This window comes from Merops nubicus, unplaced genomic scaffold (assembly GCF_000691845.1).
Source record: "Merops nubicus isolate BGI_N331 unplaced genomic scaffold, ASM69184v1 scaffold9495, whole genome shotgun sequence".
Taxonomy (NCBI): domain Eukaryota; kingdom Metazoa; phylum Chordata; class Aves; order Coraciiformes; family Meropidae; genus Merops; species Merops nubicus.
Window position 1 is genome coordinate 26,642 of NW_008607614.1, and position 71,864 is coordinate 98,505.

Genomic DNA, 71,864 nt, shown 5'->3' on the forward strand with positions numbered 1-71,864 from the left:
GCAGGGTGAAAGTCAGAGTTTATGAGGTGTTCCAAATAGTTTCAGGTTGTCTGTACCTTTTTACATTTGGCAAGAGGATACAGAAATACTCCAGGGTTCTTTTCAAAATGTGTTAAAATATGCAAAATTACTTCATCTCTGTGGAAAAAGAATAAACTTTGGCAAAACCAGCACCTCCAATGTGGAGAGAGTTCTAGGTAGCTCCACTCAGAAAAGAGGGGGTGTAACTGAAACTACTTTTTTGTGAAGGAGAGACAGATAAAGCCAGGGGCATTAACACTTTCAGGTGTCTGCTGAGTGAGTGACTAAGAGAAATCCCAAAGCATAGCTAGTGTGAAGGTGGATGGGAAAAGATAAAGTGTGTGGAACCAGGCTTTACTGAATTAAGAAATGGAAGTTTGCACCTTGGGAGTTGTTGAAAAGTTCAGATATGTGCCGCTTTTGAGTTGGGTCTTGTTTCTTTTCAGCTGTAAAGCTGGGGGTTTTAGCAGAAATGTAAAAATAAGTATGAAATTCTAGAGACCCTAAATGTGTTGCAGGTCTTCATTCCTCTAGTGGCAGGAGGAAGGGTTGGCCACACATGACAGCTTTTAGGCAGTCTGGCTGCTATTAGAAGAGTGTACCAAAAGCCTCCAGTCACTTTGAAAGAACAGGGAAAACAACTACTTCAAAGCCCTGTTTGAATATGTGTATTAAAACCTGTTAAGTTTTACACATCTTTGCTTTTGGAGTTGTTCTCTGCCCTAGAAATCAAGCCTGCTTCTCAAGCACTTAGCATCATCAGTTCATAGTTCCAACAATTTTCTTCACACTTTAGAAATCCCCATTTTCTTCTGAAGAGTTTAAAAGAGGCTTTTGGTCTTTTAGATTTTCATATCTAGAATGCAGAGGGAAAAAAAAGAAGCCCTCCAGGTTCTTCACAGATAGCATCACTTTACAGCCAAGAGTCTCCAGCCATACTACGTAAGCCTCAAAAAGTAATTAGTAGATAAAAAATCAGCTGCTAGCACACATTTTTATTTTCACACATTACTGACACCCAGGTGCCACTTGTACCTCACTACCATCACGTGCCCTGGTTGTCCTGCACACCCTTGCAGCTCTGAGGTTGCAAAGCTGAAACTTGGAAGAGTGGGATTTTGTTCTGTTTTCCTCCTGCAAAAGTGATTTCCAGAGCTTCACCATCCTGGCATTGTAGCTCTTTCCTCAGGGATGTGCTAAAACGAAAGAGGCAACCTTCTGAAGATGTCACTGCACCCACAAGACCATCTGAGATGCAGCAGGTTCTTATCCATGCCCCACAAAAAGCATTAATGTGCTATTGAATTTCCAGTTTGTAGCAAAAGACCCATTTCCTTTGTTGTCACTGAAGGAACAGCCCCGCAGAAGAAAAAACCAACAACCTTCACCTGCGCTGATCAATACATTTCTTTTAAGGTTTCCAAATAGCATCACACAGTCTTAGTGCCTGCATTCCAGGCTGTTTATTTGGGGATGGTAATAGAACCTGATGAGAAAATAATGCTGGGATTGTGCAAGGTCAGTGTTGCAGCAGAGTATCTTGCAGCGCGCTGGGCATGTGCAGCCACCCTCACTCTTCCTGCAGGCACGCAGCTGCTCAGGCTGCCATTCCTAGAATGCTGGGAATGACTTTGAAAAATACAGAAAATTGTCAGATTCCCAGCAAACTGTCATCACGTGGCAGAACAGGGCAAAGTTGGGGCTGTTATTTACAAAAGCCTTTCCTGAGCAGAATAGTTCTGTGTGTCCGTAACCCCTGGAAGAGTATCGTTTGCACCAGCCGGGGCTTCCTGTCCTCCTCATCACTGCTGGGAACAGAGTTTGACGCCCTTTTCCCAGATGTTCTGTGCCAAATCTGCTGTGTTTCTTCCCAACACCTCGCTGCACACAGCAGCAGTTCACCACCTTTCCTTCCAGAGGACCTGGAGAGCAGGATGTACGATCAGCCCCCATAGAACGCCGTGTGCTGCCTCTTTTTGTATAATGCAAACCGACATGGGCAGAGTTTAGTTCAGAGCACGTGTAAGTGCCTTCCCTTCTCTGCTAGCGAGAAGCACAGAGGAGCAGGACACTGCAGACATATTACAAGTCTGTAATCCATGCACTGCAGGCAGAGCTGGCCAGTACCTTGCAGAAGCAACACCAGTCCAAGGAGGGACTCCGGTGGGACAGGCAGGGGCTTTGCACCAGCTGGATAGGATGAAACTTTTTTTCACACTGCCAAGAGGCTGAAATGCTGGACCAGAGCCCCAGCAAGGCTGGATGATCTCCAGCCCCAGAGGCCTGCAGCAGTGAAAGGATGAGGCCCTGACAACCTTGGGACAAAGCTCCACTTGAGCAGGGATTGGACTGATGATCTCCAGGGATCCTTGACAGCCTGAAGCAGTCCCCAAGCCTGTGGGAAAAGGCCAGCCTTTGTGCTGGATTTCAAAGTGCAGTTGGTGACTGATGAAGCACAGAAGGTCTTGAATTTATCAGGAAAACTGCCTTTGATTTCAATGGCTTTTATTTTAGGTTATGTGTGACCTGCCAGTGTGTAATTACTTCCCTGAATTACTGACAGATTGATTGTATCACTGGGTGCAAAGCAGTGTTAAGTTAGCTCTGTGCATGAAGCAGCCTCACGGGCTTTTTGTTTTTTCTTTACAGAAGTTGCTGAGTTCTGCAGGTCTCCCTCTTCCCCTCTCTCTCACGCTAGGATCCTTGTCTTCTGAGTAAATGAGTGACCATTGCACAACGTTTCTCTGTAAACATGTGTTTGAGGAGGCCTTGACTGGATTGCACAACACTACTTGGTCAAAGTCTCTTGAAATACTCCTGTCTGCTGATGGCTCATGTGAGGGCCAGAGCATGAGTCATGGTGTGACCATCTTGACTAACCAGGGAAGGCCACAGATCACCAGATTGGACTGCTTCCTCCTCGCCTGAGCTGCAGCACGAGGAAACAAAACATCATGGCAAAGCAAATGAATAAAATCCCATGGAACATTTAAAAATCCCCATTTCATTCCCACATCTGACATGTTTTTTCTCACCACCTGAAATGTCAGATACCACTTCATAGCAGCACAGAACCGTGGGTGCCATGGTCCAGAGGGAAATGCTGAACCACTCCAGCAGTCTCCACACTGGAAACTCAGAGCTGTGCCAGGATCACCAAAACAATGGGACATTTGCTCCAGACAGGCTGCTTCTGCATGAGCCTGGCACAGGCAGAGCCTGAGTCCCACAGCTGAGCTGTGGGCCTGGAGAGGCTGCAGCTGTCTGTGTCCTGGCTCGTCCAGGATCCCGTCATTCAGGTCATCTCCCAGTTTGCATGCCCTGACAAGGGACAGCTGTGGTCAGGCCCTGGGGGAGCCATGTCACCCCTGTGGAGCCCCTGGAAAATGTTAGATGTGCAATTTCAGAGCCTTTGTAGAAGTCCACAGAGATTCAGCTGGCACTTGCCGTGTTTTGAAAACTGGAATCTGCAGGTCTGATTTTGGGCCTCAGCTTTGGTAAATTTTAGCCTGAGACCATTGGGATTGCAGGGATTTAACACCGTTGCAGTTTCCACAGGCTCCACTGATCAGCCGTGTGGCGTGGTTCCCCCTCACCCCAAAGTCCAGGTGCTGACTCAGATGTCCCAAGATGCTGCGAGGTGCCGGAGTGCTTCACTTCAACCTGTTGTTCAGCCCTGGCCGGTGCAAAGTCTAGTTGCTCTCTGGAAGCACCCTGCAGAAGATCAGTTCTAGCTTCCTTCCATGTTTCTACTTCAGCCTCATCCCCAGCAGATTACTTTAGGCTCGTTAACTGTGAACATTACAGTAGAAGATAATCTGATCAGGCCTAGGACTTTGGCAGACAAAGACATCTTTGCTCCTGGGGCTTAAAATAAATTGCAGCAGCCACAGCAGAACTAAACTGCTGCTCAGAACCCCCCGTCTATCTTTGGATCTGGTGCTGGGGCCCCTCAGCCCTGGTGTACATGGACCCCATGCAGTACAATACCTGTGCACAGGTGGTGGAAGGCAAGACAGGTACCTATGGCTTGAAGTCCTACCAAGGCAGGGTGAGGAGGCTGGTGGGAGATGGGCCACAGAGCTAGTCTGGGCCCATGGTTTGGGTGGGGAAGGGAAGCAAGAGGCAGGGGGCAGGGAGTGTCTCCTTTGGGAGACGAGGTGCAAAACAGCATTTGGAGAGCATGGGTGGGGTGGTAACTTTCAGAAAAAAAGGAAGGTTTATAAGTGATACTGCCCAGAGGTTGGACCCTCCTGCTGCCATAGCCCCAGGGGTGACAGTCAAGATCATCCTCAGTATGGCCAACACACAGGAGGTCGGCCAACAGGACCAACAGACATCAGTGATGATACCTGTGATGGCAACAGGACAACTGGCCTCTCTGTGCTGTGTGTCAGGTATTTTCTGGCAGTGCTTCCACCAGAGAGGCTGACTGCCATGAGCTCACCCAACACACAAGGATGGTAGTGTGCTGAGGAGCCAGGGAGGGTGAGGACACATTGCCTCACAGCTGGGGCACCAAGGAGACCCTGCACCCAGCTCCTCAGGGAGGACCTGCGGCTGAGCCATAGGCACATGACATGCAGGGCAGGGCAGCAGGAGGGTGAGAGCTGATGTCTTTGCTGCAGCCTGCAGGATGGACAGGGGGAAGCTGCTGTTGGGGCAGAGAGGCCAGCAGCTCCCAGGGCCATGGGAGCTCATTGAGGGTGTGCCCCGCTGCTACAGCTGGGAGTGGGACTGCGGGGAGCACGAGGGGCAGCCCCAGTCTTGCACATCAGGCACCTCCCTAGGGATGGGGACAGGCTGAGGCCAGGATGGGACACGGCTCTTGGAAGCTGGAAACCAGCCCTGCTGCAGCATCACTGAGGCAGAGGCTGTCAGCCTTGGGAGGCTGGCACAGGGTCCTGGGCTGTAGGCCAGTCCTGGTGCAGCACTGGAGGCAGGAGAGCCTGTGCATGCCTTCAGGGCCCTGACAGCAGCACCTCCTCCATTAGACTGGGACTGGAAATGAGGTTGGGTCACAGCATCCCGAGTGCCACCCTGAGAGCAGCATAAGCTCCCAGCAGGAGCACGCTGCCCTGCAGGAGCCAGCATGAGGGAAGGGGTTCAGCTCTGACATCCTGCGTGTGTCGGGCCCAGAGGCAGGGCAGAGGTGCTGACAGCTGCATGTGAGCAGAAATAACCATGAATTTGGAGTCAACTCAGTACCGTTGTCACACACTGCAAGCTCTGCACATGATGTCCTTGAAACCAAGATTGCTCTATTCCCTGTTCCTCATTCTTGGTTGTTGTCCTTTCCTGGCAAGACACGTGCAGCCCGAGCTGGCAGAGGCACAGCACTGGTTTGCTGTCTGTGTGCAGATCTGTCCAGTGCACGCTACAGATGGAGAACACAGACATTTCAAGCCCGACAGACAGAGTGACCAGCTCTATGCCATATCATTTCATCTTTGGAGCTTCAGAAGTAAGGCAACCTTGGGCAACTTGGCCTAAAGTGTCCCAGTCCTTTTTTTGAGCATTAGTGGGAGTGAACAAGAGCAGCTTTGAGCAAAGCCCACAATAAAACACCCTTTCTTAAGGAGAACTAGCAAGTTCTGTCTGCAACAGCCTGAATTTATTAAAGTAAAAACCTAGTGGGGACTTGCCACTAGACAAAATGACATCTGGGTAAAAAGGGACAGGTATTTAATTCTAGCTCTTTTTGACCTTTAAATTTTAATCTGGTTTGCTACAGTGGGCAAATTATTAAGTTCTTTACAAATGCTTATTTTAAAATAAATGCACCATATCACGCATGGAAATAAATACACGATTAATAAGACACTATATCATACAACCGATGTGATTAAAACTGCTGTACATGTAAAACTGATAGTGAAGAGTTTCAATCTTTAAAAAAAATGCACTGATGAAAATGCCTGTGCTACCTGATTTCAGTGACAAGCAGGTGGCAGAAAATGTATTCTTAGTGAACGCACAGGATCCTCTTGCTTGGTCTGTAATTATGTGGATTTCAAAGGCAATAACATATCATAGACAGCAAGATAAAGATGGAGTTCTGCTACAGGTGGCAATCCTGCTCCTCTGAATACACCAAACAAGTCTCAGTCTATTCAGACTGGGTGAGCAGGCACTGCAAGGCAAAACCACAATCTTTCCTCCAAACAGATTGAGGTGTGTGCAGACCTTTCACAGGCCTTGTGCATAAAGGTGATTCACACCTGCCATAATTTGTTATGGAGTAAATGTCCACTTTTCTGCAAGATCTCTGGATTTTCTCCACTGTCCATTTACATTCTGTGATGTCAGCTGGTTGCCAGTGGGAGGTTCTGAGGTTTAATACTTCAAGTTTTCCAGAGGATGAATGTTCTCCTGAATGCTCCTTTTATTTCTGCAAATGAATGCTGCTGAGAAATTCCCTGTATTCAGACAGCATCTACGATTAGCACATCTGTCCTGTGTTGAAGGCCATCCTCTGGTATCTGCAGGTCTCTGGAGCATCTCACAAGATAAACTATCCAGCCCTTCCAGGATGACAGCAAACACAACAAAAGAGCAGTATGGACCTTAGGGAAAGTCTGACTCTCTGACAATTGGAACTGGTGGCACTTTATGGTCTATTGGTTTATAAACAAAGTGGAAATCTTTCTTGGTTTCACTCTTCAACAGGGAAGCTTTGATATGGTGAGGAAGGGCATCTTCATCCAGCTGCAGCCACTGGTCGTCAACATAAACAAAGAGTCTGTAGTCATTGGGATGGGAGACTTCAAACTTTTCAGCACACTGCTGCCTCAGTTTCTCAGCTGTGGTGTCATTCCGGGAAGCAAGTGTCCTTGACTGAGCACCAATTTCCAGAAAGGAGACAGAGATAAAATCCTGAGGAGAAACATGAGGATAGATCTTGCAGTGAACAGTGACTCAGGACTGAAGGAGGCAGAATTCAGGCTTAAAGCTCTAGCTGCCTAGAGCTCATAAACACTCCCAAACATCCTCCAATCATTCTTCCAATGCCCTAGTTATTCTCTCCTTTCTCCCCTCTGACAAACAATCTTTGAGTCAAATTTGCTTAATCAAATTAAGAAAAGACTTAAACTAACAAACACTTAACAAAATAATTAGCCCTGTAAAGGCATGTAAAGTAAAGTTTTCTTCTGATTTTGTTGAATATCCTTAGTGAGAAGTTTGCAGCAGGTCCTTCTCCCACCTTTTTACAGCTCCTGAAGAAACAGGATGCAACGAAGTAACAGACTACAATAACAAATCAAAAACCTCAGAGATGTGGCCTGAAAACCCCATCCCACAGAACCTGTGGTGACCCTTGTAACTCCATCACCCAAACAGCACCTTCAGAGCGTGTCCTCCAAACTTCCTTTCATCAGTAAGGAAACAGTAGAAGTTACGTTGAGAAGACTGATTTACTTTTATCTTGTTTCAGGCAGTAATGACTGTTGGGACAACTTTCCCCTTGTCAAACTTATGAGAAACAGAACCTAGAGAACCTTCAGCCACAGTGGAACTTGCGTGTTTAATTTGTGTCTGTGAAGTTTAAAAAAATTCCCAACCTTTTTGGCGAGAAAGTACTCAGGTTCCCCAGCAGCAGTGAGACTTGCTAAATATTTGGACTATGGGTTTCCAAACTGCCTTTATGGAATATCACTGCAGATGAGTAAGGTAACCAGAGGGGTGTACAGAGGTACCTGCAAGCACCTCAGCAAACTGTTTGCCTCCATCAGGATGGGCTCACATATCTCTGGTATTACCCTTCATTCAAAGGAATGGAAAACAGCTGTTATGCTGCTGGAGGTGCTGGGAATCTTCTGTGGAAACGTAGCATTTGCTTGCCCAGCTACTATGCTCCATGCTAGGTACTCTCTATGAGCTACTGCCAGAGCAGAACTTGGGGCTGGATGGATATTTGATGTGACTCAGCCACCATTCACACATTCTGAGATGGCCAGGGACTGTTTTGACTGCAGCATGGGAAACGCGTGAAGCCCCATGCTTTCACGGGCTCTATGGACCGTGTCTACCCCACGGGAGACTGTCCTCTGGCCTTCCCCTTGGCACTCATCATTTTCAGTTTTGCACTGTGAAGACTTTACAGAACCTGAGACGTGGCCTTTGCTGCCTCCCTGTGGGTGACAATTTGATCACAGGACACGGGGCTGGCAGGGCACCCTGCCTGCCTGGTCCTGTGCTCAGTCTCACCACGGCTGAAGGCTCAGAGCACCCATCCCTCCTGGGACTGTCTCCCACTGGTGCATGAGGAGGTCTTTGCCAAGCATGGGCTTCAAATCCAGACAGCTGTTGCTGGGTCTGCCCCGCTGCCAGACAGAAACCAGGCTCGGAAGACATTTTGACTGGCCCTTGGGATGTCTTGGATCCTCCTACATCTTTATGCCACCTAGAAACCACCCCTGCATATCTTGTTTGCATCTCAGCTTAGCACAGGACTTCCCTAGGCCCTACAGACATGGAGCTGGGGGCCTTTGTGCCTCCCAGCTGTAGTGCTCCACAAGCAAAGGCTTCTAGCATGCCTCCTTCAAGAATGAACAACAAAATCACTCTGCAGTCATACTGAACATTATATCATTATGAGGGTATTTCAAGACAGAAGTCTAAATGCATTTTTTAAATAATATGTATCTCAAATGAGATGTGTTTTTTTTTAAGATTTGGAAAACCTGCACTGTACATTATCTCATTTTTAAATAGTGATTTGGGATAACTTTGTTTTACAATTATCATCATATTAAAAAATCAGGAAGTACAGAGAGAGCACGTTCACCTTCCAGGTTTTTTCCTCTAGAAAGAAATGCCAGCTACCTGCACCGAGGAGCGGGAGGCCCGGGCCTTGTTCAGCGTCCTCCGCCGCTCCCAGCGGTGGATGGAGTCCTGCACCTCCACGCTCAGCTGCCGTGTGACAGTGATTTTGTCGTAGTTCTTGATGTGCTCCAGGGCCCCATAGGTGGTGGTTAAATAATAAGAGCCTGCAAAAGGAGGAGGTCTTGTGTTTGAACATCACACCTGCATGCGCCATCCATTTCCACTTCCATCCTGCCTGCTTGTGCCTGTGCAGTAGCAGATGTCTAATGCTTGCACTGCCTGCCTCGAGGCAGGGAGTGCAGCAGTGTCCGAAAGTAACCCAAGAGAAAGGAAACCTAATCACCAAAGTGTCCTCCACCCCCTTCTGCTTCGCAGCAAAGTCACTGCCCAGAATGCTGAAGTTGTAGATGCCCTAGAAGAAAAAACAGGCTGAAGGCACAGACCACATCCAAACCATTCTTATATTCAACCTAAATCTATCTTCTTTCAGTTTAAAACCGTTGCTCCTTGTCCTGTCACTGCAGGACTTGGTAAAAAGCCTTTCTCTGTCTTTATAAATTGAAAGGCCACATTAAGGTCTCCCTGGAGCCTTCTCTTCCCCAGGCTGAACAACCACAACTCTCTCAGCCTTTGTAGAAAAAATGTTCCAGCTTTCTGATAATTTCTGTGACCCTCCTCTGGACTTGCTCTAACAGGTCCATGTCTTTCCTGTGCCGATGACTCCAGAGCTGGATGCAGTATTCCAGGTGAGGTCTCACCAGAGGGATAGAATCACCCCCCTTGAGCTGCTGGCCACGCTTCTTTTGATGCAACCCAGGATACGGTTGAGACTTACATGACAATTTAGAGTCTGGGTCCCTTGTGGGCTCAGCACCATTGAAGGCCTAGACCTGCAAGGACAAGTCACCCTCTCCTCCCTCCATCTCTGTTGACCAGACAGGGGGCCCAAGCATTTGGCTGAGAGGAATTCCTGGGCTGTTTAGGGTTGTGGGATAAATCCTGATAAAGCAGAGAAAGGGGATAAAGCAGCGACAGTCTGCAGCCAGTCTTCTTCCCCCAGAAACTCCCTGGCTGCTATGGTGTTGGCTGCAGCAGGTAACAAATAACCAACAGTCAGAGAAGCAGCTGGACCATGGTATGAACAGGCTTCATCAACAGAGATGAAGACAGGCCCTGATAAGAGGACAGAGGTGAATATGAGGGAGCTGCTGCTTTGGTTGCGGGGCAGCCCCGTGTCAGGGCGCTGCCCCAGCACCGGCTGCCTTACAAGTGCTCGGTTTTCCAGTTGCTCTGCCGGCCCGCGCCAGGGTCCCCTCCGAAGAGAGGGGAAAAGTCAGAGATTCCCTCCGCAAGGGGAAATAAGAGTTGCCCGTCAGCTGGGCGGAGCTCCCGGTTTTTATTAACTTTCGTCATAACTGAAGTTGCCTCTAGATGGCACCTCGAGACCGCCCGCAGCCCGCTCCGGCCTGCCTGGGCTGCCGTGGCCCTTCCTCGGGCGCTGGCGGGCTCCCCAGGAGCGGCGGCTGAGACAGAACTGTATTTTAGAACACCGTCAAAGTTTGCTGTAGCCGAGGAGAGACCAGACATTGCCATTTGCTCTTCTGTACTCGGGTGGATCCAAACAGCAAAGTCCCATAGCTATGTAAGTCTGCAATACACCTAAAACGTATCCTTTCCCTCACTCCCACCCCCAGTGTTGCTCAGAACAGACATGCCTGCAGGTGCCACTGCTCCTCCCCTTTTAAATGTAGCTACTAACCTCCCTCATCTGTCTTTCAGTATTTCTGCTGCTCTGGCAGTCAGGAGCGCCCATGATGTGACCTGCGACATGGTGTATCCCTTCCCTCAGAATGCAGGGAGGAAGATCTCCCAGCCCCCCATGACAGGAATTCATTACATCTTCTTTAAGAATTAGTTTTTCTTCTGCTTTCCAGTATCTTCATTTCCACACAGTCATTCCCCCTCACCTGTCCCTGCCTTTGCCCCAGTAGTCAACATCACTATTATAAAATTTATTCAAGGTAAATTATTAATTTGGAGGCCAAATTTAAATGATTTTATGTATTGATCTGATGTAATTTCACATTTTTCCTCCCTTACACTTTCCTTTTTTTTTTTCTTCTTCTTCTATTTCTGTGCCTGAATCACCTTTTGCTGCTTAACTTTGAAAGGCCTGACTCAAGTTGACTTTTGCCAGTTTCCATTTTAGCCCTGCACTTTGCCATCTCAGAGCTACCCTCACTGACATGTTGTTTTGTTTTTTTTTGCCCTGTTCCCCATACCTGCAGTTATTCCCAGTCTCCTTTCTGATATCGTTATTTAGCCAGTTTGATCTTAGCATTTGCTTCCAAAGCTATATTTAAGAAACTAAAAGCCCACAGTTCCCTGGGGTGTTTAACCCTCTAATAGCAGAGGTCTCTATTCACACCCAAACCCAGTTTTCCACTCTAACCCAGCTTTGCTTTCTCTGCCTTGCTATGATACTGAGCCAGAGAACATTGTCAAAGGGATCACTCAAGAGCAGAGTGATCAAGAGAATGATGTGTGGTCCCAGGCATACAATGTCGTTTAAGAAGTATGCTCTTCTCTCACTGGAACAAATAAAAGTGTCCACACAATGGATGCAGTTTAATCTTAGGCAAAGGCGCTTTAACTTTTCAGCCTTTGGGTCAAGGAACACTAGATACCTCTGCTTAATTTACTAATCCAGCAACTCAGTTCTCTTTTATGCTTGGGTCCCTGCCTTTCTAGCTGGTATCTAAGGGCATTTCACTGCTGAAAACAGTTAGGGTGTCTGACAGTAATTTTAGAACCTCAGATTTCAAAAGCTTGTCCAAAGCTTATCCACAAAGCCTAGCCAGAGCCTTGCTGCCCCACTTGCACAAACACTGAAGCTCAGTTAAACAATGATTTCCAAAGTGAATATCCCAGAAGCAAATGCTGTACTCTACCTTCGCCTAGCTGCAGAGCAGGGTCCATGAGCTCCATCATATACTCCACATTTAGAAGGACTTCAGTCAAGTTGCTGCGGGCCAACACATACATGAGCACAGGGAGGAAGTCATCTGCACCATACGGTTTCCCTGGGCAAAGAGAAACACAAAGTGGTCCCAATAAATTCACCACAAAGACATGTTCCCACACAACAGTGACAGCTGCTCACCTCGCATGTCCTCTGCAGACTTTAGCTTACACTATGTGAAGAGTTAAAGCTTGAAACCACCAGCAAAGAAGAAGTACTGAAAAATGGAAAGTTAGTTCACTTTAAAAGTAAGACAGCTTGCTTCAAGCCCAAAATAAGAGCTCGAACATTTTTAGTGAGCTCTGTTTCTGACATACTTTATTAACTGGAGAAAAAGAAACAAACTTTATGGATCACAGACAAGGGACAATCCTTGAAGAGTGCAAAGGCTGCCAGCCTGGCCCTCTGATTTGGCACGGCCGTCAAGACTGCAGTTCACATTTTCAATATTAGCAGCAAATTGTCTACATGCATTAGCAGTGAGAAGAAAAATGGAATTTGAGACAGGGAATTTCAGGACTGAAGAAATCCACGTTTATGTTCCTTCAGAGGGCAAAACATCACACTATGTGTTACAAATTAAAACAGTCCCCTAAGAGCTAGAATCTAAGGGGAAGCATCTTTCCAGCCATGGTGCCTAGCTAAGAAAACAAGAAGCCTTTCACATTGGATCTAGACTGGGTTTTGGATGGCTGTGCCATAGGTGCTATAGGAATGGATCTTCATAGACTCAAGATTTCCTGTGCATTCATACGAATAAAGTCAATAAAGTAATCTTATATGTAATCTGTAAAAGCTCTTCAGGATCTCTGAGGTTAAAAAAGTGCAAGTTAACAGTCATCATTATAAATAACTACTTAAAATAGAATCCAAACTAAAACTTCACCAACATAAACAGCAAAGAACACAAAGATAACTTTTCTTATTTGAAAGATGCTTTCACTTTCTACCAACATTTTATAAATTCATGATAGACAGCCCATAATAACAAGTTGCTTAACAGGCCTATTTTCCCAACACTCAGAGCTGACCACTCCTTTTAAGATAGGTCCAGACTGCTTTCATTCTGAACAAAATTCTCCCTTGGATGGTGGGCAGTTTTCCTCACCTGAGCACTTGGATGTGTTCCTTTCATGGGCCATATGTGTTTCACTCAAGAACCACTTGCCTCGCCTCAAAGAATAAAAGCTACTCCTGATGTAGCTTCAGTGGAATTATGCCCTATCCGTTTTTAGCCCACAGTCCACATGCCTTACCATGGTAGGGCATAAATTCCTATTTCTCAGATGTTCCCACTGAATTGTTTAAAATCTTTGCCATGAGTCAGCTTTCCTTTTTTGTCATTCATAGCTGACACAGATTCTCCACTGGCAAAGAAATATACTCTTCTGAAGCCTCAAATAAACATGAGCTTAGCCACCGACTAAAAAAAAAAAAAAAGTATGGCTTTAAAACAAACACAGTAATATATCTAAGTGAACAGAGAGTTGATCCAGTTAAAACAAAGTGTTAGAGGATGAGAGACTATCAGGGCTTTAATTCAGCCTGTTTCTAACAGTCTGCACATGCCACAACAGAGACAATTTATTTAATGAAAGCTGGAGTAACACTTTCAATTCTGTTTGCAGTATTATGGCTGCCCTTAGTTAAATGACACAGCCTGGTCTTCAACCAAACTATAAAAGGACTGTATGTTTCATCAACATCTGGATGGATGTTTTGCTTGTCTGTTGGTGCCTTGGCTTATGTCCCTGTGAAAGCTCTAGATCTGTTAAGGGTCCGATTCATTACTGTCACATATATTACCTTAATACAACCAGCTTAGTCTTACAGCTGTGTAATGTTGCCTAGCAAAAAAAGGTGACACAACTGAGACATGAAAATGTACTAGAAAAACTGGATGGAGAAAAGCCCTGTTCTCCTTTTGACCTGAGTAAATCAGATGCCTGCAGAGTTATTTCTGTTTAAAACTAATGTAAAGGAAGATGAGGGACCAAAAAGTTTGTTAAGCTCTTTTTTCCCTTCTTTAAAAACCTTTTGTTTATGATGTAGTAGTTACTGATCAGTGGCAAGGATTGCGTGCTTCTCATTTCCTGATGGTCAAGAGATTTCCAGTGCAACACCAATAGAAGAATTTTCTCTTCCCTACCACTTTGTTTTGATGACCAATCCATGTTGTATCTGCTACGGCATCCAAGAAAACTGCTATTTCATAACATGAAGAAAAAAAAAAAAGGCCTTTTTTCTTTTTTAAATAAAACATCACCAAAAGAAATCACCAACCAGCCAACGGACTGACCAACAAATACAGAGTGAAAACAGAAACTTGGAAGTAAATAATTCCATGTCCACAGCCATCAACTTCTAGTGCTAGCTAATGAAAGTTAGAGGGCATTTTTCAAGAACTACAGAATCTCTTATTTATTGGCTCAGAAGTGGTGGTGTGCACAAGCAGGCACTGCATCATTTATGTTTCACTGCTGCCTATCTCATTTCGATAAGCTGATTTAGCTGCTCTGCCCACCAGCCCTTGTTATAAACCTTTGCAACTTTAAGACTTCGTAGAAATGTTATTTGGCTCCCAGGTGTTTATATTGCTTAAATATGAAAATCTGATACACAGGATTTTTTGATTTATAAACTCAGAGTAGGGATGTCTGACCGCAATAATGGAAAGAGTACTCATCCTCCATATGCTGCGTGCTCGTCACCTGCATAAACTAGACATCATTTTAATCCACTTGTGGAATATGAAGCCCGGTTTTTTAATCATCAAGGATCTACCTCTGACTCCATGTCTTGCTACAAAGTTCCAGTGTTGCCTAGGGCAGGTCAGCAGGCATGGTGTATTGTGCCTGCTCCTTGTAGGCATCACAACAGCTGCTCTCTACCAACTGCACATGGAGCCAAGGATAAGTGTCTGAGAGGGCAGGACTCTGAACCTCTCCTTGTTCCTACTCCTGGCCTCGGATGTCACAGCAGGCACAGGGACTAGCTTAGACATGTACAGCCACGAGACCACATAAGGCTCTGAGATGCCCTGTGTCTCAGTCCATCCACAGGGGTAATGGGTGCTAACAGCAATTTGGTATGATCAGAAGCAGGAGACACAACCTTGTATGAAACAATGCCTGTGAAGCAAGACACCTGAGAGACTGGTGCTGCTCAGCATCCTGCAACACACATGGTCCCTGTGCCATGAAGTCCTACCCCTGGGGAGGAGTAACCCCATGCACCAGTTATGAGTTGACCTTCTGGAGAACAGTTGCATGGAGAAAGACCTGAGAGTCCTGATGGACAAGTTAACCATGAACCAACAGTGTGCTCTTGTGGCCAAGAAGACCAGTGGTATCCTAGGGTGCATTAAGATGAGGCAGGGCAAGGGAGGTTCTCCTCCCTCTCTACTCTGCCCTAGTGAGGCCACAGCTGGAGCACTGTGTCCAGTTCTGGGCTTCCCAGTTCAAGAGAGATGGCAGGGAGACACAGGGAGAGACATGGGCCTGTTTAGCCTGAAGAACAGAAGACTGAGAGATCCTATCAATGCTTTTAAATATTTAAAGGGTGGGGGTCAAGAGAATGGGGCCGGTCTCTTTTCACTGGTGCCCAACAATAGGACAAGGGGCACTGGGCACAAACTGAACACAAGAAGTTCCACCTAACATAAGGAGAAACTTCTGTACTTTGAGGGTGACAGAGCACTGGAACAGGCTGCCCAGAGAGGTCATGAGCTTTCCTTCTCTGGAGACTTTGAAAACCTGCCTGGATACATTCCCATGCAACCTGCTCTCGGTGAACCTGCTTTAGCAGGGAGATTGGACTAAATGATCTCCACAGGCCCCTTCCAACTCCTACCTATCTCCAGATAGCCTTTCCAACCTATTCTGTGATGCCGTGATGACAGGAACCAGGGCACTAACTAGTATCCATCTGGGGGCAGCAGCAGGGATGTTCTTTTCTCTCCAGGCTGCTGCTTCCTTAGTTCTCCTTTCAATTTGGGCCCAAGCCAAGCTCCCAGACCTGCATGTCTAGCTCCATCTGTGGCTTCTCACAAAGTAGTATGTTTGCAGCTGACAGTTAAATGTAGCTCTGACCCTTCCAGTAGTCTCAGTGACACTGAAACTGGGCTGGCTTGTTCAAGGTGGTGTTGTCCTACTCCAGATATGACTTACTTGCTTTATTTCCCCCCTCTTCCCTGCAGGATCAGGAAACATTTATTTCATAAATAACCATAAGAAGCTTAAAATAAGCCTTCTCTTCTGCTATCCTATTATGTTTATAGCAAAGCAAATACAACATCAGCTCCTGGCTGGGATGCAGTGCTTGAAAAGAATGGGTATTAATTAAATACATGTTTTAAAGCAACTGGAATCCCGCCTAAGCCATCATAAAGAAATTACAGCCTATTTTAACACATTCATGCATTTATTTCCCCTCCAGTATATTCAGATAACCAGCAAGCAGATAATGATGATGCTCTGCATCTCACTCTAATGTTTCTAAAACACTGGAATGACGTCAAACAGCAGATCTCCAGGAAATATGAATTTTACCCTCAGTTTATAGCTGGGAAGCCTAACATACAGCAAAGTTAACGGAGATTGGTTCAAGATCATAAGATTGTGACCATCCTTCCATTCACTAGTGTTTTGCTGTCTTGTCCATCCCATACTACTTCCCCAAGGTTTAATTTATGGTGTAGTTGAATTAAGAGAGTTAATACATGCAGGCAGTGTGAATCAGTTTCAAAAACTTATGTTTTACAGATCAGAGGAATTTGTTCCCCTCTAAAAATTTGAACTGGCTCCTCAGTGTGAATGTAGCAATTGTACTAGCTAGAAAAATAAAAACAAAAAACCAAAAAAACCCAAACACCCTCTAGTCCATCAGCCCTCATTGTTAGTAACTTAAATGCAAATATTCTCATCCTAAAGATAACAAAGCAAAACTGTTAGGTATAGCTTTATTTCCCTTCTCAGAAGTAAGCGGTGTGATGGGATTACTCTGACAGTTTTAGGAACTTCTAGCATCAGCTCTACACTGGCTGCTGAAGTATTTAAAGCCAATTTCCTTTTCACAGGCTCTGCTATCCCACTGAAGATGTACTGCTTCATGTCCACACCTCTGTCAACTGCACAGCCATATAGCAGTACACCAAAGCAGCTAATATTCAGCTTCTCAGTTCTATGGGGGACGATAATTCAATCCTAAAAGCTAGGGAAGAGAAAGAGCCCAATGGAATACATATATGTTCTATCTTCTTCCCTAAGGAAGCTACGCACCAGCCATACAAAACTATGCAATGGAAATTATTAAATCAGATGTTTTAGGACCAGCCACCTAGCCAACTCCATCACCAGTACAGAACTGTACTGGATACTGTACACTCCAGCTCCATATGCAGTTCAAAGACACTTGGAAAAAAGGAGCTTCATAACCTTAGGCAGTCCACAAGTTATAAATCTTGGAGTAAGAAAATTGTTCCTCTGTTCATTCTTCGTGAACCTCCTTTGAAAGCAGTCCTTTCATCTTTCAAATTTCCAGCTCTAACCTTAGAGCCTTTCCATGCCTGTTTTTCCCTGCTCAGGGACTGACCAAGCTTGACCTGTTTATCTCACACAGTATTTCTTTAAAAATGGATGTCTACTACTCCATTGTTTTTGCTTTCCCAACAGTTCTTTTCCACAGAGTGGCAGCTCCCAGGTAACATAGGGCTGTGAGATCCAGTCTCACCACTGCCAGTACACTCCACACATAATGCAGATTTGCATCTTGTTTGTCATTCCAAGAGTATCACTTGTGGTTTTGATAGAGTGAAAAGCAGAGGTTCTTGTTCTACGCCTACCACACAATATGCCTTTGACATTTTGTCTGAGTAAAGGTTTTTCTGCAAGATAAATAATAAGCAGTTTTTTCTACATAAGATTAGAATGCTTCTGTACAATTGAGATATGTACCCATTTGTCCCTGTGGATATTGGGTCATGCCCTCCAAATGTAGAAGTCAGAGCTGGGAGCTTACAGCGCTCTGTGAGTCTTGCCTCTTACTTTTACCGGTGCACAGATTAAAAAAAAAAAAAAAAAAAAAAAAAAAAAAAAAAAAAAAAGCTATTCAGTTTTCAGGGTAAGGACTGGGTGGGTTTCAAACTCTACTTCTTTTACTCATTTAATGCACATTATTCACACCAACCACTAGTATTTTTAGAAGGCAGGTTACATACTTTTTGATAGTAGGCTACATTCTTGGAGACATGCGTTGGTGTTACCTAAGTTTGCACAGAACTTGGAAAATCTCAGTAAGATACCTTGATGCCATCCTGATTGTGCCTTTGGGGACAACTCACTTCCTAATAGCACTGCCTACACTATTTGAACCCGTACCTCTAAACTTTTGCAGCCAGTGATTAGCTAATCAATATCATCAGTGGAGCTTGTCATGAATCATCTCTCCCTAAAAAAGACACCTAAACCTAGCTGGATGAATCAGCTGAACATCATCAGCTAAGTCCCCATTGTCTACAAGGAGAAGCTAGACATGATATGCATTGTGGCCATCTACAGCTAGATGCAGCTGTAGATGAGTCCTACTTCAACATATATCTATGTCTTGTAGGAGATCGGTTGGGAGAAAGATGTACTGACAAAGACCGTGAACCCATCTTCTTGATTCAGATCCACAAATTGATTGCCTTCAACTTGAGGGAGAAACATTAGTTTAAACCAGCTAAGGGTCTGACCCATTCAGTTAATTGTCCAAGTATCAGGGGGTTCAATCACAGCAAATTTTTCAGGCACATTTTGTCACGTAGCATGAATTCCAACCAAACCAGAGAACTTCTCGTTTCTTAGAATGATCCAATATACATAGAGACAGTCAAGACTGGCTTCAAAGTTTCATGATTCTGTCAGCAGTGCAAAGTTGGGCACTACAACAGGCACAGATGTTCCTGAGGAAGCCTATCCCTGGTTTTAAAGAAAGCTCTGTACCTGTCTGGACATCCTGGACAAGCCTGGACAGCTGTACATGGGTCTCAATAGATTTAAAAACGTGTGCTTTCGTGGGGGTTCTGAAAAAAAGAAAAGGGGTGCTTGATTTGGTGGTATTTACACTTTGCTTTGAGGTATGAAACTGTATTCTTGGTCAGCTCATCCTACAGTCAACCTAAAGTGGATAAAGTCCTGGCCTGAGCTACCAAATTGCAAATTAAACTGGATTTTAAGACAAATTAAACCAACATAAGTAGTTATGTTACTGTCAGAAAAGTTATCTGTACAGAAGTAGACTGATTTTGGTCCTGTAGCAGAACGAATGATTAGTTTTGTGTTCCACCTCCTCTGATCTTGGAAGAAGAGGGAGCTTTCTGATTCAGTAGTGAGTAAAAGCAGCTAAAAGAAAAACAGCCTATAGCAGAAGAAGCCAAGCATGGCCTCTACTCTTCCTGTGTGAAGAGCACTGCTCTGCCTCAGGGCTCACTGAAAGCAAAAGAGGCCTTGGGCTGCTGCTATTGAGCTGGGCAGAGCACAGGAGGAGAGCTCCTACCCACTGAAAGTCTGGCCTGAGCAGCCAGCAGCATACTCTTCTGCACAACACCAGCTGCCAGCTCCCCCTCAGGAAAGTATTTCAGTTTGCCAGATGGAAAATCAAAGTGATCTGAGGTCAGTTCTTTATGCTGAAGAGGTTTCACACATTTCAATTTTAAGGAGGTCTACAGTGTGTTGGTTGTTGTGTTTTTTTTTTTTTTTTTAAATCCATTGTCTTCTGGAATTTAGACTACAGCATTCTCCTGCCCTTAACCTCTTTCTCTTGTCTGAATTCACTGGGGTACATTTCTTTAATGCCAGACCAGTTCTCTTCTGACTAGGCCCTGGTATAGATAGCTAATCATATGTCCTGAGAGGGAACTAGATGCACAGGGTTCCAACCTACGCTCTGCTTGCAGTAATGCCCAACATGAGAAAACAGCTGAGCTGGCCAAAATGAAGCACTTTGGTTAGCACAGTAAATTACAATGAGATCCTCTAATTTCATGAATGCCAATCTTTTAAACTATGTAGGGTTTTTGAACTATCTACCCAACCCCTAATTTCTGTTACATAAAATGACACAACATTTCCTCCAATAGAGAAATTCTGGCTGTGAGCTGAGGTGTGACAGACACATATTATGCAACCAGCATTGCAAGGAGGCTCTCCCACCTACATCAGTTTTAGTGAGGCACACAAGCCTCTGATCTATACCAAATTTGCTCTCAAACTTAGCACAACAGTTTTAACAACATTACAGCAAATTCCCCTACTTGCATCCAAACCTCATTACACTTGAGGACAGTCAGAGGTCCTATCCACCCTGTAGCTTAGGCTCAGCACCTAGGGTGGCTTCTTGTTCTATTGTTAACATGTCCAGATTGGTCACTAACCACACTGCACATTGTCCAAGGGATGACCCTGAGATGAGGCTCAGAACAGACACAGCAAGTCCTGTATGAGTGCTCCAAGACTGCTGTCAGTTCTTTTGCTGACTACATGGCCCAGCATGAAAGATAAGGCCACGAGCAGGAGGCCTACAGGCCAGACTTTACCTCCCCATTCTAAAGAATACAGGAAAGATACAACATGATTAACAACAGGAGGAAAAAACAAATCAATACACATGAAAGAGCAAGCCAAACTAGAAATCAAGTCATCAGCCCAATTCCAATCATACAGAAATCACCACAATCATTACCAGAGAAAAGCATCATTACATACATAACCCTCATTCTGTTCTGGTCTGGTCTCAATTTTGTCCCACCACTGCTAGGAACTCTACTTGCCACAGACAGTTGCAGAGCCCTTCCAATAACAGACAATCCCCCAAGGTACCGCCACTGCAAGCAGAGACAGGTTTTATACTATTAACTTCAGAGGCAGGACACCTGATGTTAACTCTAAAGGCAGGGCACCTGGTGTTAATTTCCTAATTAGTTTGCTCCCAAGATTGGCCAGGCCTTGAGAGAAAACCAAGAGGAAGGTCTCTCCTGCCTGCTTTTTGGGCATCATCCATATATCAACCTTGATTTAGGGATTGGGGTTTAGACCCACTTCATCAGTACAAAATAATGCAGAACAGCTAAAAGCACCTTTGGAGATTGTGAGTTTTTGAACAACCACAGGTTGTTGCAAATTAATATCTGTCTTCTCTCCAAATTTATGCATGGCTGGTCATCAGCTCACCAGTATACAGTATGCAGATTGTTGTAGGAAGGGGCTCCCTGGTCTATCTGCAAAAATCCATCCTATCTGCAGGCCAAGGGCTTAATGTGCGCATTTAGTGGTTGGCCTGAGGCTCAGGTTTTATTTACACTCAGAGCACATACTTCCTCAAAGCAAAGAAGTGTAGTAGTGGCTTTTGGAATTTACTGAAGCATTGGGAATTAGTAACAAACAGTACTAGCACTCTGTGTTTCTTCATCCATTTAGGAAAAACTTTCTAAAGGTCAAATCAAGAGACTTTTTCGAAAGACCCAATCTTACAATTTACCATTAAGCTGCTACAAGCTGGGACAGAGCTCTGAGGATTTAAGGTGAATGTAAAGAGCTGTGCAAAAAGGACATTACCCATAAAACACACACTTACAGACATCTGTTTGGAGTTGTGTAGCTTAAAGTTAACCAGGTAACATCTTATATCTGTTATTGGTGCAGAGAACTTCAGTCACTAACCAGCCCATTCTGAACAGAGCCTGTGGACAGCTGCTACCAAACACATCAACCATAACTGTTACCTCCAGTTTGAATATTACCACATCAGCTGGGATACCATATCAGTAGGAGTGCTGTACCTGGGTTTCCCTGAGTCATGGAGTCATAGATGAGTTTGCAAGACTTCAGCAAGACAGCAATCTTCTTTTCTGGGGAGTAGGCTTTGTGCATGGTTGTGAACTTATGCAGAATCTTTTCCAGCACAACGGTTTCAGGCACACTAGTTGTGACACCCAGGTCAGTGGTAGTTGTGTTTTGTATCACAAGTTGGTTCTCTTTTAGCTGCTGTAATGATCCATCTTTGTTGTGGATTTCTTTTAAGTAAGAGTCAATGGCTTCTTTTAAAGGTTTCAGGACACATTTGTACAAAGCCGTCTCAGCAATCACTTCTGCACAGAGAAGGGAGAACACAAAAGTCTATCATAATAATCAACACAGTAGTACAGGTGTAAGAAAGCATGTGGTTAGTTATTCATGCACTACTGTGTAGCTGTGAGCAGGCAACAGAAATTAAACCCCAGGAAGTAAATGTTCCATTACCAACACCCTCCAGAAGTCCCGTTTAGGCTTGAGATGAACATCAGTGTGCCTCTGTCACTAGAGCTGTAGGAGAGCTCCTGCTACCAGCAGCCCCTCCTGTCTTTGCCTGACTCTGGGCTGACCAGTATGGAACTGTCAGGCAGCAGGACAGCCAGCTCTGGTAAGAGATGAGGAATCTCACCTAACTGTGCTTCTTTTCACAACCCTGCTCTTACAGATGCCTGGGTGGGATTCATCTCATGTACTTTCTCTCTCTCACCTGTTTGAGATAGTCACTTTGGGATGAAATTAACTGTATCCTCAAAGTGCCCCTTTCCCCACAGTGACTGAGAAAGGGCTATAGCCACCAGCTCAGAGGCAGACACCACCATTTGCTCGGAAGTTTCTCACCCTTACCGCTCAAGTGACTCTTACTTAAGTCACCACCTGTGGATGATGAAAGAGTCTCTGTGGGTTGAGTGTTTGCTTAATATTTAGCAGGAGGCAAAAGGAAGCAGGAGAGATTGCGAGAAATTCTGTTGCCCATCTCCTAGAAATCAGAGGCAGAGCTTGAGGGACTGCAAGGGATCCTCTTGTCACCCCTGCACTAAGGCAAAAAGGTCACTGGCAAAAGAGTTCATCTGCTAAGTCAGTGAGGCATGAAACAGAGGGCAGTAACATTTGTGTATATGAATGCAACTACTTTAAGGAACCCAGAGAATCAGTCAGCCTGAAGCAGGACACATTCAAATCTTCCACAGTGGGAATCCCTGTCCTCTGCAAGAGAAGACTGTCCTCCCTAGGCCGGACCATATTGTCCTGCCTAAGGAACTGCCAGTGAGCGGGGCTACATCTTGCCAGGCACGTCTGTGTGAAGGTGGGGGCATCCTTGCACACACGCAGCTCTACCAAGCAGAACAAGGACACTTCTCCTTTCTGCCTCCTCTCCACCTTCCCTAATCAAGATTCAGAACAAACTTGTCTGTGCTGACATGCCCTCTGCCTTGAAGAAAGGGGTTTTTGGGAAAAAAAAATTGCAGGTGAGACATGAAACTGTAGCTCCACTCTTCTAGCTATGGCAGATAGCTAGAAGATATGCCAGCATGGGCTGGCAGATCTGTTCTGCTGGGGGGACTCCAAGATCATGTGAAGCCTGACAGCTGACTTCCTCTGTGTCCTGGCTCACCATTTAGCTGGGTCCCATCTAATACTGGAGCTGCAGGATCCCCTGGAATCCCTGTTCACTCCTGTGTTTGGCCACATTCTGTGTTGAGGGTCTCCCAGCTTGCTTTAAGCCAACTTTGGGATCTCATAATTAGTTCTGTGTTGGTTCTTAGGTCCTCAAGAAACAGCTTTAAGTCAGAAGAGCATGCGAGTGCATGCATACATATTTTTTCTGGCTGTATGGCTTTGACGGGGATAAAAAATCCTACAGCTTGCTGTATCTTCCCTCATGAACATCCATTAAACAGGCCAGTTCTTTTCTTAGCAAGGAGCAGAGCAGCACGTTACTCCCTCATAGAGTATTGAATGAGAAGCAACGAAACACTCCTAAACAGCCCAAAATATTATTTTTCCTCCCCAAAGGCAAACTGTCTCTATGGCAAGGAGAGGAGAATGCTGCATTCTGGAGCCAGCAGTGGTCTTGCATCAGGAAGCTTTTCTGCATCCCCTGAGCTCTGAGGAGTGCGGAGCAGGATTAAGCGATTCCTCCAGCCTGCCACTCAAAATCATCATAGTCTTGTCCCTGCTTGTAAGACCGCAACTGACCCCTGGTCTGGCTGCTACGTGCAGGGAGTTCTCTATCCTCACTGCAGAGCATGGGGCAGTGGAGGTGGAAGGGCACGGATACATACACTCACGTCTCTCTCATACACACAAACACGTCTCTTCTGCTTGAACTCTTCCCTTTAAAACATTCGTAATGGGATTTCCCTCCTGGTTGGACTCCCAGTTTTTAGAGCTGCTCCTCCAAGTGCTGGCAACCACAGAGTAGACTTCAATTCACACCCTTAAGCTTTTAGGAGATGGTTTGTAATTCTCTAAAGGAGAACCTGTGTCTGCATAATCCCAGCTTCCTAAACTTCCCAAATCCCGCCCAAGGATGAGTAAAGCATGGTCACCTACCTAACTGTTCCTCGGTGTAGGAGGCTGGATCGATCAGAGATTTCAACTCCGTGCTCTGTACTAAGTAACTCTTCAGCTGCGTCATCATCATCCGTATTTCTTGTAGCATCTCTGTGCTAGAGCTCTGCTTGGCCATCATCTCTAAACTGTACACTCTGTAGTCCCGCACCAGGTTGCCAAAGTATGAGTCCTTGTCCTGTGCCAGCTCCACTATCTTCTTCTGCAGCTTCCTGTCACTAGACAAAAAGACTGTGAAGACATTGGAGAGGCTCACAAAGGACAGTCTGTTCTTGGCTTTGTCGAGGATCGCGGAGCGTGTCTTTTTACCAGACGAGCTGCTCAGCACCTCCAGGTCATCCTCTGTGCTGCTGGTGGAGTAGGAGTCTGGCTCGGACACCAACGCCTGAGCCACGGCGTTGCCCCCCAGGCCCTCCAGGGAGGAGTGTGAACCTTTCAGTTCAGCTGAGCTGACGGATTTGCGGCCATGTCCCGGTTCAGTCTTGGTGTGTGTGCAGGTGGCACCATCTGCCACTGCAGGTGAACTGCTCTTGCCCGAAGCCTGTGCTGGGGCTGTGCCCAGCTCTGCCGCTGTTCTTTGCTTTGACTGGCAGGCACTGGGGATCCTTGGCACCTGGGAAAGCCTCTTTCTTCTCGGTGGTGGGATAGGAGGTGACTTTCCTTTCTCAGGGGCATTGCGTTGTATCTCAGGCATGTCCTCCTTCTTCTCTGCAGGTTCGGGCTTTGCCTCCTGAAACTGTGATACAGCCCTTTCGGGAACCTCCCCGGGCATTTCTACCGCCTTTTTGCACAGCGACCTTTTATCTCTGCTCTCTGCACTTTTGTCTTGGTTTTCTTCTGTCCGTTCCCCTTTCAGCGTTTCACAACTTCCACGCTTACCCACACAGCTCTCCTCCGAGCTCCTCTCGCACAGCCGCCTCCGCGGGGGGACAGAGGGCTGGGAGCCCTTCTTAGGGCTCACTGCAGAGGGCTCACCGGCTGAGCAGCTCTGCTTCCCTTCCTTATTGTCACCGCCCTCAATTTTCATTTCCTTGATGCTCTTTCCTAGAAGCAGCTCGTTGTCACAGGCAGTCATGGGATCCCGCGGGAGCTTCAGAGGAGATTTCTGAACGAAAGCATGAGAAGGTGGAGGTGGAGGGGGGCGACGGGGAGACCTCCTCTCAGTAAGCGTGGTGGCAGGGGGAAGATCGGCGCTCACAGCAGGGCTTTGAGAAGGAGGTACATCTGGAGGAAAAGGATTACTGCACTCTTCTATAAAAATAGGATTCACGAACCACAGCCTGTCATTTCCTATTGACAGCTCAATTTCACATGAGCAGTGGTTTGTGCTACTTGCAAAACTCTGGGTAGACTTTAAACTGTCTGCCTGGGCAGTGCTGAAAGCAGAGTCTTTTGCAGAGTGGGATAACTCCTCTCCTCTTCTTCTGTGGTTTAAGGAGGAATCCCAGAAATCTGTCCAATGAAAGAAAAGATGGATGAAAAAATGCTCTGAGAGAATTTTAGCTGTTAATGGTATGTAGGCATCCTACTTTTTGTTAAAAGAAATGGTACACGAGCTTTCACACCTCTGCACAAAACAGTGTGAAGAAAGGGTTGCCTGTTTCATGTCTGTGAGGTGCTTCAAACCACGGGACAAGCTCAGAAGCTTCACCAGAAACCTCTTTCTTGACAACTTCAGGACACTCACCTAGTGAAAACTGTTAATGCTGTGCGGCTTATTCAGTGTGAGCAGGAAGGTAAAAGTAACAAATATGAATGACTGTGAAAAAGGGTCCATGGCTTGTTCAGTGATCACTGCCCTCCTAATGCAGATAGCTCTGGATACATGAGGTGAGGGTGTGAAGACCCCAGGCAAGTTCTGTCTCCCTCTTGCTGACTGTGGGAAAGTGCAGGGCTGAGATATACAGCCTGGATCCAGTGTGCGCCGGGAGCAAAAGAGACATCAGATGAAGATGACTCTACTGTGCAGCAACCTCATGTGGCAGAGTCTGTTCTGCACAGAGGTCTGATCCTGCTTTGCAGTACAATCAGTCTGGAAACATGATTTTAAATACCTTCCACAGCTTAAAATTGATATTAAAGTCTATAGCTCTGGATGACAGTTATCCATACCCATGACCACTCTCCATTTTGAACCTTGCTTGAAACTTCCTGCCTCTAGGTGTAAGAGAAAAAAGATGGTGAAAATGACTGTGTACACTGGAATGTTGTATACTGAAGGGCTAAAGAATAGTGTCATCCACTACGAGTGGAAAAGGAAGGTGGTGTTTCAAATGCAAGTAGTCATTTCTGTATGTCAAAAACCTCTTACTAGAAATTGCAAGGCATTTGCACATCTTTTGAACAGATTCTGTATCACGTTTAACCTTCCCTTCCCCTCGAGTTGAGAATCCAAACCTGTTTGCCTTACCAGTCTGATTGCTTTTAATTACTCTTAGGGCTGCTAATCCAGGGTCCACTATTGGAAGCACTGGGAAAGAGGATCTTTCAAACCCCATGTGTTCTGACCAAGGAAAAGGAAAAGGTATAAACCTCTGAAGGAATTCACTGGGTAAGGGCTGTGTGGATATCCACAGATTTAGAGACAAGTAGGAAATCTTGGAAACACAAGTATGCAGATAACTAAATAAGGCTTTCAGCATGCTTGGTCTCTGGACACAGAGCTGACACTGATGGCACACTATTCTGGGTGGACCTACAGAGGACACGAATGGGGCTACCACACAGTGCCTGAACCCTGCCTTGTGCTTGGTGTCAAGCCTGTCTTACTGCAACAACATCATGTACTGGGCCCAAGAGAGGATGGATGGGGCTGTACATGCATGGGATGACCCTCAGCGCCGAGCATGTGGTACAGCTCTCAGGATGGTGCCTTCAGCTGTGCCTTGCCAGGGCCCCATTCTCCTGTTGGCTGCACCAGCATAGCCCCCAGCCTATCACAGGGGAGGGAGCAGAGGGCTGAGCTGGCCAAAGGCTTGGCAAGGTCTGCCTGTGCCTCTTCCTAAAAACCAGCACCCCAGAAAAGCTCAAAGGGACTTCCAGTTAGGAAGGTCATAGCAGAACTGAAAACAGAGCAAAGAAACTCTTCTGCTAAAGCCAACGCAGAATGTGGGGGTGAAACACATGCAGATAAAATCTCTCCCTTGCCCACTGTGTCCCCAAAGACAGGTCACTTCTTCCTATTTCACTCCCTGGCGTAGCCAGGACTTTTGATGGCTTCCCACTTGCATCCACCTCCCTGTTGTTGCTGAAAAAGCCACCTTCTTTCTGCTGCTGTCATGACCTGCCTGCTGCATGGTTCTGCCTTTCTCTGTTGGTGCCCTGGGCCCACTGCTGGCCTTGCCTCCTTCTGCCAGTGATGTGGTCCCCTGGCCACAGCCATCTGCCCCAGGGACAGAGACTGTTCCTTCCCTTCCAGCAGGTGCCAGTGCTGTAGGATGGGCAGGCTGACTCCTTGCTGCCCCTCTGCTCCTTCCAACTAAGCGCTTCTATAACATAGGCACAGAGTGAGCCACATACAGGTGAACTAAAAGACTGTCCATTCCCATCAGGATAAAAGGGCTGATTTAGCCTCAAGCAGCCTAGGCTAGTGGCTAACCTGGCTTTGTAAGCATTTTCTTAGGGATGATAAGGTTAGGACAGCTTTATTCTCTGATTTCCTACCATGGGAGGGAGAAGAACAAAGAAGCTTAAAATAAAAGTGTTGCCAGGAACAGCAGCACTCTTGACAACAGAATTTGGGAGCAGACATGCAGATGCAAGCCCACATAAGAGCATCATGCTGCCAGCTCTTCATGTATGAGAGTCTCTGGGGTATGATTTCTTTTAAACACTCCAACTCTACTGGAGTTTCCTGCAAATGCAGGACAGTTTTTGTTTAAGCCAGAACATAATGCTATGCTGTCTCATGGGCTGAGGAAATGGTGAGTAAACCAATCTACAAAAGGGAAGTTGGTTATTTTTTCTCAGTAGTGGTCAGGATAAGACACTGAGGAAATGTAATGCACCACTCAGACTGTGAAGGACCACTTGTGGTGGTCCTACCAAGGTTTACACAGCTCCCTCAGAGAGGGTGTTTCCCAGACCAGCCATGCTGTCCTGTACAGTAGGAAAGGTAGTTTAAATGTCTCCCATTGCTGTCCTGGCTTCTCCATTGGCTTACACTCTGGAAGTGATAAATAAGCAATTCTCTGAGACTTTGGCATTTCTGTGATGGTCTGTGCTCTTTGTGCAGTGAAAGCATGATAATTCTCTTGTGAAATGCCTTCTTTACCAGTGGGTTCAGGACTAGAGGGCCTGCGCTCCATCCTCTTTTACAATATACACAGCACCCAGGTCCTCTGGGGAACAGCCCAGCTTGCAGGCAGACATCTTACTTCTACCTTCTCAAAAGATGTATCAGTTTTAAATAAATATACAGCAACAAATGAGAGTTTCAAACAAGCCAGCTTTCCTTTGGGAGTGCCACTACAGCTTAAGCAGCTCTTATTGTTTGTGTACCCATTTATACCCATGAAATTTTGTTCCACGAAGTAGTAAACAGCATTAGTAACTTTTCAGCCTGTTTGACTTTCCTGAGACAGCATGGCATTCCAAGAAGCTAGGATCATTTCCCAGAAAATCTTTACACAACAGCAGGTTTTCTTCTATTGTCAGAAACTTCCTGGCATGCAAGGTACTGTGGCAAGTAAACCTCCAACCATCACCACTTTTACGACCACCAGTGTACAGGAGAGAAGGAAGGAAACTACGACCAACATTGCTTTGGTGCTTGTGCTTTAGTTAATCCTTCCTTTCAGAGGTTGCTGGAGACTGTTGCTGGAATCAGGATCTCCTCTGATGGCTCAAACTAGACCAAAGGTTGGGAAATCATGATACACTTCTTACATTTTAAGCCAAATTTTCACATTTGTTACAATGAAATTAATAATAAGTTTACAACTTTCTATCTCAAGTTGCAAAGTGCCTTTCTTTAAGTGGTAAGTGCTTTCTGAATATCCATACTCAAGGATGCTTTGACAAATTGGAACATATTCAAAATAGAGGATGCTGAAAATGTTAGAGGCAAATCCGACAGTCAAATTCAACAAAACTGCCTGAAGTGAAACCAGTGGGGTTTGCCCATGCCTTCTGGGAGGTATAATGCAGAACATCCAAAAATAGATCCCTAAATCCCCAGAGTGCTCTAGTGAGTGTCTCTAAGTAAGCTAACTCTCCAGCTTTCACTCTTGTTCGGCTATTTTCAAAGCTGAGTGAAAACTGAAAGCCAAAGTAGCATGAGAGTGGCTAACTGTAAAAGCTGTCTCAGGTGGACTGTGTTAAATAGGAGGGAAAAGGAAGGAGAGCTTTGGTTAACTAAACTGCATTTCCCAGCTCTGTGATGTTATACACCTGGTCTAAAATTTGTGCATTTGGTGCTGTAACTAAAAATAACATTCCTCTTTGTATCTGATTAGTGTGAGGCAAAAGAACACGCTGGGACACTACACACTTCTCTACCAACTAGAAATCCAGAAAGAACAAGCTGAACTATCGAAGTTCAGAAATATCAGACTTCCATCAGCACTGCCCCCACACATAAGGATAAATTGCAAAGGTGCTTTCTTCTTTTCATATAGCTCAGATGCCAACTAATTCCAATGTGTGAAGCTGTCCTGAGAGGCTGTGCTGCTCTTCAGCTGCTGGAAGCCCCAGCTTATACAGGGAGACTGTAGGTCCCTCATGGAGGCTTATGTCCAAAGGAGCAAGTGGCCTTTATTTTTTTGGTATAACATAAAGATAATAAACAGTTTCTCTCTTGCATTCAGGCCTCCTCAACCATTCTGAGTGGTTCATCTGTCCTCCAGTTGCATTATGGCTGTGCACTATGGTTCTAATAAGTCTGAGTGAAACTCTGGCTGATTTGAGGGACTTACTTACCTATTCCCAGACTAGAGATAATTTCAAGGTCTTGAAAGCTACTGGCTTCTAATATTGCTTGTGGCAGCTTCAGGGTGAAGGGCAGCAAATCCCTGTAAAAACAAACACAGTGAAAACCCAGCAAAAGAATAAGGCCTGCAACTGTAAGGAACTCCAGATTTTACTATTGGTTTGAGTGACTGAATTGGTTCACAATTTCAGCCCTGATCTGCAAAGTCCTGGATGTTGTCAGAGGGAGATCTCATGGCCAGTAAGGCACCACAGACATTGTGCTGACCTGGGTGGCTCTATTTCACAAGAGATCACCAGCTTCTGTGGTAGTGCTTCATGCTCTGCCACTGGCTTAATCACTGCATCTTGGTTTCACCCTCCTCAAAGAGCAGCAATGCCCCTCACCTCTGAGGAGGCCACAGGGGTTCAAATACCTTCCCATGAAAAGTGAGGTGGTGCAAATGTTGTTTATTATAATTAGAAAAGCCATTCTTTTTTGTGTGGAGGAGGTTTATTATCCTTTTTCTTTCTATTTAACCCTCTCTCCCCATCCTGCTTTCATTTTTAAAAACCAGTGTAAGTGTAACGTGCTGGAACATGGCAAGACACAGTGGGGTTAGGACAGGAAGACCCCTCCTGAGGAGGTGCAACCACGGGGTGAAGTGACAGACAATGATGAAGTGCTGCATGACATTGAGAAAAGACATATATCCCTCTGCTCTCCCTCTCAGACTTCTGACTGCTTGGTGTCCGGAAAGATGCTGTATTTTTACTGGGAAAAAAATATAAATTCTCAGAGGACATTACTTGGGTTCCACTGAAACAAACCCCAAGTCTCAAATAATTTAATGGAGCTCTTTGGCTGGCAGTGTAATGTTTAGGCTTGCCTTGTGCCCAGTGACAATTTGCTCAACGTGTTCCTACCTCAATTCCTGTTCTAAAAAGGACTAGAAAAGCCAGTAAGAGTAGTACCTAGAGGGTGGCAAGGAAGGGCACAGGATCATACTGCACGTTAAAAAGTTTAGCTGCAGGAAATTCTTTTAGAACGAGCTGGCCTTGTGAGTGGGTGGTCTCTGCTACGCAAACACACACCCCAAAAAAGCATGTGACTGCAGACTGATCTGTTGGCAGATGAATGCAGGGGAGCTATTTTTGCCCTCATTAACAGACATGTATCTTAACTGATGTACTGTGTACTTCATGGGTTCTCGGAGCATCACTGAGCACTCTTCTTGTCGTACTGTTTGATATAAACTGATGTGATCTCAAGGTTATTTTTTTCTCATGGCCGATTTCAGGTTTAAAAGAGGAAGGGGGTCCATGGACCTTCTGCTTTCTTTGTTATTGTTATATGCAAGAATAGATCCCTTCTTCTTCTTCTTCTTTTTTTTTTTTTTTTAATTTTAGTAGGAAAATGCATCTAAAAATCAGGAAAAGTTAAGACATTACCCTAAAAAAAATATAAATCTGGCTTTATTCATGGGGCAGCAGCTTGCAGACAAGCCATCAAGTCACCTGCTACCTATAGCTGTTACTTTTATAATCTACAGTAATCTAGCCAGGCCAAACTTTCTTTTGAGAAGAGCCTGTCAGCCCTAATAAGCTTTTTCAAGCTACCTATAGCTATTTACTACAGCCCTGAGAACAAGCCTCTCCAACTCACCATCACAGAGAGCTCCTACAGGCTGCCAGCAAACAACAGGTCAGTGCCTAAGCAGCCTTTTGATTACCTGATTCTCAGAAACTTATTCCCTATTTACCTTGTCTTTTGACAGTAACATGAGAAATCACATGAACCATCTGAATGTGTATTTGACAATCAGAAGTAACAATAATTTGAACTAACATAAAAGCTTTTCTTTCTTTCTAAGACTCTTGCTTAAGCCCTGATCCTTTTTGCAGGAAAGCAGAAGCAAGCGTATTTTCCCTCCCACCAGCCATTGACTAGAAATGCCCAATTCTTGTTTGCATTTGGGTTTTTCTTTGCTTTGGTATGACAGAAGTCTTTATGTGGGTCCAGGGGCTAAATTATGCCCATTCTGTAGGGTCTATACACATCTAAACGGTTAAATATCTTTTCAGTGATGGGAGTGAGACAGAGCATGGTCCCTTGCATGTGGGCAGGAGTCCTGGCACGGCGGCGTTGAACTCAGCTGGCTGCAGAAGTAGCCCTCAAAATAGTGTGAATATTACTGGCTGGATGAGCTGCAGCACGTCGTATCATGCCATAGATAAACTGGTCCTACCACATGCCCTAACCAAGTCATTAACACAACTGCCTTGCCAGCATATCCGGAATCTGCTTTTCCCTCTTAAATGGAAATAACTACTTAAGGAGTCATCTAAGTTTATATAGGGGAGTTCAAAAGTTTACATCCAACTCAAAACCAGGCTTGCTGCAGAAAGAATCAGTAAATTGGTTGTAGGGGTGTGACTGCAGTGTGCTCAGCACAGGCACAGATTAGAAGAGACTGCAGACACACAGGTTTAATTGCACAGAGGGACTCATCAGTTCCTGATCAAACCTTGCCGTAATGAAAATGACCTTACAGGTTGGTCCCCCAGTACTTTTGGCATTTCTGTGCTGAGCAAACAAACAAGGCATCTTCTTTATCGCTCTATTTTGTTTTTAAATTTTGTCTAAAGAACAGAAATTGTTTCAGGACTACTCCCTTGAGAGATTCACCATAGGTGTTTAAGTGCTCTGAGTCTCCCGCAGTCTGCAAGGAGGTCACTGCCAGGTGTGTGTGGATGCTTAAATCTGCTTTAAATATGCGATGGTTAATCCCCAGGACTCTTTCTCAACTCCTTGCTCTGCTAGCCCCTTTCCTGTGCCTCAGCCCTTTGTGGGTACAGCCCTAGAGACCTTCCTCAGACAAAGCTTCCAGCTTCAGGGAGGGCTGTGGTTGTGGTGTGCCTGGCTAGGAACTGGTGATCCAGCCCCATTGTAGATACTAGCATCTGAAATACCTCCTGGTCTGGCAGGTTAGAGGAAACTGGAGGGAACAGCGGATGCTGGGGGAGTGCAGTGTTAGGAGGGAGAGCAAAGCAAACCCGCCCTGGAAGCAATGAATCCAACTCACCTACTGACACAGTAGAAGGCAACCAGTTTGAAGACATCCTCAAATACAAGGACAGATCCTTCCAGGTACAGGACTGATGAAAAACAGAAGACAGTTAGCAACTGTTCTTTTTGAGCTGTATGGTGAAAAAAGCTGGTGGGTTTGGCTCACACATCTTGCATTCTGTGGTTTTCCAGTATTTGCACTAATACGAAGAGGCATAAAGAACTGGCTTCAGACAGCCAAACACAATGAGATTCTTCAGGGAAACACTAGAGAGGCAATGTCTCAGCCTGGCTTTCTGAATGGTTAGCTCAAGATGTGAAATGCTGGGGTCTGAACCCCAAGCCCTGAATTAAGGTTGACATATGGGTGATTCCCACAGCCCTTCATACAGAGGTGGTGAGTTTGCCTTATAGCTTCCCCCCAGGGTGCGGCCGGCCCTGCAGGGAGAGCCATAAGGGAAATGAGCCCCAGGGGTCCCGCACTGAGTGAACAAAGGTCAGGTGTCTGCTTGGGGATAAAAGCTGGGACCACTTGCAGGGAGTCAGGAGTGTCTGGCTGTGGAGTGCACTCCACAGAGCTTCCTAGTTCAGGGCAGACCTCCTGACTCTCCCTGGAGCTGGGCCCCAGTCTGCTTAAGACCTTTGTGAACATGGGCTGATTGGGTGAGAGTCGCCGTGTGGGTACCTTTTTCTTATGTGTTCAGCTTGCTGGTCTGGCTCTTTCCCATGACAACTATGGGAAACCTTGGTTCACTGTTTGTACCACCTGTTGTGGGCCGAGCTGCATCCTTTGTTGGATTGTTGGGGGTGGTGTCAATCATGTATGAGCTGACCGATCTGTTTGTACCCCTGGCGGTCATTCATATCGTAACGTTTGTGTCTACAATACAGTCTGCATATTGGATTCTCTTCCTGCTGGTTGTGTCATTCCTGTTTGGCCTGGTCATTGGCAAAACAAGCTGTCAGAGTGTTGTGATGGTAACAGAAACAACAGGAAGGAAAAAAACCCAGGTCACATCCAAGGGGTTCGTTACAAGCCCATCTGTCTCTAAGGATGTGCGTATCTGCAATACATATGGGGCTGACCCTGTGACTCTCCACACTGGAATCTGGTTTGGTCTGGATGGAAAAAATGAAAAAAAGAAATTACTGTTTCATTGCTGTGGTCTCTGGCCTGGGTCACACAGGCAATGTGAGCACAGCCTATTTGTATCTGCCCTGTCTTCTGCCCCCCATTGTGTTATACAGTGACAGCACTTGAAGTGGCACGATACAGTCTATGCCACTTTGCAGACTTCTTCAAACTGACCTCCTTTATAATGGCTTCGTGTAGCCCAAATCTCACGTGTAATTATAGAGCTTTTGGCTGCAAAGCTAGAAAAAATTCACTGTCTGGCATAGAAAATTTCACATTGACCAATAACCCGAGGGAGAGGTGGACCTGCATGAGAAAGAGATGGATCTGCATGAGAGAAGTGTCCATCTTTGCTTCAATACTATATTCTTAAAAATAGTCTGTGTCTATACACAGACAACACACCATCACAAACAGAGATTGACAAGTTTAAGGAAATCTGCAGCAGATTCTAAAAAATGCCCACCTACTGGTGGTGGAGAACTGCAGCCCCAGAGCTGCACCATTCTTGCCACACTGGGAGTCCCTGGGGCACAGCACCAGCTCCCACCCCCATACTGGTACTCACAGCCACTCTGCATCTTCTTCCTTCACTCTGTTTTCCAGGCCACAGTTCTGAGCTGTGCACACAAAGCTCAGCTATTGTGATTCAGCTTCCTCATTCTGCCATGATTCAGAGCCCTGTAAAACATCTCCAGCACCATCCCCTACCTGCCTGGTTCTTAGTTCCCCTACAAAGCAGGGCCTCCAGTAGAGCCTGGCTCTCCATTCCCTCGGCTCTGTGCCCTGGCTCTTGTTCTCCAGACAGCAGAAAATCCCCCTGGAAGAAAATGCTCAAGCTTGTCTCTTGTCCAGCTTCACAGTTCATTCTCCAAACAAGGCATTTCCTCCTTTAACTTCTCCCTTTGTCTTAGCCCAGGCCTGGCAGGTTGCTATTTTGGGCTGAATATACCAGTGCAGGCATTTTTTAAAAAGGCAAAGGCCATGTAATTCTCAGAAGTCATTCCTAACATCAACTTGTATTGGATCAGCATGAACAGATCAACCATAGTGTGTGCACTGATATCAGACTGCAATGTGAAATTGAAAACATACTTCAAGACAAACAATCCCTTTCCCTTACTTTTCTCCCACAACTGGAAAAAGAAATGTTCAGCGAGCTTTTTTTTTTTCTTTTTCCATAATAAGAATTATTTTTGTTAAACGTCTTCCATGAACACTTTCTACGGTTTGAAATCCATCTGCTTCACAGATCTGACATAGGAAACAAAAATAAAGACAAAACCCAGAGCTGTTCCAGAGAATTAATTGAACCCACGAGTTTGAACTCACTCGTATCTCCAGCAAGCCTGTTGTACAGACAATGGTTTTAAAGACTTTTTTTCTGTGAAGAACCACATGTTCACTTTGGCATCCTAAGCTGCAGGTGTATGTAAGCGATCAGGCTGCACCTGTACATGTTTATAAACATGAGCAGACCTCTTGGACTGGGACTAAGGGTTGTTTCTGTGCCAGGAAGCTTTGCCGTTTGGAAGTCTGAATTTTAGACAAAAGTATATTAGTCCAAGTCCCTCAGCATCAGGAGTATTCACATAGAAATGTCTTGTCACCATACAGCTACTTCTCCTTCCATATGTAATTAAATAGCATAAACCACCATAGATCACCAGGAATTATAGAGCTACAGCAGTCTAGGTACAAAAGCTGCTGGCGCTTAAGGACAGGAGTTTTCATCAGGTGGTATATAGAAACTGGACTGGCCCTGGTCTGCTCTGAGAGGTCACAGAAGGTTAACAAAATCAAGTACATTTGTCAGCAGGCTGGAGTTTGTTGTACAGACATACAGCTCTGCTGGGACATTTTTGAGAGGCCTGCAAACAAGTAAGAATAGAAAAAACACTGCTTTAGATGGATGATTACTCAAGGTACTAGCACCATCAGGACCAATACTCTACCCATAGTTTATTCTGAACGGCGGGAGTGTCAAGCAGCCTGTGCAGGGCTACCACGGCCACCTGGATCCACTCCCAGCACAGCACCCACGGGGAAAGCTTTGCAATCTCCTGTAGGGGTGGTATTCCTTGGGAGAACCTGTAACACATTTTCCTGAACCTGAGGCAAGTGCTTTCTGACCACTTTGCTGTTGGGTGGCAGATGGTGGGTTTGGTATAGGAACATCTCTTGTGGGAATGGTCATTCGCTTGCGCAGACCATTAAGTGGGTCCTGGTGTGTGGTTCTGATTCCTGGAAAGACACAGAAAATAGTAATTTTGTACAGCTAAAAGGGCTCTGCTGACTGTTTGGGACAATGTCTCTCTCCCCTAGTGCCGTTACTGCCCTCAGGGTGCCCTGCTCTGAGAAGACAGTCAAGGTGTTTTCCTCTGACTGTGGGCATGTGGGTAGCCGGGACATTTCACTGACATGAGCACTGCTGCTCAGGGAGAGATGATGATGTTGCCATTTACAGGAACTCACGACTTTTGCAAAAACTACAAGCAGACACTTCTCTGCCAGACTGCACTAATCCTTCTGAAAACTGCAGAAACAAAATTCAACTTTCTTGGGCTCATAAAACTACACCCAGGGCACCTGAAGAGCAAGAGAATCTCCACATCTCACCAGAACAGTGACAGGAAGTCAAGAATATGATCAAAAGCAACAGCAAATATAAGCTGTGTTCTGTGAGCCAAACATATTGCCACAGCATATTTTTTTTACCTGATATTTAGAAGCCTGCAGAAAAGTCACCTTCAGGAAATAAAAGGGGAAATATGTAGATCAGAGGGCAATTTTGAGCAGTCTGAAACAAAGATATCAGAAGTAATTGAAATTTTTTTTGTATGGATGACAGAAGCATTAGTAACATGAATTAGTGGTTCACTGTTGACAATACTCTGTTTTGTGTCCCTTGTTCAACTCAGTAAGTCAACAGGACATTGCCATGTTATAAATATTTACAGTTGTCTCATCTTTCCCTTCACTATGCCAACATGCTCTGAAGAGTGTCATCTTTAGGCACTGACTGAAATCTGTCTTTATGTTTCCTTTACCCTTTAGATCTCCCCATCATTTCTCCATTCAGATGCTGATGTTTCAGATTCATGCTGTCCCTGGGCATTCTGCCTTCCTTTCCTCTATGATTTTTCCTCACACAATTGTGTTTGCTTGTCCTGTTGATTTGGTCACATGGACAATCACCTCAGTTTCCATCTTCTCACTGCTTAAACAGGCTCAGGGGAACCAATTACTTCAGCTGCTTCTTCTCTAATGGTGCTGTTAGTTCTATTCACTGTTTTTGATATCTGTATAATCCTTCAGAGACATCTGACTTCAGATAAATGAATTCCTTATTCTGCAGCACCTGTACTGACAGAGGATTTCTTAGAACGCAACGACCCTCCAGAGTCCTGCTTGGATATGCCTGATGTTGTTCTGGTTCCGTATCAGAACTCAGGGTGGGCCCCCCACGGAACAGAATTTTGTGTGCTCCCCCCAGAGAGAGAGGCTTTGCACCGATTGGAAGTTAAATAAAATAAAGTATATTGATTAACAGAAAACAGAAAGCAAAAAGGGAGGTAGATACGTATACAAAGATGGGAGGAATACAAAGTAAACAAGATATACAAACCCCAAATCTCAGATGGCAGTAGGATTGCTCAGGACTGCATGGAATCAGGCAGGCTGAACCTCAGCAGCACCAAGACCAAGAGCAACAGGGCAAGAGAGCATGAAGCACCCACTTCCTGCCTCTTTTAAAGAGTGTGGAGAGGAAGGTGAGGGAATAAACTGCTTCCCCTGGGACCATCCTGGGTCCCAGAGATTACCTGTCCTGCCCCCAAGCCTCAAAACCACAACATATATTCTCATCTTTCCAGATTCTGGCAAACTGTGAGATTTGTAATAATGGGAGTGATTCCACTATTTCTATTTAAGAGCTAAGATTATAACCCCACAGTCTCCTGCCTAGACCTCCCATTGGGGTTTCCTTTCTTTGACACAATCTCTGGCTTGGCACCACCGTGGCCATAACTTTGCTGGCACTGACCTTTGCTGTAAGCAGCACCGGCCAGCTTTGCTGCTGTGCTGCTGCCCTCAGCCCTTTACTTGCTATGACGGTGGGATCACTCCAAGGCAGAGGTTACTGACTTCCCTACTTCCAGACACTGCCGTTCCCAGCTGTTGCACGAGCCAGGATAGCAGCTTCCTGCCCCTGGGGAGCGAGCCCTGCGTATTGCAACAGGGGAGTGCAGGGACTAGTGACCCCCGTGCTGAGGCTGCTGCGTTTGTCACAACACACCGCGCTTGTCGTATCGGCCGTGCTATGCAGAGTGGGATGGAAGTCCTTCAGCATGCTGCTTCAGTTCCCTGAGCACATGCAGTCTCCTCCTGGCCCTTATCATGCACTAGGCTGGTGGTGGTATTAAGAGAAAGAGGTTTAGCTGGATAGAGGGAAATTTAGATTACATTGTTAGAAGTTCTTAGGGTGCTTATGGTGTCTTCCTGCAACAACTCTGAAAGTTCCTAATATATCTCCCCGGCATTGTGTCTTAGACTTTCTGGACGGTACTGTGTGGCCATCAAGTGCTATGTTCTTCTAAAACACTGTCATTGTCTGTTTTCTCAAGGCCTTTCTATTTCTTCTGAGATCTGATGTCTCTGCTTCTTCCATCTAATGTCTAAGATGTAGTTTCCTTTTTGGTTGCACAGTTCTAGACTGTCTTGGCCAACCCAGATCTGGTTTGTCCTTCTTGTCTTTCCTAGTGATTCTCTCATAAAACTGTCAGTTGTTTCTATTTTTTCCCTCATCAAGAAAGGGCAGAAACTTCCCTGTTTTTGACTTCTGTCTGAGTATTCTGTTGTGCATCCAACTCATGCTTTCGCACACGATTTCAATTTTATGGTTTCTTACAGAGTTTAATCTTTCTGCCCATGATGAAAAAAATCACTACTGGTGAGAGTTCCTAGGAAATTTCAACTAATTATGAAAGTGGCAAAGTGTTAGTAAGCTTGGGTCTTGAGTATAAGAGAAATCTATTTTTAAACTATATTTTTCATAAAATACGATTGTATTGTGCAGAATGAAATTAATGCCATTAAAGAAGGTGCAAAACACAGGCTTTTGCACTCTTCCCGGGCTGAGGCTGAGCGAGGGGGATACTCAGCAGAGGTCATTGTTTCCCTCTGCACCATACCCATACCCTGCACTGAAGAAAAAGGGCCATCCTCGCATCTGACGGCCACAGGGGTCTGGGCCGCTCCACTGTACTGCGGCTCATCCACGTTCACCCAAGCAGACAGGCAGCACCTTGGTGTCCACTCAGATTTTAAGCCTTCAGTCCAGCATAAACTCCTGCTGTTGCCTGGTCTCACTGCCTCTGCTGCAGGATGTGTGAGCAGAAACGTATTGCAGTAATTTCACTGCTGTTTCCTCCTTATTGCAATTAGTGTTTCAGCAGGGGTTGAGAAAGTGGCTCTCAAGGGTACTTCAAGCACAGCTAACCCATTTAAAAGAAAAGTGTCACAGCTCCTCAGTGCTTTACCTACAGGTATCCATGTGACGAGTCCTGGCAGGCACATGGGCACTGCCATGGGAGGAAAACCCATTTTAGAGATTTAGAGCAAAGCACAGTTTGGTGAATGGCTGCACCATTTCAAAGCACTTGCCCTCCTTGTCAGCTTCTCACCCTGCATCTCCTTCTCAGTGCTTGAATAAACACCTTAAAGTCCGTGGAAATTCCATACTTTGTTCGTACTATTTCTTCAGCCAGAGGCTGTGCACATCCAGGACTTCTTCTCAGGACCAGATAGCAACATGAGGTTTAGCTGGATTTTTAGATGTAGCCATGCAGTGTCTCTTTTCTTGCCCTCACACAGCATGAATGAGGGGGAAAACATGGTCCTTCTCAAATGTTGAGGACCGACAGGGCTCCCAAGCACACCTAGGGGAGCAGGGTGACACACCTGATTGGTGTGGTCCTGCCATAAGCAGTTGAGCACTGTGGGCCCTTTGCTGAGGAAGTCATATTTTCACAGGCAATTCAGCATCCACCCATACATTACAATGGCAGTACAAGATTTATGCTGCCCAACACAGTGATTCAATCTGTCAGGGCTCAGGGCTATGGCTGACAAGACAAACTGAAGATAGATATTTGCAAGTTGCTCTCAGAAGGCTAATTTCTTTGGCAAAACTTTGTGAAGTAAATGAAGCTTTCAGATACATAAAAGGTCTGCCCTGTGCCTCATGTAACTTGAAAGGACACTATGATTTGAAATTCTGGGGGTTTATTTCTTAGCAACAATTTTCAGGTCATATAGATTATCTTGAGAATCAATCCTAATGTGAAAAAAAAATTGTTACCATACAGATATATTCTATTAAGAACTATTTATTTCTGTTTACTCTGGGGAAAAGTTTACTCCTCTGGCTCTGCGATATATCATGAAATACTATACAGTTGAGATTGATCCTATACAAAAAGGAAGTTTTCTGAGAATTTTAAGGGAAGTCATCCAGTACCTAGAACCAGATTCTGCATGAGAGACTTCCAGGAATAAGGACAACACTTTCCAAAAGTGAGTCTGAAAGGGACTACCCCACTCTGAAATGGCACATGTCAGTAGGGTAGATGGTAAAAGTAAAAGATGGTATTTCTGCTTCTGAGACCTGTGATCTCACCTCATTGGCAGTCTGGTGGAATAAGGTCTTCTGATTTCCACTTTTCTGACTTGGATAGATTGCACTCTCAATTGACTTTGAGAGGCTTACGCAAAGGTCAAAGTATGAGGTCCTTACTGCCTTCATTTCACTTCCAGTATCTTATTTGCCTCATTCACAAGTCTAAACTCTTGTTTATTAAGCTCTTTAAGATCCTCAGACCACAAACACTGCCCAAGGGCAAAAATTATATTTTCTTCCAGTTTAGCCACTGAGACGAGGGCACTGGTATTATGAGTACTGATTTAGAGTAGCTGTTTTAAAAGCAGTAAGCTTTCTGGGTTCTGTTCAAGGTACTAAGCAGAGTAGGGTAAGACAATATTATCCTAGAACAGCACGCATAGTCTGTAGCTCTGATTACACACTGATTTTGCATTATGGCTCTTGGTAGCGAAAAATAAGGAAAAAAACAAGCCAAAGTGAGGATTAACAAAGCTAACAAGACCCTTAGGGCTTCTTTGCAACAGGCTTTCCCTACAATCCTATTGATTTGAAGCCTAAAGTAAAAATGAAAATGGTTTCATGGACAGAGGGGAGTTAACTCTTCAGGATGAGAATTTGAAAAAAAAAAGAAAAAAAAAAAAAGAAAGGAAAAAAACCCACTCGCTGTAAGCAACCCGATGTTTCCAAAACAACTTGTAAACCACACAGAAACCTGGCACTGTTACATCTTGAAAAAGCAGCTGCACAAGTGTCTTATGTTTTAAAAGTGTTTTATGTTTTAAAATAAGCAGTGCATCAAAGCAACATGGAACTTGGCTCAGACCAATGAGACTTGGTGAGTCTTTCTGCTTTCCCTGTGCATGTTTGCATTTAGAAGAGAAATTATCAACTTGCACAACAGGTTATAAAATGTGTCCTCATACCATGTTTTACAATATCCCCCCCAAGCCCTCAGCTGCTGTTCTTGCCAAACTAAGACTCTAGGTTCCTACTTCAGAGTAGTCTCTTGAGTGGGAACTCCCTGACGGTAACTTATTGTTTAGGGTTAATCACGATGGGGATAAGAGAGGACTCACCCTTGCCTGGCAGACTGGCCTTGGGAAGATGTCTAGATTAGACATCCTTACAGGACCAGAAATCATTCTATCTCCAGTTAAACCACAGATGGTAGACCAGAAGATGATAATATCTCCTGTATCATTATAAAAGCTCACACAGAAATGGTTTTTGGCTTTGCCTTTGCCTGTGAAGGCAGAGGAGATCCAGCAGGAAGCAACACCAAAACTGTGCTCCTTGAGCTGGAGGTCAGCACTGGGGCAGAGCTGCCCAGTTCTCCCACACCATGGGGCAGAATGACATGCTCAATGGCAGGGTTGTCATGCCAGGAAGCTGAGTAGGTGACAGTAGACTTATCTCACTAATGAGAAACATGCATAAACGGGAAATCAGCCCCTGCTGAGCCTTGGGTGATGTAGGCAGATTGTTATCTGTCTGAGCGAAGCTAATCTGAAGATAACTAGGGTAGCTCTACAGCTTCAGAGCTGTGCCACAGACACACCATCGGCAGCAACAGGAACTGCTTTAAAAGATAATATTTGTCAGTCTGCTCTCCTTAATGGCAAGGTGTCTACCACACTGAGCCGTAGTAATTTACTACTGGGAAACAGCATACTAGCTTGCATGCTCAGAGGCCTGCTTATATGCAATTAAACTGCTTAAAATTTGAAGCTTAAGGTTAACTACATATTCAGCTTGTCCAGCCTCCCCTGCTAAAAAATACACAATCTCTTATTCATCAAATGGCTAATCCTTGAAAAAAGTAGTCTTGGACAAGTTCTGCTGCTGAAATGTATAATTTACTTAATTGAGATGAAATTACAGAAATCAGCCATTTTTGGCAGAAGGGAAGAGGGATCTTCTCTCCCAAGGGCTTTTATAACTGTTGTTATTTTTTTCCAGCACATTTCTGTTGGTTTGGTTTTTTTTTTTTTTTTTTTTGGCCAGGCTAGTCAGGTCCAGAGCTGACAATGTTTTCTTGCTTTGCCTCAATCACACATTCCATCATGCAACAATAAAGGAAAACATTCCTCTGAAGTAAACCAGAAAAATTGGCTCCCCTCACAGTATGGCAGGGCATACAGAAAGCGTACCAAGAGCGTCTGGAGAGCAGTGCTGGTATCCCCGTGCTGAACAAAGCCAAGTGCTCGGCAGCGCTGGCTGGGAGCCGGGCTCCTTCAGGGCTGGTGGTGCGCGACTGGCCGAGCCCCTTCAGCAGCTTGTGCCCCAGCTCTCAGCCTGCGAGACGGGTGCGATGACGCCGGCTTCCCTGGGAAACACCCGAACTCGGCTCGGCGGGGAGGGGAAGGGGCAGCTCCCCGGCACGCTGCTGCCGATGCTCTGCCTCGAGGAGGTTGGGTCGGCCACGGTTTTGTACAGACCTCTCGCCCTCCCCACTGGTGCTTGCCCCCTGCCTGCAGACTCCTCACCTCCCACCACAGGTCAGCTCTGCTGGGCTCCTGCCTCCGTGGGCTGCCTCCTTTCTTTCTGCTCGGGCCAGAGCATCTCGGAGGCTCATGCAGTCACCCAGTGCTACAGGATGTGACCCCATCCTCAGCTGCCTACTGCTGTCCCTTCACCTTGTTCCCAGACCTCTGTCTCTCGTGTGCCACCCACCCTCTCTGCAGTCACCAGCTGCCCCTCCACCACCTGACCACTTTCTTCTCCTTTTCAGGCTATATTCCATGTAACCCAGCACATGGTAGCACCTCTAAAGAAGCATTGCACCACCACACTGTCCTGCATTCAAATCCCCAAGTCCATGCTGCTCACTCCCTCCCAGCCATAACCTGCATGAGGGAGAGGGAGATGGGGACCAGAGGGGCATGAGAGCATGGGCACACAGGGCTGGTGGATGAAGGATGGTGAGAGCACTTGTCGTGACAGGGTGACAGCAGTGTCAGCACAAAGCTACAGCCTGGACTCACCTAAAACCTGGCTCCTGCTTCTCCTAGGGACAGTGCCCACATCCTTTCCCACTTACTTTACTTACATTCATGAGGCTGCAGTAGCCTAACTGCTAGTTACTGGGACTGCTGATGTTTTTGCCTTACAGATAGATATATATAGAGAGAGATTCAGTATAGCAAACCTGAAGCTGCAGATGCTTAATGACCTTTCTGGCTGGTAGACAAGTCTCCAGGGTAGTTCATGAGGTGGTTACCATGGCAGTCACCTCTTTGTCTGCTTTATCACTGAATAGCAGCAGGGGGTATCATAAAAAATATAAATAACTTGATCTTTTCACTCTGTAATGTCAAGTTTAGCCTCTCATCTATTTAAAGGAAATCTGAGCTATAAATAGTCCTACACTGCTTTCCATGCCTTAGTTTACAGTATGAAGAATTCTTCTTTCCGGTGTTGAAAGCCGCAGGGTTTCCACTCAAGGAGGCCAACCATTTTGGTTAAAGTGACCATTTGCAAAAGAATTATGGTACCATTACAGTGAGAGCAGAAGCAACTGAATGTACTTTCTGATGGACCCTTCTACCTGCTCTCTGGTAAGCCAGAGGTTGTCTCTAGAGGTTTGACTTGGGAAGGATGGGTTATACATTTAGTCCTTTGATTGTCCTACTCCAACTGAAAAGTCCCTTTAGAACCTGTGCAAAAACAGTCCAGGAGCCTTGCAGTGCTATTAGCTCCACAAGGTGAAGTTTATCTCAGTGTGCAGTAAGCTCAGCCCTGCAATATGCTGAGGTGCATATAACTGCATCTATAGGGCATTACTGGGCCTTTTCCAGCACATTCACATACCTCGTATGAGTTAATTCAACTGTGAATCTGCACTGTTAAATAAAGTAAACACATTCTCTCCTTTCTTTCATAGACAAGGTATCTACCAAAGAAAGAAATGTTACAGTTTTGGGGAGATCACAGGTAAGACATTAGCCCAGAAAATATTTATGGTTTATTTATTTTTTCAATACCTTCCCTCAGTAAATCTTAGCAGTATTTCTCCCAGAACCTGGGCTTTAGAGGATGGGAACTGCTTTTGCTGCCCTACTGAGACATCCATTCTCAGAACTGCCATCTGCCCTGAGCTTGCCCACAGACTGACTCAGTCTCACTGGCCGGTTCCCTTTTATAGGATCACTCAGGCTAACAGCAGTCCCAGGAGGTCTCTAGCCCAAACCCCTGCTCAAAGCAGGGTCAGCCATGAAGTCAAACCAAGTTGCTCAAGGCTTCATCCAGCCCTGACTTGAAAACCTCCCATGAAAATCTGCAGCTGCTACCAAAAGAAATGGCTTCATCTTAGAAGTCAGTGTCATGAATACCGGCACATACTTCAGTTCATTCACTTTAGCTGTGAAGTGACTTCAGTCAGTATCACAGATTTCCATGTTTTCCATCTCCATTCCAGGTCAGAAAAGATCCAAAATAAATGCAATTAAAATTAATTTTAAAAAAGGAAGATTGTTTTCCTATAGGTTGTTTTCCTATGCCTTCTGTTTTCTGAATCTTTAAGAAATTTTAAGGTTACATCTTTAGGTTTTTCTCAGGAACTGTGAGGGTTATTTCTCTTTCTGGAAAAAAAAAACCAACAACCCCCCAAAAAAAGTCTATCTTCACTCCACTTCCTGATTCCAGCAGGCAATGTGCTAGCGAAAAGATCTGCAAAACTGAGGAAGCTATTGCAAGAGCCTCCAACACTTCCACAAAAATATTCATATCACAAAGATCATCTGCACAACTGGCCACTCTCAAAGAAATAGCTGAACTGTGACTAGGCTGCAGTAACTGAGCTATCCTCCCATTTCTCCCCATGACTTCATTTGTGCAGCACTTCAACACAGTTCATGTGGGCAAATACCACCTGACCATGCTGTGCCTCATCAGCAGTGATGACTTTGGTCTCTGAGTTTGTTAATCCGGCTTCAGCAACATGTATTAAAAGAAACGTTAGCAAAATAAATCAGGGAAATCTGCCATAAAGGACAGTATCTGGTTGTAGTGGTCAGGGTGCAAGAAGAGTGCAATAGGCAAGTCCACTATCAGCATCTGAAGGTGTTCAAGCCAACAAAGAACATCTAATGGGTTGTTCCTTGTCAATGCACCTCCTCCTCACTCAGTGGGGGTGCTTATACAGTGCTCAGACTCACTGACCCACACAGGCACACAGGCTAGAATTTGTATCCCTTGCATCTGAGCTCTGCCATCATGCCAGGTGTGCTCACAGCACTCACCTCAAGCTGGTTAGGCTGTAAAGATCAGGGCTTTCAGCAGCTTTGTTTAGAGCTAAGCCTTCAAAGATGAACAATGTCCATCCCCATGTTATTCTGATGCCCCTCTGCAAACATGCTGCTGCCTGATTAGTGTTGTTTAATTGCCATCTGTTACTGCTACAGGACAATCAGAATGACTGCACCTACTCTTTTTATTCTATGCAAATGGCATTGGTCTATAATAAATCCCTTTTTCTTGCTCATATGTACTCAGGAAGGAGGGACGGAAGTGTATAAGTGGCTGAAGTAACTTGGTAATGATGGATAAAGTTGGCTTTGAGAGTTAAACTTGTTTTCACAGTGTTAGACTGCACCTGTTTAGGATTATTAAGGCAAGAAAGTGGATTATGAAATCTTTGCCCTTTTATCTCTTCCCTTTCCGGACTGATTTTACCCTTCCTAAAATCCAGTGTGCAAAGGAACACCTTTTCTTGTCTAAATTGTTGTTTTGACTCCCTAGTGAGGCCTGCCTTCCTGCTGCCTCTAGCCCTGGTGTAACTCCCAGCTCAGTGGGTGGGGGATGTACAAATAGTCAGGTCTTCATGAACTTTCACGGCAAACAGATTTCCTTTGGTAAAAGCAGAGAATTACCCACACAGGTAAACTGCTGCCATGTGTTTTACTTGAGTTGTGGTCTTCTCCTAAATCCCTACTGTTTGTCTCAAGCGTTTTGTATCAGGCTCCAGCCTGCACTTCCTGAGCTCAGTCTAACTTTAAGAAAGGCCAGATAAGGTGACCGGGGCAGGACATTGCATGTCTTTATCGACATCCTTTTTGCTACCATACTAGCAACTTTGCAGCAGTACTCAATGATTTCTCCTAAACTGCTTTTGAATGCAGTAGTTGCCTGTATCTTTTCTGCCACGGTATATTGTGGCTCCTTACCACAAGCCCATAGCTTGTAACCTGAAGTACAGCTGCTATCCATAAACCAGAAACTGAGTATAATCTACCATGTCCAATGGCACCATGTCTCATCTTTCAAAGGTGGTATTAATCATGGTCTGGACATTTTTCTATTACTTGGAGATAATTTATTTTGCCTTTCTTATTTGATTGTGTTAAGGGTATTTCAAGACCTCTGTTAAGCTCTAGCTCACCCAGTGTCTTCAGAGAAGCTGAGAGGGTCAGAGCAGGCGGAGTTTTAATCTAAATCTCAGAATTTTCCTGTAATAAACAAAATAACCACACTACAGACAAGGCTTCACTACAAACCCCTTCTTTGGCTGCTTATTTATTGATATGAGGGTCTCAATTCAGCCTTGGCCCAACCTATTGGAAGGGATGCTTCTGAACAGCTACGCTTGGCAGCAGATTGCCCAGCACAGGTACAGCTTAAATACAAATCAAGGATAGCAGCTCCACATGAGAGTCACATGAGCAGCCTCAGGAAAATAAAACTCCAAGGGAGCAAAGCCAGCCACAGCAATGAAGGAGGCAGGAGCATGATTCAAGAGTGAGCATGTGTGGCAGGATCAGGCCAGCCTCCAACCCCTTAGGACATGAGCCCAGGGAGTTCAGTACTGACTTGGTAAATCAATTCCATATTTATATCTATAAAATCTCTAGTAATAAGATTAATACATTCTTCTTTATCCTGTGCAATTGCAAATAATTCTCCTGTTTAACATAACTTTGTATATTTGGAAAGGAACCACATCCTCTTTTTTGGTACAAAAGAGTTTGGAAAACAATTACTACTCATTCCACACCAAAGCAAATGCGCAATACTCCTGACAAGTATATGGTCAACTTGTGTGTTTCATGAAATTAAATTATTTTAATCTATAATTCACAAGATTTCAGAGAAAAAAAAAGCAGTACACTCAGTATATGGTGCTAAAGCATTCTTCTATTAAAGGACTTTACCCCTGCAACATGTGTCTTCATATCCCATTGTGAAAATAAAAGCTACTGTCACTACCTGCACCAAGTGGTCTACTGTACTCAGACACTTCTTTCAAGCTTAGTATATGCTACTTCAAACATGCACATTTGCTTTAAACATCTGACTGTTTTTAATACTGCTGTGATGTCACTGATGTCAGTGGGATGATTTCTGACCATATAAGCATAAAGGGGAAGGAGAATAAGGACCTGAGGTTACAACTGGTTTGCTGAGGAGAGCCAAGTATAGGAGTCAGCTGAGGAGAAAAGTTCCTCAGTTCTTGAGGTACATGAGGCTAGGGCTCCATTTTGGGATGAAGCTGAAGTATGGGACAACTCTCAGAACTGAAAGCGCAAAGTAATTTAGATTTTAGCAGAGCTTGAGAGGTATTTCCATGCACTATATCTCTGAATGGAAGAAATCTTGTAACGAGCCTTCTCTCTGGGAGATTTTCTGGGTAAGAAGTAAGGGATCCCTCAGGCTGGGAAGCAAAGATCCACAGAGATCCAAGGCTTTGAAAGTTACTGGGTTTCTCAGCTTTCTGATGAACCATGTGATATCTGCTGCTGGGTCAATGCCACACCTGCTGCTGCAACTAGGCTTTAGCCTTCCTGTTTCTGGAGGAATTACAAATATGAAAAACCAGAAGAAAGTGTTTAAAATCCAGTCTCTTCATTATCCTGGTTTTTTTTTGTGGTTTTTTTTTAGCTCCTAAGGTCTACTTCACAGAACAGGTGAGAATTCCCCATGAAAAAGTGGAAAGAGGTTTCATTTCTTAATCCTCCTACCTAGTGGATTCTTTGGGGATTCCCATTTAAAAAAAAAAAAAATCACAATTAAATCCAGTCGTTCCCTCGGAAAACTATACTTCCCTAAATATTTTCAAATGTCAACAAGACAGATCTGGTATGAGGAAAAGAAAGAGAAGAACAGTCCATTATTTGACAGTGCAATACTATGAAGCTTTCATTTTTTTGTTTTTCATTGAATAGCCATCTGTATCAGGTTGGGCAGAAACTGCCGTCCTGCCCCTATGATACTATCTGAAAAGTAGGATGGGATGAGAACAACCTTCTACAAACAGCTGAGCAGCAAGACGTGCTGTTTAAAGCTGCATACAGTAAAAGTAATAGATGGACATCACTGTAGAGATGGCACAGAGCCATCATCTCCCCTGTAATGATAGTGCATCTTCCTTTGCGTCACTCCTGAAGCTGAGATTGCACTGAGTCCTCATGAGAAGGACAAGAAATAGTTAGCAAGGCGCTCCAAAAGATCAAGCTCGGATGGGTTGCAATTTGACTTAACTGGAAGGTAGGATCTCTATAAAATCTGAACTATATATGTCAGGGCAAATTCAGCTTTCAATTTACATCTGAATGCATTAAGTTTGTGGAGTCTAATGAGCTGAACTCAGGTAACAGGAAGAAGAACTTGTTTCCATTTCTTCACACCATTTAGAAGGATTCAGCTCTCAGAGAAGGGCAAACAGGTCTCTGTAGGGCACATCACACAGACCGTTGCTTATGTGTCATCTCAGAAAAGAAATACTAGGAGCAGCCCAGCAAAACCAAAGCTGCTTATCCCCAGAACAGCTGGGAAGGGGCATTCTTGAAGGGCAGGGCAACTACAGCTGCTCCTTTTGAAGGGCACTGGAAGGGCACCATCTCTACTCCATGCTGACTCATAAAGCAGGTAGCTATCAGGAGGATTCACCTCCCTGTTTGTGATGTTCCATGGCAAGCTGAAGCCTCCTTTTAGCAAGAACAGAAGAACAAAAGAGGGACCTGAGACTAAAGACTAGATGCCTGCAGAAACCCTGCCAGTCTACAGTGGTCAGTCGGGCTATGGAGCTGGCAGGCTCTACATGCTCTCAGGAAATGTAACACCGAACTTCAAACAGACTTGCATTCCACAGCAAGATAAAGTCTCTGGGGGTGCTCAGAGTTCTCCCACCCTGACACTTACAGAATACCAGGGAAAAGTTAAGGGCACTTCATTAAGCTAAGGCAATCCAGACATACCAGGGTACTTAGCAAGGAGGCTCAGGTTCTGATTATTTTAAAGCATTTGCACATCATATAATTTTATTTCCTAAAAAAAGTTTAGAAAGCAGCTGTAGTAAGACAGAGACCATAAATCAAAGCTAACGTATTAGGCTACTCCAAGATACAGAAGATTTACTATCTCTCTTTGTGCTAGATATAGTCTTTTGGCTGTACTAACGGGAGTTAATTTCATTTCTTCTAAACAAAAAAAGCCAGGCTACTTACCCTAAATGAGAAAGGAAGCAAAAGCATGAGCATTTCCATGCACAGTGTGTTCCTGTTAAAATGGTGGAGGATGGAGAACTGAGAAGCTTTCTATAGTTCAGCACTGACAGAGCTCTAGCTAAAAATACTGTGAACAGGAATGCATCAGCCTCATGTCTGCAGAGATCGCTGCACAAGCAGTGGCAGTTCTCCTGCTTTTCGAATGATTTTTAATTACTCTCCTCTGGTTACTTGCATGAAACTAGTGAAACTGATTTAATTCTTGTTCCTACCAGAAGGCTGTGTCTCTGAATACATCCTTTGTGTTAAGATAGTGGTAAATGAGAAATAGCAAGCAAGGAAGTTTGAAGAACATGTCAGAAAAGTCCTAGATAGGCTAGCTCAGTGACATTTTTGTACTACATTTCACTTTGTCTGTCCTCAAAGAAATCACATTTTATGGCACAGGACACAAGTCAAAAAGTAACCTTTCGATAAATGACATTTTTAGGATGGGGGGAAAAAAGTTTCCCCACCCAGCAGCTAACTTTTGCTCTTATACTTTTAATCTGGACACCTGAAGCTGTGGCAAAGAGTTTGCTATTCCTGCCCTCAAGCAGGAGCACTAAACATGTGCAGCATCTCTGCAACAGCGTGCTCCAGGGTGCACAGGGACAGGAGAGGAGGCGTGGCAGCCGGGCGGGCAGCTGCGCTCCGTGCAGAACCGGCGCCGCTGCAGCCTCTGGGCTGTGCCTCAGATGAGAGCTGACGAAGAGTCACTTGTCCCTCTGGCTTTAAAGTCTGTTTATGTTGCAGAGGTATGCAAAGAAACGTATGAGAAGGAAAAGATTCATCTGAGCAGCTGTCAAGGGGGAAGAAATAAGCCGCAACATCGGCCAGCAGAAACACAAGTGTTTTAGCAGAGTAGAACATACCCTGGGGAGCTGGCTCTGGGGCAGAGCTCACTGACAGAGGATTTGGATGTGTTCATATAAATAAATAGCGTGGAGTCACCTCAATGAACTCTTTCAAGTACATGTTTCTATGACTATCCTAAAGTTCCCGCATTTACAAATATTCCTTGGAAAGTGGAAATCATATTCCTTACACAACCATTTACACTGAGGGCTGCACCAGACGTGACTGATGGTGAACTGGGTTCAGTTTTCTTGCTCAGGGCAGACTTGGCTCTCTGACTGGGAACAGCACCGATACCACCAGCCTCGAGACGCAGCTGCTTCCCAGAAGCTGCACCCAGCCAGGTGCTGGAAACAGTCAAACAGTTGAGGAGGAACCATTTGCTCAGTATGAGTGTATGAGGTGCACGAAAGGGAATGTAGCAGATGTTAGATGCCTGGTGGGCCCCAAATTCAGTGGCAGAAACAGAGTCAGTGAGTTAACAAGGCTTAGTATGTCAGTGCCTTGTGCTTTGCTCAGGACTTCTACCTGGTGAGAGGCAACTCCTCTCATTTGATCAAAGGGCAGGCCTGCTCATCTGGGGGTGCTTATTTTCCTGTTATGAGTCTGTAAATAACACAAGGTGCAGAACCACAGGGGAGCTGAGATAAAGCAGCTGCAGGAAATACTGACTGAACTACCTGGCAAAAGCAAGATCTGCTGCTGGTCACAAGAGGAACATGCTCATTGCAAGTGAGTTTACATAAATACTGGTGATCAGAAGAGGACCCAGTACAATAATCAGACCCAGACCAAAAAGTGTAAAGAACCTACTTGATTTTTCTTCTTTAATGTTGTACTCCAGCACACCAGGAGCCTCTTCCTGCACTGGCAGGCGAACTGCAAGGACCATGTTGTTCACACTACCCTCCTTCCTAACCAAGAATATCTGAAAAAGGAGAAAGGAATCAAGAGCTTAGCTATGTTATGTGAGCTTCCAGATTTTCTTCTAGGTAATTGGCAAGGAAGTTATCAGTACAATCCACCCTTAAATGATTTTATTTTATCTTTGTTCCACTTGGTTGAACTTTACACAACAAAAATAACGAATAAAAGGCCATTTAATGTGGCTGAAATTCATGTCTGTGAAGGAACCAGCAAAATTTCTGTCTGTCACTGATGTCCCATATAAGCCTAAGGGAAAATATTTCACTAACTGAAGAGTATAAAGCTGCACTCAATTTGTCAGGTGATGCTCCTCACTTAAGTGCCCTAAACCATGGAAATTTCACTCTAGAATGTCCCGGTCTGTGTTTAAAGCAAGTGAGTTACTTTTATGTTGAGAGGGAAAGGGTGTTCAGCAGTGGAATGTAAGGCCAAAGGCTCTGGTAGCCGCCGTGTCTCATTGTAGAGTTCTTATCATGGGACCAGAAGGTCATTCAAGCTGCCCAAGGAACAGTTGCCCAAGTCAAGGGACCTCAGGAGTTCCAACCCCCTGGATGAAGCCATGAGGCCAGAACAGTTTGCTCAAGGCTTTGTCTGGACAGGTCTGGAGAACTTCCAAGGGTGGAGACTGCACAACCTCCCTGGACAGATCTGACCCACCACTTATTGCCCGCACAGGGAGGAAGTGTACCCCTGTACCCAGTCTGAACCCCTCTGGTTTCAGTGTACGCCTGTCAGCTCTCGTCCTCCCACCATGCAGTGCTGAGCAGAGCCGGAGCAGTGCTGGCTCCATCTTCTCCATGACCTCCCTGTAGGTACCAGAGAGCTACTCTGTGGTGCCCCTGAAGCTGCCTCTGCTCCTGGTTGAACAAACCCTGGTCCCACAGCCTCTCCCTTAGAGGGTCTGTGCCCAGCTTGCTGCCCACTGCCCCAGCCCAGCCATTCCTGCAGAGCTGCTCAGCCAGGCAGTGCCACTCCGGATCGATGCGGGGGGTCTGCCTTCCCAGAGGCAGTGCTCTGCCTGTGCCCTTGTTGAATTTCAGAAAGTTCCTGCCAGCCCTGTCCCCCTAGCTTGTCCAAGATCCCTCTGGATGGCAGCACAGACTTAAAGTGTTCTGACTGGTCCCAAAATCACAGAGCAGATATGGGTGGAAGGGACTCTGGAGATCATGTAGTCCAACCCCCATGCTCAAAGACAGATAGACTACAGCAAATTACTCAGGATGATGTCTTGTCAGGTTTTTATTATCTCCAAGGATGGAGGCTCGATAGCCTCTTGTTCCAATGTTAATCACCCAGTAAATAAGCTGTTCTTAATGTTTGAATTGAATATCCTATGTTTCAGTTAATGCCCACTGTACCTCATCCTTTCACTGGATGCCACTGAGAATAGTCTGGCTCAATTTTCTCTGCTCTTTCCCATCAGGTTTTCATATACATTTATAAGAGACCCCCTGAGTGTTCAATTAGAACCAGTGGAAGAACTGTGGCCATTGGTTCCCATCAATGGGACCAGTGAAATTAAAAAAAAAAGAAAAAAGAAAAAAGATGTAAGAGGAAAGGGGAAACAAGAAAGAGGAAAGAAAAAAATACAAAGAAAAAAGAAACAAAGAGGAAAGATGACAAAAAAGAAAAAAAAATAAAAAGAGAAAAGAAAAATATCTCATTCTTCGCATTGTGTGAGCTCCTAGGTGTTTCTAATTAAAGCTCATTGTCAAGGATATTTTTAGTTTGTACCTTGAAGCTGCAGATAAAATGACAAAGTAATCTTCACCTTTCCCTGTTCTTTGATAGCAGGTTTTTGCAGGACAGAGTCAAGATATTTTTATAAAATCTGAACATAAAAATTGGGCTAATTCCAGAGTCTGTACATTGATATTATAAAGAAGAAGTGTGAGTTAATAACATGATTAATCAACTCTAATGCAGTGGAAATCTATCAAGAAAACGTTAATTTGTTGGACATATTAATTAAATAGAGCTTGTCTAGAAGCCAGAAACCAAGACCTTTCTCTGCATGAGTCCCAGTCGTGAGAGCGTCTCCTGTCACTTTGCAGCACCTATTTTAAATGTGTGGCTTTGGAACCTCACACAGTGCCACCATCCTGGCCTCTGTCATTCATAAGAAATTGAGCCCCATGGACTCATGTCCACAAGCAGTGCAGAGAAAATCCAAATAAATGCATGGCAAACAGGTGGATGCCAGAAACAGGCCTATCTCTAACGCAGGGCAGCACCCACCTTCTGCAACACAGGAAGTAATCTGCAGGTAGGAAAAAGCCACAGAGGCTCTCCCTTCCCTGGGTCCTACCATCACGTGACAGCATGGTCCCTCTATCCCACCTTGAGAGAATACTGTGACCCTGGATCTCAGACCACACAACCTCTCTGTGCATCCATCAAGTGCTTCATCTGAAACTAAATTTAAGTGCTGAGAAACGTGAAACCGGGAAATGAATCACTTCTATTTTCCTGATCGACACAACTGGTTTCCATGGCTTCAAAGGCTAAAATTGGACCATGGCTGTTCAGATGAGAGGGAGGTGGGTCTGCTGAGCTGTACCTAACCAAAGAGAATAGTTTGCCCAGCTTATCTGAGAAGTCTGGTTCAGGGTGAGGTGCACTGTGCCATCCAGTCAGTCAGCTGAGTCACACTGGAGGCTGTCACTTGGCTGTGCCAGCTTTTAGCCCTGGGATAAACTGATTCAGCCAAGGGACAGGTCCAAACCTCCTCAGAGCAGGAGTGACTGAATTCCCCTTGTACTCTGCCATCAGCTCAGGTGTTCCTCCCCAGTCCTGACCAGGAAGCCTGCTGCCTGCCATGCCTCACCCCTGAGACCCTGGGAATGGAGAAGCCTCTTTCCTGCAGAGATGTTTTCCCTGAGCAAGCACTGAGTCTGCAAGTCTAACATTTTCTAACACTCAACTTATGGGGACCAGGCACCAATTACTGCCATAAAAATGACTCCCAGCAGCTCCCAGAATTTAAGGGCCTTTTCTTCAGGGATTTTGTTGTTGTTGTTGCTCCAAATTAGGATAGTCACCATACCTATGGGTATGGAAGTGCATAGGAAGTCACTTCCATGAACCTACATGCTAAGTAAATAAAGCCAAAGACAAGGTTTCTTGCTTCCCCAGCTCCATTTTATCTGTCTTGTGCTGCTATGAGTGGCTAAAGCATCAAAAGGTAATGGAAACGGAGAGCATAGTCTGCTAAATATTTTTGTTTCCACAGGAAAAAAAAGCTCTGCTCTCCTAACCAGCTCCACCAAGGACAGGAAATGTGGCTGTCTGAGCTGAAGCCACCTTGTACTTACCCCTGCCGTTTCTTTGCCAAGAATAGTCCCAGCCCTTTCCCGGTTCATGTTCAGCTGAAGCCAGACAGGACAGGTCTTGATGAGTTTATCGAGGATGCTGATCCCTGGAAGTGGGAGGCAGTTCCGCAGGGCGGTGGCCTGACACAGATGCGCTTCTTTTCCTTCTTCACTGGTATCTCTGATCATGCTGAAACACAGCAAGGGAGTCCCTTGTAAGCCGAATTCCGAATGGAAAACTTGGTGGGAGTCAGGATGGCAAATGCAAACACACAGACATACGCAGAGGCACTTACACGACAGGTGGGTTCCTCGAGGGGCACAGCCCATCGGCGCCTTGCTATGACAGAGCCAAACTGGGTGCACAGACCTAAGCAGCCAGACAGGCTGAGGACCATGGCCTCATGCTAATGATGCCATCCTGGGTTTCAGGCCGTGGGCTTGCAGGGTGCTTTGTGCTGAGGTCTGTTGGCTTCAGCTCATCAATCTATGTTGCCTAAACGGTGGCACCCAGAGACAGAGGTAAGGGATGCACAGAGGCCGCCAGCACTGCAGAGCGTACAGCATGTCTGTCTCCTGGACCCCATCCTCCAGGTAAAGAGTCAAAGCAATGTTTCATGGCTTGTAAGGGAGAGACGTGGCTGAGGAAAGGGGCCGCAGACCTTGCCAGCAGGCAGGAATATGCACACACCCCAAGCCCCAGCGTCGGAGCCATGCGTGCGTCTGAGGCATGCAGAGGCCAGGCAGCCTGCAGCTCACCCTGCGGCCACACCACGGCCTGAACTTCTCCAGTCATGCAGGAGTTGTGGTGGGCACTGGTGTGGTATCTCACCTTGCTCTTCAAGGTGCCTGCCAGCAGTAGCCAGAGGCAACAACAGCTGCTCTCAAACTTTTGCAGCCACCCTCTGTGCCCAGCTTAGGCAGTCTGCAGAAAAGCAGACTAAGATATCTCACTGCTTAAAAATAACACTGAGCACTCCCCGTCTCCACTGATGAGTCTGTGCTGGTGCTGGTGGTTTCAAGGTGGACACTCCTCAATCTCTGCACCCTGGGAACCACCTGTGGCTCGAAGGGAGGGGGAAATCCTCCACCTCTGTTGCCATGCACAGGGTGCAGGAGGAGGAGAAAGATGCCTTAGGATGCATTCAGCAGCAAGTTATCCACTACAGCGGAGGTAACTCTGCTGATTCCCAAAGGCTGACCTGCAGCAGCAGAATAATTCAGGGTGCAGCCCTGCAAACAGCCCTTGGTTGCTCAGCACAACACAGCAAGCCCTGCTCAAAGGACACAGACATAGTGAACTCTCTCCCTGTGCCAAGGAAGGGGAAGGGGAGGGAGCACAGGAAAGGTGGAGAAACACCAGAAGGACCTTCAGGAGGGAGGAAATGAGGACTTGATTTCCCTATTTTTTTCTGCCACGTTTGTAATTTTGGCCAGTTCTAAAGACATAATCAGAAGCTCCAAAGAGATGCATGGGACATGCTGAGTGACAAGAGAGGGGCCATGCTGCAGCACCACATGTTAGCAATGCCCAGTCGCATCTTATGTCCCAGAGGTTATTCTCAGATGTACAAGACATAAGAACACTGAAATGATCCCATTGAGAATATTAAAGATCTAGGACACACTCTGCTTTAGATTCCCTTTCTGATCAGAGACACAAAGAACTAATTCTATTTATTTTTAATCCCTGCAGTCTAATGGCAGGCTGGTATTAAATGCCACTCTCTAGCTATGGCTCTGATTCAGCAAAGTATTTATACATGTGCTCAGCACAGCAGTCAGTGGAAATACTTGTGCTGAAAGGCCTTGACATAAGGGCTCAGCTAGATAAAGCTATAGACTCATGGATACAGGCTTGTCATTCATTTGATGAATTGATTTTGAAGTAAAGAATATATAGGAGAACATACACAAGTATATTTTTCGGCACCAGTTTGGGTGCTTAGGTGTTGGAGCTGAAAAAAGGAGGACACTCACTTCTGCTTTGGTCTTATTTCAAGTCTTTTTATTTTTCCTTTCATTTTTAAAGATACAGATCCCTGGGTGTATTCAAAGCCTAGATGCAGTGCCCAGGGATATGGAGTAGAAGTCGCCTGGTAGAGTTAGATAATGGTCGGACTCGATGATCTTAAAGGTCCTTTCCAACCATAGTCATTCTGTGATTATGTGATCTTAAAGCAGTACAGTTCAAAAAAGGTCAGACAAACTACTAAAAGAGAGTTCCTTCAAATCCTTTACCTAACACAGCATGCTTATCATAAAAGTTAGTTTTTATAAAAATAGCTGCTCAAATTCCAAAGCCAATAGTGAAGTTTTATTCGTAGTAGGGTTTTTTTTTTTTGGTTTTTTTTTTTCTTTTGGAAGCCTAAAGAGACAGGTTCTTTTGAAGATGCACGTTCTTCTGCAATCCTAGTTGCCAATTGGTTATTAGTGAATTGGGTATTAGTGCACAGAATCCTGATTTCAATCAATACATTTTTGAGGTCATAGCCAAGACAGTGAGAATGAGAGAACTGTGCTTAGAAAAGCAAACAGAAATAAGTGAAACACTCTCTCTTCACTTGTGACAAAAGCCCAGCTTTGTCACATGAGCGAGGAAATTTCTTTCAGATGCCACAGCATATGAATGTCATCACGAGGCACATACAAGACAACCAGGTGATCAGGCCTAGTTAGCATGGATTTACGAAAGGCAGGTCCTGCTTCAATAACCAGATTTCTTTCTATGACAAGGTCATCCACTTAGTGGATGAGGGAAAGGCTATGGGTGTTGTCTACCTAGACTTTAATAAGGCCTTTGACAATGTTTCCCACAGCCTTCTCTTGGAGAACATTGCTGCTCTTGGCATGGATGAGCATAGTCTTTGCTTGGTGAAGAACTGTCTGGACGGACGGGCTCAAAGAGTTGTGGTGTTCCCCAGCGATCAGTATTGGGCCCTGTTCTCTTTAATGTCTTCATTAATAATCTGGAAAGGGAGATTGGGGGCACCCTCAGCAAGTTTGGGAATGACAGCAAGTTAGGCAGGTGTGTTGATCTGCCTGAAGGTAGGAAGGCTCTACAGAGGGATAGAGACTGGCTGGATCGATGGGCCAAAGCCTATGAGGTTCAACAAGGCCAAGTGCTGGGTCCTGCATTTGTGTCACAAGAACCCCAGGCAATACTACAGGCTTGGGGAAGAGTGCCTGGAACGCTGCCCAGTGCAGTAAAGGACCTGGGGATGCTGGCCAACAGCTGGCTGAATATGAGCCAGCAGTGTGCCCAGGAGGCCAAGAAAGCCAATGGTATCCTGGCTTCTATCACAAGTAGTGTGGCTAGCAGGACTACGGCAGTGATCATCCCCCTGTACTCAGCACTGGTGAGGCCATACCTCAAATACTGTGTTCAGTTTTGGGACCCTCACTACAAGAAGGACAGTGAGGTGCTGGAGCGTATCCAAAGAAGGCCAACAAAGCTGGTGAAGGGTCTACAGGACAAGTCTGATGAGGAGCAGCTGAGGGAACTGGGGTTGTTTAGCCTGGAAAAAAAGAGGCTCAGGGGAGACCTTATTACCCCCTACAACTACCTGAAAGCAGGCTGTAACAAGGTAGGGCTCCATCTGTTCTCCCATGTAGCAAAAAGCAGGACAAAAGGAAACTGCCTCAAGTTGTGCCAGGGGAGATTTAGGTTGGATACAACAAAAATCTCTTCACTGAAAAGGTTGTCAAGCACTGGAACAGGCTGCCCAAGGAAGTGCTGGAATCATCATACCTGGAGGTATTTAAAAGACTTGTAGAAGTGGTGCTTAGGGACACGGATTAGTGGTGACCTGGCAGTGCTGGGTTAATGGTTGGAATTGATGACCTTGAAGGTTCTTCCAAATAGAATGATTCAATTATTTTATATGACTTTAATCAGTGTCATCAGAACAGATCGAGTAAAACAGTGGAAGACCACTTTTGCAAGTTAACAGATTAATCTCTGTTTCCTTTTTTACAGTAGAAACCAAAAGAAATGCCTAGTGACCATGTGAAAGGAAAACAGGTATTGGATGAAAACACTCGTACTCAGTAATGGCTAAGAACTGATGAGCTGAAGGAAAAGAAAGGTGAGTTATAATGAAATGTCCATAATACTTTTAGCAAAAGCTGCTCCCTAAATTAGCCACACAAGCATGAAGCTGATCTTGCCAATGATTTGTGAAACCTACATCAAAAGGAGGCAAATTTGATAATGTGTTGCCAAGGCACCAAAAGGTGACATGCACTGCAATAGCTCAGTGATGCTGAACCTTGTTGTCCATTAATTGACAAAAAAAAAAAAAAAGGCAGCAAAGCACTGATGCTCAGGAATCCCATTGCCTAGAGGAAAATGAAGAACAACAACAAAGACAAGGTGGTAACACAAAGCAGACTGGACCTGGTGAGCAGCAGGTACCTAGTGACACTGGCATGGTGTTCCCCATAGGTTAGCCCAGGCTTGATGAAGGCAAACAGGCATATCCTCAGGACAAATCCCTACTCACAGAAGCGACATGGGTTTGGCAACAAGAACAGACTGGTGAAGAAAAATAACCCAACTGACATTACACAGCACGCAGCTGCATGTAGGTGCATGGTGATGCACCACCATCTAAGTTTTAGAGAATGGATGAAAATCAGAAAAGAATACCAAATGTAGGCACACAAGAGAAAAAAATGAAGAGTCTGAAACTATTTGCTTTAATGGAAATATCTCTGGGGTTGGGGGGTAGGGTACCTTTCAGTGGAGATAATTAAAGGCAGTGGATGAGGCTTTTTGGCAGACGAGGGATCCCAGGCTTTTGAGGGCCCTCAGGGATGACAGCCCTAGTGTGGAGTGTCCTCCCCTCAAAAGCCAACCCAGCCCAGAGGAACTAACCAGGCTATTGTACCTGCACAGAGGAAGGAACAACAGCTCAGCAAAAGAGGAGGCTTTGGTAAAAAGGAAAGACAAGCAGAGTCATTAATGGGGTCATATTAAAACATGGGAATGTTAGGCTAGATGCTTCTCAGTAGTAAGTTTTAACAGGTGATGTGATGAGTAAATTCCCAAGAAAAGGGGAAGAGGATTGCATTGCCCAAGTCTCTTAAAATGACACGTCTGGAGCAGTAGCAAACACTTTGAGTCAAATCCTGTGCTGGCTAAGAAACAGGAGTGAGTGACCTAACAGACCTTTTCCAGCTGTAATGATGTGACCCATGACACATCAGTTGACGCAGTTATGGCACCAATGCTTGACTTCTTCTCTGGGCACAGCTGTCACAAAGATCCAGATGCTGAGCTGCGGGAGTGCTTAATCCAGCAATTTAATCTGGCTTCGCACAGAGAGAGGAGGGAGTCCAGGCAGCTCCCAGGTTCTTGCTGTACTGCCAGTTGAAGGGATTTGTGGGGCCACTGAGGCGAGCAGATGGCCTTTGCTATTTTGCTCACTCAGAATTCATGCATCAGATAATTTCAAAGCTTACAGTTTTCAGAAATAACACGCAACTGTCTCTTCCTTCTCCCACAGTCCTGCAAAACACACTGACTGATACAGGCAGGCACTCATTTTTTTTTTTAGGTGTGATCCTGTTTCTCAGGTTTTTTTACCAAGTTCCTACCACAAAGTACTTTTAAATCCTGCAGCTGCTCTGCTAAACTGAACTCAGTTGGGATGCAGGGCGCTGTGTGCCACACACCGACTGGCAACACAGGTTAATGAATTGCACAGTGACTCCATGCACACACTTGCCCCAGTCTGGCAGAAGGCACCACGTTGCTGCTTGGAAGTAACAGTAATGACAATGGTGATTTGAATTATTGCACAGTGACTGTGCACTGAAGTAAGGACACCATCATGACTCGTTGCTTTAGAAATGAAGAGTCATGCTTAGCAGCTAAATACTCCCAGAAATCATCAGAACTGCAAAGGGATATAATGCACTGGATTTCGTGCAGGTGCAGGCCCGGGAATACCTTTCTCCGCAAGGTGTTCAGAAATCCTGCCATGAACTTGCTGACGCAAAGGGCTTCCTGCCTGTACTACATAGGCCTGGGCACTCTGCATTTCCCCGAGGCAGATGAGACGTGGAAATTGTGTGCAGCAGCAGCAGGGACTGACTGTCAGATGGATTCTTCACTCCTGCACATTTGCAGCTTCTGCCTGGCACCAGACCAGATCTTGAGAAGTTGCATCACGTGGTAATAAATTCAAATCCTAAATTGGAAACCAAATGCTCTGTAGCGCACTGATAAGTAAAGCCTGAGGGCCTTGGTCTTGTTTAAATAGAGCAGGTGTACAAATTAGGAACTACTTTTTTTTATTATTATGTGCTATTGCTTTTATTTCTACCCCTGAATGTTAGAAGACCGAGAGAAAGCAATAGCAATGGTTTGGTGTGCTGTCCTCGAGGAAAGAGATACTCATTTATATTCATAGCAGAGCAGACAGCACAGGTCTTAAAATGCACCAGCTGGCTTTCTACTGAGGGAGAAACATGGACAAGTGGCCATAAACTCCATGTGCCAGCAACTGTTTGGACCAAAGCCACCTGGTACCTGAAGGGATACCATTCAAGGCAAGCCAGCTTGTGTCTAAAGCTCACATGGGGAAACCCTTCAGGCACAGCAACACGGTTTACAAAGAGCACACAAAGCAGGAGGAGAAGACGGAAGCTCCTGAAGCTGACACAACAGTCCTGGTGGAAGCAGATGGACAATGCTGGTAGTTTCTGTGGTTAAGAAAGGGAGTTGGGAGCACAGGGCATTGTATCAATAGCTCAGATGATGGTGCTGGGACTAAAAGACCGACAGAAAACCCACAGCCTTGTTTTATATGCCATGCCACAAACAACCCTCACTTGCAGGGCTCCGTGCCACTGGTGATAGAGGCAGATCCCTGTATTCCTTTTTTCCATTGCCATCTTCCGGCTGAAAAGGGCGTGAAGTTCTGAACCCAGCTGTTCATGAGCTGTTACTTTTAGTTCACCAGGAGGGCAGTTATACAGTGTCTGAGCTAGAGCACACCAAGCTTCTTTTGCTTTCATCTTAGATGTGGTCATTTCTCAATGCCTTCTCATTCTCATAAGCCAGCAAAATCTTTATTCACTTGATCAGTTCAGATGAAACTAATTCAAGATGAAGGAGAAGGATTTGTTTACTTTCTGGACCTAGCCTGAGTCATCTTGCTGGATTCTCATTTCTTTTTTCCAACAGGTAGTGGAGCTTGGGCACTGCAGCCAAACCTAGCTACTGGGAGAGCTCCATCATGTGTAATCTTATTTCATCACACAGTATAAGGAAGATGAGAAGGCAGCAAAGTGTCACAGGGAGATAGCTAACAAAAATCAAACCAACAAACAGGGAAAAAAACCACACAATGAAAAACAAACAACACAAAACAGAAAGAAAAGAAAGTTCTTGAGGTCTTCAGAGATCACACCCAGCTGATTGCCACGGTATAGTTAGAAGTAAAAGCCAAGTTTCTTGCTCTCTGTTAGGCAGAAAGAAAGGGAAAGGATGTAGGCTGTTAAGCCAAGGGAGCTTCCTGCATGGTAAGGTTCTCAGCTGTACAGAAATACTGGATAATGGAAGTGACATGGCAGGCTCAGCATGTCCCACAAGGCAGGCTTGCCTGTTCAGCAGTCCTTCCTACCTTGCAGAATGCTTGCACTACTGGTCCACTTTGGTGACAAACGCGCAGCTCAGGAAGTTGTGCTTCTCAAACTGTGGTCTGTGGACAACCTGTGGTTGGCAGAGCACTTCCTCTTGCTCACTGCTCTCCTTGTTTCCACTCTACTTTCATGTCCACCCTACACTTGTTGGGTCTTTGGTCTACAGCTGATGCTCGGCAAGTCCAGGCTGCTCAGCCTGGAAAGCACCATGTTTAATTAGCCAAGGCAGCAGCTGTTCCAGCTGACAAAAATTGAGGCAAACCGGGGTCTCCTAAATACCCTGACACCTCATAGCTCAGCAAACCTCTCTGTTCTCCACCCACTCTGTTTTCCATTACAGGTACTCTTACTTTCAGCAGTGAGGTTTGGCATCCTGCAATTGAAAGCTCACTTCTGGGAAGTTTTCTGTACATAACAGGGATTCCCAAACTGCCCACCTCTGTGAAGGCTAGCAGGGGTTTGCACACACAGGCTGCAGGCATCCACCTCCCCACAGCTGGACCCTGCCTCCACATGTTCACATAGATTTGCCAAAGTGGAGCAAGTGATCACCCTGCCTGGGAGCTCCGCTAGCATAGTGGAGGCAATAACATTCTCCCCAGCATTAGCACTAGTATGTGGAGATGTGGAGGCACTCCACAGCTCTAATTGGCATAGAGAACTCTGATGTGGGACAGCTCATCTGCCCATAAACCCCTCACCTGCCCAGTCACAGAAACCAAACAGGAAATCAAAGAACTGAGCAAGTGCTACTCTATTCCCTGGGGGGAAGGGTGTTCCACCTGTGTAGGTGGAACAACACTAATTCATGTGTCAATCTATCAAGTAGTAAGTGGCCACAGGCAGTTTTCTGCTCACATATGACACCAAATTGCTGTCATATGCGGTACAGGGCTCAGTTTGAAAGTATGATGGACAAGCATCACACTGAAGTAACTGTGTGGACTCGTGCTGCTGCCTGCAGAGCACAGCAAGGATAGCTGAGCTCGCTTTAAGGGGTAGGCTCTACTCAAAACCTGGAGCTCGCTGGCATAATAGCAGCTTGTGCTAAGCTCTGGTGCCCTGACTGCTGACGTTATAAGGTTTAAAGCTAACAAATGTATTTTTTCTCATTACTGCCATCACGCAGACAGAGGACATGACCTCAGCTTATCTGGATTTTGAATTGAGCAGAATCTTACCCTCATTCAAAAGTCAGAAGTCAGGTCAGCTTTGAAGAAGCCTTGCTGGATGGGAGCTACTGATATTAAGAGGGAACATGTAAGCCCTGTCCCTCATTAGACCGCATACCCAGTGATTAAGACTAAAGATTGTTCTGTAAGGGCATGAGCAGCAGGGCCAGGTTGCTCAGGAGTGGAGGAGGGGGCGCTCGCAGTGCTTCCCGTAAACCACCCAACCGCAGCAGCTGCGCTACCTGCTTGGGTTTCTGCTCTAGTGGCCCCAAGAGCTCCTTTTGCAGGAGTGCCCATCCCAGGTGTCAGGGGCCAGCTCACAGCTCCTCAGGAAGAGCTGCTCTTCCTGCTAAATCAGTCAAGCTTATTTGTAAGTGCCAACAGTGAAGCAGTGACAATACCCTTGTCAAAGCCTCTTGTTCGACCCTACCAACAATCTTCCAGCGTAGGAATGCTCTCAGGGAGCAGCAATGTGTGACCAAACGTTTATTAAGTTGCTAGCTTCACTACGTTTCCTAAGTTCATCAGGTCTGTCCTTCCACTTACACAAAGGTATGTATATTAAAAGGAATTTCATATGCATAAACCTCCCCCCCAAAAAAAAATAGAAGTCAATTCGCATTACTGCTAGTAGCCAGGTCAGCTCTACTAACAAACAAGCCTTCTCACAACTCACAGTCATGCCACAGCAGAAACAAGATAAAAACCAACCAAACAAAAAAATCCCTGAAGGAAGAGGCCTTCTTTCAAAGCTCTTTTTTCAACTGTCTAGCTGCTTCCTGCATCCATTAATGCAGATGGGATGTGCTGCCTGTGGTCCCACAGTGGACTGGGGCTACTATATCCTGCTGGCATAACACAGGCCTCGAACACAAGCCTGTGACTTGGCTTGTATCCACCTCACAAATCAAATTGCTATCTAGATGTAACCTTCCACATATACATTTTGCATTCAGCAATTTGTCTCAAAATATCAACTGTCTTTCTCTTTTTTCTCAGTCAAAACATACTTTTGCAAGTCAAAACCACTTTGCAAGTCTTATTAGCCTACTCCCTTATTAAGAACAGAGAGTTGCTGTGTTAAAGATAACCCTTCTCCCCCATGCTCACAACCAGAGCTTTTCAGGTCATATGTCCTTCGTTAAACCCAAATTGTTCTCTCAGGAATTTCAGCATATCAGCAGTACTAAAGGTTTTCCTTCGTGTACAGGCTACGAAGGATAATTTATACTTCCACAAGGCCACTTCACTGCCAAGAAGTGAAACACGGGCCTAGCCAGGAGTCATTTCTGGCAAGGTCAGAGGTAGCAAAGAAAGCACAATTTCCTTGACAAAAAGCTACAAGTTTGCTGGATAATTCTACCTTAACTTCTCTGGAAAGACTTGTGAGGTGCAGGAACCAGAAGCAAATGTTTGGAAGAAGAGAAACAATCCCCTAAGCTGTAAGACCATAAGAAAACCACAGACCTTCCTCGCCCTCCAGTGTCAGTGCACTAGGAGGGCCCAGCAGAGCCACCGGCTGGACAGAAGGTGGATGGGTTTGTTCTGTGCTTTTGAAAACCACTGGAGGTGCTGGAAGCCTAGAGCACTCCTGTTCCATCTGCAGGGCCAGGGCTACTGACAGAGGGTTTGCCCTTTTCCAGCTCATCCGGCCAGGAAGGAAGACAAGAATGAAAACCTGGGGAATGCTTTTCTATATTGTACTCAACAAAGAGGGGAAAGGGAAACGGAAAATAAAGGGGAGGGACAAATCCCCAGATTCAAACTTCATTAAGAATATGCTGTAGTTTTGCTTAAATAAAGCCATCCTGTTTCAAACTCTATATTAAAAATTATTTGAAGCTGCATGACGTGTCAGAGTCAAAATCCTGGGCAAAATATGAAAAGAAACATCAGACTAGTTCTAAAAAGGAATGGCTTTCCTGACACAGTGAGTGAATTTAATGTAGACATGAGACACACAAGATACAATGCACTAACCACACAGACTTGCATAAAGCTGAGCAGTCTTCCCCTCTTCTAAGAAATACCTACAAACATTTATGTCAGTCATGATTTGCAACCAGAAATGGCCATTTTGCCAGGGGAAATAAATCCATGGAACATTCATCCTGCCATATCTCAAGAAGCAGAGCACACACCTTTAGAGGTCTCTCATAAAGACACCACACAAATGTCTTCCAACCAATCATTCAGTCACTGATCTGCAGACTTACTTACAAATGAATACTCATATTTTGGTTAAGATTTTCTTCTAATGTCAGTGGGAATGCATTTCAATACATGGTGCTGTTAAAAAAAAAAAAAAAAATCTTATTCTGTGAACTTACTCTTTGTCTGTCATCATTGAAGAAATGTGTTTCTTGATTTATGACCTTATAGGATCTCTACCTGCATTCAAACTGAGGCAAAGTTAGAGATCTGGCCTCCTAGGGGAAGGAGAGGAAGAAGAAAAAAAGGATGTGGAAAGGCGGTGAATGGGCATGGACTCCCACCTCAAGGATGAGAGAGGTGTTCTAGTCTGCTGAGCTAAGTGGAGTGACCTGCCCTGTGGGTGGGCACGGCCCTCATCATCCTGTGCTGGTGGGACAGCCTGGGGCCAAATGACTGGTTAGTGGAGCAGTGCCAGAAGAGGCTGAAATGTCTCTGCAGTGTCTGGGAGCTCAGCATGTGACTACAAAACCTGCCAGGCAGCATGGCAAGTCTGTCAGCTCCTGCAGACCCAGCTAAACGATTGGTGGGACCTCAAGCTTGTTTATTAACAGTGTTTATGGTCACTTGGGCAACAATGTAAATAAATCATGAGCCAAAGGCTGTGGGTTCACAGCGGTTTGAGACGCTCCAGAACACGGCTGCCTTGGTCATGTCCTCCCCAAAACAGCAGTGCTACACCCACCCCAACCCCCAGGCTGCCATTGCTAGTCAGACCCTGGGGCAATCTGACTCAAAAGGGTGGAAGGTTTGTGCTGGACATAGCTCGGCGAAGCACAAACGAATACTTGACTTGGATTCAGCCCACTGGCACCAGTCATCCTGAACTATAATCTGGAGCTGCTCCTTCTCCAGTAAGACTAGAGGTTCTCACGGGCGCACATGTTGCTGAATGGGACACAACAATTAAACACCAAGAGTTAGGCAAGATTAATCTAGGCTAGACATAGATAGCTAGGTTTAATAGCAAAGGGGGATGCCAGAATGCCAGCCCAAGGAACTAACACCTACCATCCACCCCTCTCACAGGCTGCTCTTCAAAGTGTCCCTCGGGCAACTTCTACCACAGTTTCCCAGCCCAGAAAACCCATCACTGCTTGGAGGGTAACACAGTCACTTTCCCTTTTGGCTGGAAATGCTACCAATGAGATCCAGTCTAAAACTAACTTCTAATCCATAGAAAGGACTAGAATGGAAGTTCACTACAGAATTGCACCAAAACATCCTGTGTTACATAGTTGTCCTCTGGACAGAAAGTCATCCAAAGCCAAGCTCTTTCCTGTCTGCTGATTCAGCGGGAGGGGAGAGTTTTGCCTGGTTTCTGTTTCAGGGGGGTATCAGGGGTGACAAATTCCTTGGAGATAACTCAAGGGAAATAAAAAAAGGAGAGGGAGAAGAGAGAGAAAAATTCTTGGCAGGCAAGATGAAAGGTTGGGCCAGGTCCCAGGCAGTCATTGAGACAAATATGTAGGACAACCTTCTTTTGCCTAGAAGTCTGCTAGCAATTTGCAGAACAGTGTTGCAGGTAGCCAGCAGAGCTATCGGTTTCCAGACTCTGCTATTTTTTGGTCTCTCTGTTTCGTTGGTGAATTTTCCCAAGCAGCATAAAATTTAATCTAGTTCACAAGGGTCTGCAGCTTCTTCCAGTTCTGCACAACAGCTGCTTTTACAAGACAGAGGCTTCAAAAGACTGGTTTTCTCCAGAGGGCCACAGGAGGGGCATACCTGAGCTGTGTGGATTCCCTAGATTGGGCAAGGTTTTCCCAGCATCCATAAGGCTGTGTGTATTCAGTTGGTTTCAACAAAGTACTTGAAATTCCCTAGCCTTGAAAAAGCAAACAGAAAGTACTAATTAACATGGTCAGGAGATTATTTCAAGCAGTAAGACTGGTCTTTCAACCTACTGAGAACAATTTTGATCCACAGACCCCAACAAGTCCCCTAGAGCAAATACCAGCAGCCCCAGCCCTTGCAGACCATTATCTGAGCCAGAATTGCAGCCCTGCCTCAGAGAACGACAGTCAGGGTGTGGTTTCATGCTCCTTCTAATCCAAGGCAATGAGAGGATACTCCAGAAAGTGCAGCCCCCTCGCCCCACTTGCGTACTCCCAACACTTCTCTTTTGCTGCTTCTCTCATTTCAGTTGCAGAGGCTGTGTAAACACTGAGGAAGCTGGTTCAACTCCATAATCCAGCAGGGAACTCATCCACCAAAAAATGAAAAGTCTTTCTGAGAACTGGATTCTGTTCCTGGCATTACCCCAAACCTAAACTATGGTATAGGGCAAGGCCAGGGTTTAACTGCTTAACAAGGATCCAGGGAATTGGGCTACAAAAGTGACAATACTCAAATAGGCTCCATGAGCTCATACCTCAGTTTCTCTTCCTATAGTGGTAGCAGTAAATACCTGCCTTCAGCTGGTTGTTGGGAGGCTTAATACCCATGAAACAACCAGAGATACTCTCATACACACAGAGCTTTATATTAATCATACAACATCATTGCAGTCAATTAAAATCCTTTGTCCCTTTTAAAGACACCAGTAATGCAGAAAGCAGAAATCCTTTACTCAGACATAAATTTGTTCCCTGTTTAGCAGAAAGGTGATGGAAAGTCTGGGAAAGGCACACAGATACACATGTACATATTCAACTATTAGAAAAGAGCTGCATTCCATAGCACTCCCTGGCTCCTCTGCATCTCATAGAATATCTGTTTCGGAAAATGTGACTAGCACAACCAGCTATGCAATGCTCACATCTGCTAATCCTTTGCTGCTCAAGTAATCGTCTTCACTTGCAAAAAGATTTATACTCTTTTGGGTGCAGACAAGAGGAGTTAAGCACTCCAAATATCTCGCAGCTGATATCTTGAGGGAAGTATTGCCTTAATATTCCCACTCCTGGAGGATATATTGAAGCAGGGATCTCATTTCTGGAGGTCTGTAGAATGACTTTAGATAGCTCAGATAGGTACAAAGTGGACAGAGGAAAGGCTTGTGGCTACCATATTTACCACACTGGGTGATGCTTGTAGCTTTAATACATTTGCACAACTTAATTAGCACTGCTTGCTTGACCACAGCTGCTCTGCAGTGCAGTTTTACAGTGTACTTTCACACACGTACACACACACCCCACCCCCCAGACTTCACAGCTACACAGCTAAAAGCTGCCTCGCCTCTCTCAGAAGCAAGCACATGACACCTGGGATGGATTCTGAACTCATCCTCTCTCCAGATCCAGTTACTCGACCGACACCAGGACATGCCTCCAGCTGAGCCATGTGCATGTTTGTATTTTAGGGGTTCCCCCTGTTACAGAGAAGGATGGGGCTGGCTCGTCTGTTCATATGCTGTAAAAGCAGATTGCACATGCCAAACAGAGCAGTGCAGGGAGAGTGGGGTCCTGAGGGTCTTTGCAGAAAACACTGCATACACACGAGCAACTTCGTGTAACGGCCCCATGCCCCTCCACAGCACATGGAGTGCAGCCATGGCACAAGGACAACACTCCTCTACCCTGCCTACCACAGGAAGCCCTCTCTGGCAGGAAAGTATAGAAATGGTTTGACAGCCAGGTTTTAACCCCTGCAGACACTGTGCACCCTTTTTAGCAGGTAATTCCTGTGGACGTCTGCCTGCTCAGCTGCCTTCTCACTGCTGTTTCTCTTTGTGCAGTTAGATCAATGCCAGAGCCTGAGTGTGCCCAGAACCTTCACATCTCCCACGTTGCAGTACAGGTGTGTCCTGCCCCTCTAGTCATGAATTTCAGAGCACTCTGCTGCTGGTTGGCTCTCCTACAAGAGCTGTGCACCCTCATTCAAGTGATACACACACAAGACAGGACTTGGTCGTATGTATCTCCTCAAGTACTGTGCCCTTCAAATTTGTGAGCAGCCCATATTGATTTTACCCCACAAGTGCCATACTATATTCCCAGCAAGCCCAAGGCTTGTAATTCCAGTAAATTGACCTGGCTTCGAACAAATCCTACATCTCTCATAACACAGTCAGTAACCCATGCCATGCCCACCAGGGCTGTAAGGGCATTGTCTCCTTTCATTCACCAAATTCTGGAGAAGAAAGCACCTTCGTTCAATCTCGGTGTACCACCTGTGCCCAAATTTTGAGAAGGACATTTTCTCATACAGGTAGACAGGCTGGAATACTAGAATATTAATGTTTGAAGGGGTTTTTTTAGCATTATAAAATACCTAACAAGCACTTCAGATACCTCCAGCTCAGATGTAATGATCAACAAATATTCTCAGTGGTCAAAGATCACTTATCAGTCCACATACAACCCCCCTCTAAAAGTCTGCAGATATGTGACTGAGGAAGCAAAAGACTGGCAGAATTTTGGTTCCTTCCTCCTCAAATCAAATGTCCTATGTATAGGAGCAGATTATTTCTCCTAAAATAGACATAATTAACTGACCAGCGGAACTTTTGCTTTAGATCTCGCTACCCTGAGAAACTAATGCACATGCCTTCTCTGAACAGAACAGTGGTTTTCAGTCTTTTATCTTCTGAACATCGGTATCATCTTGCCTTTGCCGCCTTAAAAACTCTTAACAAATTTCAGTTAATTTTTATGTTGTTCTGGTGACTGCAGTGCAGCTACTCAGTTATTATTCCTATCTCTGACAACCGGTACAGGGAGGGTAAGAATCTTGAGGCCTTGACTTTTTGATTGATTTTTGAAAAAAAGCACCATTTACTTAGGTGTCTAGTTACTAACCTATCTGTATTGCAGTAGCATTTAGAACATGGGCTAAACGTGCTTTCTCCTGGTTCTTTCCAATTCTAAATCTCATAACGACTGTTAAATATCTACATTCATTGTCATTCATTTGTAATTCCTCACAAAGAGCAACCCAAACAATCATAAATACACCTAGGACCCTCTCCTACACAGTGGGAATACTTTTGTGATAGGGTTGAGAAAGTGCAGTAGTCTTTCTAGACATCATAGGGCTTTTGATGATCACACCTACCCTCTACTCACAGATCCATCTGCATTAGAATTTGGGCAGTCATTCCAAAAAGCTGCATTTTCTTTCTAATTACCTTCCTAAAGAACTATCTTTCTATTCCCAAATGCAAAAATCTTCCTCTCTTCCGAAACTATAACAGCTAAGGGCCTGCAATGAGCAATGTTTTTTCCTAGTTTCACTAAGACACTTTGGTTTCTGTGTTCTTTAGCAAT

The 71,864-nt window shown here is 45.3% G+C and overlaps 1 protein-coding gene across 1 annotated transcript; it reads right to left on the reverse strand.

The window, feature by feature from the left end:
* Window positions 1-6,588: 6,588 nt before the first annotated feature.
* On the reverse strand, window positions 6,589-56,016 carry RIN3 (Ras and Rab interactor 3). Its single transcript, XM_008939994.1, has 10 exons — window positions 55,901-56,016; window positions 55,622-55,808; window positions 52,194-52,308; window positions 33,264-33,336; window positions 30,190-30,281; window positions 24,253-25,722; window positions 21,687-21,995; window positions 11,799-11,930; window positions 8,848-9,011; window positions 6,589-6,897 (listed from the first exon to the last, which is right to left on the reverse strand). Exons 1-10 carry the CDS (start codon window positions 56,014-56,016, stop codon window positions 6,589-6,591), a joined length of 2,967 nt encoding a protein of 988 aa, XP_008938242.1.
* Between the last annotated feature and the right edge of the window lie 15,848 nt (window positions 56,017-71,864).

Coding starts and splice junctions, on each gene's coding strand:
- RIN3 (XM_008939994.1), bottom strand. CDS start 56,016: ATGGTCCTCAGCCTGTCTGGCTGCTTAGGTCTGTGCACCCAGTTTGGC. Junction 9,012..11,798: donor TGCTCTGCAGCTAGGCGAAG/GTAGAGTACAGC, acceptor CTCCTTTTGCAG/GCTCTTATTATTTAACCACC. Junction 6,898..8,847: donor CCTCCCGCTCCTCGGTGCAG/GTAGCTGGCATT, acceptor GTTTCTCCTCAG/GATTTTATCTCTGTCTCCTT.